General features: G+C 29.7%; 6 protein-coding genes and 1 long non-coding RNA gene across 9 annotated transcripts; 3 read left to right on the top strand and 4 right to left on the bottom strand.

Annotated features, from left to right (window-relative positions):
- Positions 1-4,942: 4,942 nt before the first annotated feature.
- Positions 4,943-7,609, top strand: LOC124918647 (serine carboxypeptidase-like 45). Its single transcript, XM_047458692.1, has 10 exons — positions 4,943-5,441; positions 5,517-5,618; positions 5,702-5,794; positions 5,891-5,983; positions 6,058-6,137; positions 6,214-6,495; positions 6,576-6,700; positions 6,775-6,867; positions 6,940-7,057; positions 7,137-7,609. Exons 1-10 carry the CDS (start codon positions 5,171-5,173, stop codon positions 7,284-7,286), a joined length of 1,407 nt encoding a protein of 468 aa, XP_047314648.1. The 5' UTR covers positions 4,943-5,170; the 3' UTR covers positions 7,287-7,609.
- Positions 7,610-8,582: 973 nt separating this feature from the next.
- On the bottom strand, positions 8,583-13,107 carry LOC124920449 (auxin response factor 2B-like). 2 transcript variants are annotated; one of them, XM_047460942.1, is made up of 14 exons: positions 12,658-13,107; positions 12,445-12,551; positions 12,211-12,306; positions 12,049-12,102; positions 11,796-11,951; positions 11,642-11,726; positions 11,265-11,355; positions 11,019-11,183; positions 10,740-10,859; positions 10,569-10,644; positions 10,310-10,481; positions 9,415-10,184; positions 9,137-9,330; positions 8,583-9,068 (listed from the first exon to the last, which is right to left on the bottom strand). In XM_047460942.1, the coding sequence occupies exons 1-14, from the start codon at positions 12,752-12,754 to the stop codon at positions 8,843-8,845; spliced, it is 2,409 nt and encodes an 802-aa protein (XP_047316898.1). In that variant the 5' UTR covers positions 12,755-13,107; the 3' UTR covers positions 8,583-8,842. The 2 variants fall into 2 exon arrangements, with proteins under 2 accessions (XP_047316898.1, XP_047316897.1); XM_047460941.1 differs by having other exon boundaries at positions 9,415-10,187; positions 12,658-13,106.
- A 12,572-nt stretch (positions 13,108-25,679) lies between these two features.
- Positions 25,680-31,056, bottom strand: LOC124913311 (probable alpha-mannosidase At5g13980). The gene is made up of 27 exons (XM_047453908.1): positions 30,853-31,056; positions 30,685-30,768; positions 30,528-30,616; positions 30,271-30,445; positions 30,067-30,186; positions 29,891-29,983; positions 29,747-29,818; positions 29,553-29,666; positions 29,384-29,484; positions 29,214-29,307; positions 28,979-29,143; positions 28,833-28,913; positions 28,688-28,757; positions 28,561-28,613; positions 28,249-28,481; positions 28,051-28,171; positions 27,884-27,964; positions 27,721-27,783; positions 27,507-27,626; positions 27,307-27,426; positions 26,903-26,968; positions 26,692-26,804; positions 26,525-26,609; positions 26,319-26,444; positions 26,168-26,251; positions 25,964-26,080; positions 25,680-25,898 (listed from the first exon to the last, which is right to left on the bottom strand). The coding sequence occupies exons 1-27, from the start codon at positions 31,054-31,056 to the stop codon at positions 25,680-25,682; spliced, it is 3,063 nt and encodes a 1,020-aa protein (XP_047309864.1).
- Positions 31,057-33,539: 2,483 nt separating this feature from the next.
- Positions 33,540-34,310, bottom strand: LOC124913320 (trihelix transcription factor ASR3-like). The gene is made up of 2 exons (XM_047453915.1): positions 33,806-34,310; positions 33,540-33,733 (listed from the first exon to the last, which is right to left on the bottom strand). The coding sequence occupies exons 1-2, from the start codon at positions 34,308-34,310 to the stop codon at positions 33,540-33,542; spliced, it is 699 nt and encodes a 232-aa protein (XP_047309871.1).
- An 18,063-nt stretch (positions 34,311-52,373) lies between these two features.
- LOC124918648 (APO protein 3, mitochondrial) lies at positions 52,374-54,019 on the top strand. Its single transcript, XM_047458693.1, has 2 exons — positions 52,374-52,827; positions 53,159-54,019. Exons 1-2 carry the CDS (start codon positions 52,451-52,453, stop codon positions 53,976-53,978), a joined length of 1,197 nt encoding a protein of 398 aa, XP_047314649.1. The 5' UTR covers positions 52,374-52,450; the 3' UTR covers positions 53,979-54,019.
- A 2,503-nt stretch (positions 54,020-56,522) lies between these two features.
- Positions 56,523-59,216, bottom strand: LOC124918650. Its single transcript, XR_007097497.1, has 2 exons — positions 59,079-59,216; positions 56,523-57,028 (listed from the first exon to the last, which is right to left on the bottom strand). It is a non-coding gene; the product is annotated as an uncharacterized LOC124918650 (long non-coding RNA).
- Positions 56,908-57,909, top strand: LOC124918649 (ethylene-responsive transcription factor ERF114-like). 2 transcript variants are annotated; one of them, XM_047458695.1, is made up of 3 exons: positions 56,908-57,061; positions 57,160-57,531; positions 57,608-57,747. In XM_047458695.1, the coding sequence occupies exons 1-3, from the start codon at positions 56,908-56,910 to the stop codon at positions 57,616-57,618; spliced, it is 537 nt and encodes a 178-aa protein (XP_047314651.1). In that variant the 3' UTR covers positions 57,619-57,747. The 2 variants fall into 2 exon arrangements, with proteins under 2 accessions (XP_047314651.1, XP_047314650.1); XM_047458694.1 differs by having other exon boundaries at positions 57,160-57,909.
- Positions 59,217-72,089: the final 12,873 nt, after the last annotated feature.

Below are 72,089 nucleotides of genomic sequence, written 5' to 3' on the forward strand. Positions count from 1 at the left end.
TAACATAAGTGTTGTATATTGAACCATTTAACCATTCCAAACACTTAAACAAATGACCTAATTGAAAATTTTAAGAGAAAACAAAACAAAGAGAACACTTAGACAAACAAAAAACAACATCCTTTTGAGTAAATTTGGCAGTTTGCAAATGAGAAAGAGAAGGAAATATTTTGCAGGTGCAGCACTCTTATAGTTGTGTGGTCTACACAACTTTTTCCTAAAAGATGCTTTCTGCATATTTTTTATTTTTATTTTTTTGTTAGGTCTTGTTTGATAACCATTAGTACATGTTTGCAATTATAACCCAGTTTTGCCAAAAAAAATATATTAACATCTGTAAATAAACATGGCCAGATCCTCAATGAAACAGTAAAAATTATTAAATCAAACAATATTTTATAACAAACATTTACCATTTCATGAAGTAAAATCAAAAACCAAACAAACCCTAATTTGTGTTTTGTGGTATTATGAGTTGTGACCACTGAAAAGTAACTTTTTTTCACGTTATTTTTTTGGGGTGGGTAAGGTAATGTAGTAGTAGCCATTAACTTAATTAACTTTTTGTCATAACCTTTCTACTTAAAAAAAGTTTATCTATATTTAATTTTAAACCCAAGACAAACTTAATTATCCCGACCAGCTATGTAAAAAAGTAAAAAGACAAAATGAAGTTCACTCATATGTTCATAATCATATAATTAAATCAGAAATAATCCTCTAATTAAACTATGAATGCTCAACTTTGATATAAGCTTAATTTATTATTTAATTGATTTTGGTGTATAAAATCAATATTAAAATATACAATTATAAAAATAGAGGAGTGGAGAGCTCATTATTATTTTTATTTTTTTTTATTTTTTTCACAAAGGTCAAAGGGAATAAGCCCCACTCTATTCCATATAGATATGTACATAAAAGAAAGTTCATGGACTATGCTTCCAAATTACTTAAAGGTGAAAATTAAAATATACAACTTGGGGAGATTTCATTTTTCTTTCCTTTTATTATATAATTGCAAAAAAAATGAAACACATGAAAGTCAATATTATTGACTCCCCCAACCATTTTTTTAAACTCTACTTGGGCTAATAATATTCATTTATATATGTTTAGTTTTTATTTTATTAATTTATTAAATTGTGAAGATTGTAACATAACCATCAAAACCCATTAATTTTTATCAATTCAAATTATGATATTAATTATTATAAATTATGATAAATTATGATAAATTTACTCTACTAACATAAGAGAACAAGTGAATAACTCAACCTCTTAGAGCTTGTTCGGTTTAGGATTGTGGGTGATAATTTTGAGAAGATAGTGATATTTTTTTGTTAAAAGACTTAAAGGGTATTTATATATATAAATAAAATAAATAATAATAATTTAAAATAGATATTATTTTAGTATTTCTATTAATAAATTGATTGATTTGATATATAAGAGGGAAAGTGACGTGATAATTAATTTTGTTAGGTTATTTAGAAAACTCAATTCCGAAGGCCTTAGATATTCTAAGGCCAACTAATATAAGTTTATTTTAATTTTAATGAATTGATAATTTAGTAAAAATAAAAAATAAGATGTTTGTGTTTGGAATTATTATTTTTTTTAAAAAAAAAATATTATTATTATTATTATTATTATTATTTGATGTACTCAATTGGTTTCTGCCCATTTTTTTGGATTGTTCGTTGAATCCCAAAGAATTTATGCAATCTTCTGAACAAATCATGTACTACTCTGCATTCAACTGTTATGAAACCCTACCAAAGAAAAAGACACATCAATGAATATTATTTAAACTATTCTTATAATTCATATAACAAATTACTTTTTATTTTTATTTTTCTCGTATCTCAATCTAAGAATGTAAAAATTCACATTATAAATGTTCATACCTGTCATTATAAATACTAATACTTGGTTGGGTATGCAAATTACAAATGATGATAATTAAAGCTAAAAAGAACCGAAAGAAAAGCATGCATGCTTCAAAAATAAATGTCAAAATTATGGGACATGTTGTTTAAGGTTATATTTAATGGTTTGTTACTTATGAATTTGATAACTTTATTTGAATACAATCTCAAATTCAATTCTCCTTATTTTTGTTTTATAAACGATTATTCTTTTATTAATTTAAAAAAATGTTATATATAAAAATTAATTTATAAATAATAAAAAACAACATTTATAAAAGGGCCCTTTATAAAATAAAACGACTAAATAAGAATTCAAATGTTAATTAATATAACATAAAATTAAATGTTCAATGGAGATCTTGTACGAATTTTAAATTAATTCTATTAATTGAATGGTAATGAGAATTTGGATTAATAAATTAATTGTAATTTAATCCAAATAAATATAAATTCATATCAAATTTAAATGTGAATTTTTGGTGAAATTTAATACCAGTGGATAAGATCGAATGTCAATTGGATAAGATCAAATTCCAAGAGTCTATGAATGTAGTTTGATGAATTATCAGTTTGTATTGATAAGTAAATTTATTGTGATATCCCTTCATTGGAACTCTGAAAAGATCTCATATCTCTTCTTCACTTATATCATTATCTTTCTAGAATTCGAAAGGATTTTTCTTTGTTTTCTTAAGTGTTATTCGAGTTCTTCACTCAGTCGAGTATTCTTCGAATTTTTTAATCAATCGAGTGTTCTTTGAGTTCTTGACTCGTCGTATTTTCGTTAAAATTCAGTGATTGATTCAGATACTTTGTAAAGTTCGCTGTGCAATGATTTCGGTGCCGAATCATTACTAGATTCGTTATACTTTGGAGACAGTCATTTGCGATAAGCTCCAGCACAAGGGGAGACGGTGAAACTGTTTTAAGGGAAATGTGTTAAACACATGTTTCGAATCAACATTTTATTAGGGTGATTTCATTCCTTATATATTCTAGTTTATTTAATTTATTTGTAACATCATCAATAATATATATTTTATGTTTATTTTAAGACAAGATTTCTAACTGATATAATAATTTTGCAATTTGTTAAGAGTGACTCCAAAAATAATTTTGATAGAGTTCCATAAAATAGTGTAAAAGTAAAATAAATCGAACAAACCAATCAAACGATGTTAGAAGAATCTCTATAAAATATTATGAGACATAGTGAGAACGGACATTACTCGTGTGTTTACTCGTGTGTTGATAAGTAATGCTGGAATTTTTTTTATCAAAGTAATAGCTTACCATACATATATTATCAAAATAATGAGATCCACACAAATCAAGTAGTAGTGTAAAATATCTCCAAATAAAAATGAGTTCGAATAACTCTTGTTGAACAAATGAGAAATAATTCGCATTTAACAATTTCATTTATTTTGCTGCTAAGAAAAGAATATATAAAGATTTGGAAAAGATCACTAAAATAGAAAATGTGAACTGTGAAAAGAGAAACAATATAACCCTAGAAAAGTCTTTATAGGCCATAAAAAAAATAACTTTTCAATTACTTTTACACTTTTGTTTTTAAAGAAAAAATAATAATGAATTGAATTAAATTAGGATAGGGTCTAAAAGTATGTATTAATATAGCAAATAAATAAGTTAATTTGAAATAGGTACACATATATAAAACAAGAAAGTGGGAGGAAAAGAAGGAGAAAAGGTGTGATTATGAAAACAATAAACTAATATATATATGGTTGCTGATTTCTCAAGGCAGTGATTATGAATGAATATATATTAATGTTTGGGGACACAATTATATGAGAAAATGTTGTACTTCTCCCACAATTAATTCAATATTTTTATTTTATATTTTCAATTAAAAATAATTAAGCTTTTTGTGAAGAACATGATGGTCTATAATAATTAAAAAAGAAGAAGAAGGCCTGGCCTGGCCTGACCTGACCTGCAAAATTTCATCTGTTTCATATTCATCATCATTTCTTCTTCTGCTATTTTCCATTGGGAAAACCCCATCCTGACAAAACCAACACAAACAAACAAATACCAACAACAGTACCATAATTTCATTTATATATATATTTATTATTTATCAAATAAAATAAATTTTGATTTTTTTTTATAAAGGTCATAGAACTATTTAATCCTCTTATTCAAGTTTGAGGGTCTCTTTCTAATATATATATTTTTTTTTACTTTTTAATTAAATAGTTAACATTGGACCAATCCTCCCACTCCAATCCATATCCAATTCCAAACATACAACTCACCCCATCACCCCACCACCACTACCTTGTGCTAATTTGAATATAATATATATTTTTTTGTTTGTTTGAATTCCAATCTAGATGAGAAATTATAGTTAAAGTTGTGATATTTGAATTTACATTCTCATCAAAAATAATAAACAGTTGAGTTTGGAGTTGAACTCATTGTTTTTTATTTTATTTTTGATTTTCAAAGTTATTAATTCTAGATTTTGTGTTATATTTGTTTTTTTTTTTTGTTTTTTCCGAATATATATTTTTTATATTTAATTGTTATTGTCCAAATAATTAGTCATGTTGTGTTTTGAATGTATTTTTTTATTACATTGTTGTTGTTATTTTTAAATAATTTTTATTTTTTTAATTAAAAAAGAACTAGCATGACATACCGATCCACACTTAAACTCAAAACGTTGTTTCTAGATGGAATTGAACCCCGTAACATTTTGGTCTCTTAAGTCAACTCTTACCACTAGGCTGCCTTAGTGAGGTGACTCTCGTTTATATTGGGTTAGAAATGTTTTTTTTTTATATTATTAAAAATAGAAAATAATTAAGACATTTTGATAAAATATTTAAAAACACTCTCATCTAAAATTGTTCCAAATTAAAAAAATATATATATTTTTTCAAATAAACCCTTGAGCTCTCCATCTTCCATAACCCATTTTCAGGCAGGCCTGCAAGAGAAAAAGCAGGAGGGAGGGGAGCTATAATGATAACAAAAAAACAAGACTTGATACAATATACATAATATATGAATATGATGTAGATCGAGCCCCACTCTCTTGACCTCCACCCAGAAACCCTTTTTTCTTTCTTTCTTTCTTTAGAAAACTCTTTTATATATAGACTGTAGATAGACAGTGAGTCAATCAGTCCCAAGCACAGTTTAAATTCCAACGATACTTTTTTTTTTTTTTTTAATTTTTCTTCACTAAACAGGAAAGACAAATGGGAATTTCTATAGCTATTGCTTCTTTGCTTCATCAAATGTGCTTTCTTTTGCTTGTATTGATTCAACCCTCTTCCACTTTTCCAATTTCTGACAAAATCACGCATTTACCTGGGCAACCTCTTGTGGGGTTTCAACATTTCTCTGGTTATGTCAATGTAAATGATGATGATCATCAAACCAACAAACAAGAAAGAGCTATTTTTTACTATTTTGTCGAGGCTGAGTTTGATCCATCTTCAAAGCCCTTGGTTATTTGGCTAAATGGAGGTACTAGACTCAACCCTTTTCCTCAAATCCCCAATTCCCCAAGTTAAGCCTCTCAAATCCCTTTGGCTTTTGCAGGTCCTGGGTGTTCTTCTCTGGGTGTTGGTGCATTTTCTGAAAATGGACCTTTTAGGCCAAATGGACAGGTTTTGGTTAGAAATGAGTATAGCTGGAATAGAGGTACTAACTCAAACTCATCATGCACTCAAGTTGTTTGCTAGAATGTCTAGTAAAAGTTCTTTGATTTCAAATTCTTTATGCAGAAGCAAATATGTTGTATTTAGAGACACCAGTTGGAGTGGGTTTCTCTTATTCAACTCTATCTCCTTACCCAACAATAGATGATGATATGACTGGTATTTTCTTTTTAACTTTTCTGCACAAATTCCTCAATAGTTGGAGGTTTCACTTTTTATAGAACTCCATTGAAAAATTTATGTTTTTGTTCAAAGCTAGGGATAATCTTGCATTCTTGAATGGCTGGTTTAAAAAGTTCCCTCAGTATCGTCAAAGAGATCTGTTTATTACTGGAGAAAGTTATGCAGGTATAACTTATTTGACTGGTTAAACTCAAATTTGATTTCTTTCTGAGAAATGTTGATTGATTATTTGAAATCAGGTCATTATATTCCTCAACTTGCTAAGCTCATGATTCAGTTCAATGAAAAGGAAAAAGTTTTCAACTTGAAAGGCATTGCTGTGAGTAGTACACTACTATATATTCATTCATTGTCTTCTTCATAAGAGATATCTGAAAATTTGTATAAATTTGCAGTTGGGTAATCCAGTTCTTGAATTTTCGACTGATTTCAATTCAAGAGCGGAGTACTTCTGGTCACATGGGTTAATATCTGACTCGACGTATAGATTATTCACTTCTGCTTGCAATTATTCGCGATATGTAAGTGAATACTATAGAGATTCTGTATCTCCAATTTGTTCGAAAGTCATGAGCCAAGTTGGTCGAGAAACAAGCAAATTCGTGGACAATTATGATGTCACACTCGATGTCTGCATTTCGTCTGTGCTCAAACAATCCAGAATCATTAGTCCTCAAGTAAAGAAGAAAAAATTGTTAATTATTAATTCATATTTTTAACTGTAATGTGATTTTATTTACTTTTTTGGTATGAACAGCAAGTTGATGAGAGGGTAGATGTTTGCATAGAAGACAAAACTGTAAATTATTTGAACAGAAAAGATGTGCAGAAGGCTCTCCATGCTCGGCTTGTTGGCGTACGCAGTTGGACTGTCTGCAGCGAGTAAGGAGGCTTGATCTCGATCGAGTTCTTAATTGACATTTCAAAAAAAAACTTATATTGACTATTTATTTCAGTGTTCTTGATTATCAACTGCTGGATGTGGAGATACCGACGATCTCAATAGTGGGATTGCTTGTTAAGGCAGGGATTCGCGTATTGGTTTACAGGTTTGTTCATCATTATTTTGGGTATTAACTCACTTTCATGATTTGCTGATACATTTGGTGAAAAATGATCAGTGGAGATCAAGATTCTGTGATTCCATTAACTGGGAGTCGAAGTTTGGTGCGTGGGCTAGCGAAGAAGATGGGACTGAACATGACTGTTCCATATCGAGTTTGGTTTGGAGGACAGCAGGTAGAATTTTAATAAAATGGTTTGTTTTATTCTGAAATTTGTTTTTATCATTGATTTTTGGAAATGGTTTTAATTGAAGGTGGGTGGATGGACTGAAGTTTATAATGATCTGCTTTCATTTGCGACGATTAGAGGCGCGTCGCATGAAGCTCCATTTTCGCAGCCTGAGAGATCGCTTGTGCTGTTTAAGTCATTTTTGGAAGGGAGGACTTTGCCTCAGATGTTCTAAAGGTGGTGGTGATGATATATATGTTATATAATTGAGGCCATAGAAGAAGAAAAAAAGGAAGAATCTGTAAATTCTGAAATCTTCTTTTTGGCTCTTTTTATTTATTTTTTTGGTTTCAATCTTCAATTTTTGTCAATGTGTGGTTGTTGAATGAAGTAATTAATCAATGTGCTTTTTGAGGAAAGTTTCATTTTATTTTTGTTTTGAGTTTGAGAAGGTTGCTAACCTTTGTATAATAAATAAATAACTATAGCATTTAAAGGTGTATTTAATTCTGTGGTTTATAAATTGTGGCTGCAGACATATCCTTTATGTATTTATCATTTTTTTATTGGGTTTGTGTTTTAATCACATTTTTGTTTTCAGGTGAGTGTAATTTGGTCACTAATCTATTGTAAGATGTTTATTAAGATTTCAACACATTAATATGTTGTGGAAATATTGTTTGTAGGGATAATAATATGTTCTCGAATCAGGGATAATCCACATTATTTTACTGCTCTTTTAAAAAATTATTTGTTGATAATATAAAAAATTATGGTTTGTAGGGTAAAAAATAAAAAAGAACTCAATATAACAAAATTCAAAATAAATCAAAAGTATTTTGTGTGATAATTAAGGATATCTTTTATCCAGGAAACAAGGTAATGAAACAAAAGATCCTGCTCTTCACCTTCCAACTGGTCCAGAGGGTTCAGAACTTCGTAGCTTGATCAATGGAATGACGGCATATTGACGGTGAAAGAGGCGAAAAAAGTAATCCATTGAAAGATTTCACGCCGCTTTGCAAGAAATTTTTTAAAAATGATGTGATGATAAATTGAAAATCTGAAAATTTCTCAAATATTAAATTTTTAATCCTTTCACACGTACCAATTTTCTTGTCATATTATTTTATTTCTCTATCATTTTTCTATTTATAAATAAACAAATATAGCTAAAATTAAAATTCAAATAAATAATGTTCTTGAGCCTCTCTTTTATTAAAGATTAAATGTTTGATAGGCATTCACCTAGAAATCTGAGTTTCAGAAGCCCATTTTATAATCACATGACCTTAAAAGTAAGGGTAATGATTTTCTTCTTATTTCACTAACATTTTAAGTTTTATTTTTATTATTAAAATTCATAATAAATTATGTAATAAAAGTTTGTTTTTAGTTAAATATTTAATGATAGTCTAGATTTAATATTATAAAAAATGTTAGGAGCTTGTTTAATCTAGAGAGCTGAAACAACAAAATTGACAATAATAATAATGTTAGCAGGTGATTTAGTTTAGCTTTTTTTCCAATCCAAACACACCAATTTCACTACATAATCATAGAAATAAACACTTACTAGTAAGTAATGTTTTCAAAAGCTAACAATTTTAGTTATTTACAAACAGAAAAAAGGGCTAGAATAATAATAACACCCAAATAACCTAATATTATGCTTTTCCCAACAACCCATTTGGTTTCCTTCCAAAATTGCAATTCAAAATAGCCAATACTACTACTACTACTACTACCATTTTACTAAACAGAGAAAACAGTCAGTCAATATCTATTTAACTAGTTAGTGCTGGTAATGGATGGGGAATGTTGTCTAATTACCTTCTTTTTCTTCATCACTTCAGTATTCTCTTCACCATCTTCTTCCTCCTCTTCCTCTTCCGCGCTCTTAGCTGTTGTTGTTGTCGTCGTCTTCGAAGAACTCAAACTCAATGCACCTGGATTCATTCGCTGCACCTCTTCCCTTTTGTATATGAAGATTTTCTTCACCATCCCACAGAATTCCCTGTTTATTCACCCATTATTAATAGCAAAACAACAACAAGATTGTTATTGATGAATGAAGCCACTTACTGCCACGGGTCATCACCAACAAGCATCATATCTCCTTCATCGTCAGTATACACCACTAACCAAATCTTCTCATTACCTTTCAATTCCCCACCATTGAATTCGAATATCTCTTCCAATTCCCCCAACAATTCTTCGTAATTCCTGAATTTTGTCAAGTCCACCGACCTACCAAGTGCTATCCCTTGCTTCTGAACCTGAAAAAACAAAACAAAACAATTCATTTAAATCATCACCCAAAACAGACTAAATTAAATCAAATCAGATCTCCCCTCCCTTACTTTTGTGCAACTCCTTGTTGAACTCCGTTTCTGCTCGCTGCTTGAAGTTTCATGATTAACCAATTTAGAAGACTTGTTCTTTTTTTGTACTGCCTCCAATGCGACAGGAGTAGGAGTAGTAGGAGGACTGTTAGTAAGGGATATACCAAAAAGTTTGAACTTTCCCTCCTTCGGTTTCAAGCTCTCATACTCTACACTCAATACAGGCCTTGGAATAATTACCTCCCTAGGAGGAGGTGGAGGGGGAAGAGTAAGACCAGATGGTTGATGATAATAATATGACGATGATGGAGGTGGGGGCATGAACCAACTTCCTTGCCCATCAATACTTCTTCTACTTCCTTGGTGGGGATAGTTCGTGTTCATGTTCGTGCTAGAATCCAACAGACTAAGCGAGAGAGTTGACTGTGGTAGTAGAGACCACAAACCAGAACTTTGATCAGTTTGTCGTGAATAGAAATCACCCCTAGTAGAACCAATTGATTGTTGGGTTCCCAATCCTGACAATAAATCTGTATAAACAGACTTCGATCTAGATGAAGAAGAATGCATCCCATGTCCCTGCATTAACGCAGAAACCAATTCAAGTTTCTCCCCCTCCACTGGAGATGCCCATATTACTGCTTTCTCTGAGGTATTTGCTAATAATTCATTACTCTCATTCAAACCGCCCCTCAAGGTCGATGATTCTTGACCTTGCAAGACCCTTGAAAATCCACTTCCTGGATAATTAGGAGGATCTACCGTCGTTGTCACCATCTTACACAAGCCTACTAAAGATAAGGATTGTAGTTAGTTTTAATGGTAGCCGAGAGAAACAGAGTTTTGGAACACATAATTAATCTTTCAACAAGTAAGGATATTGGAAACGGCTTCATTGGAGTAGAACTTATACCTTCTCGGGTGAGTACAGACGAATCAGGGGAAGAAGGTAACATGTTTGTACGAGGCCGTTTTTGTCTTGGAACTGGAAGGGGATTTGGTGCAGGTGGACTTAGAGCCGGTTCGATTTTCCATGGTGAAACTCTATCTGGACGAGGAATAGTTGAACTTTCATCCCATCGTACCTTTATTACAAAAATAATGTATACATATGCTTTAGATGTATATGGTATTTATTCATATGAACAATCAAAGATTAAATTAAATACTACCTTAAGATATCTCCATTTAGATTCTGGCCATCTTTTAGGATCAGAATCCTCAATCCCAACTATTGTTCCAGTAAATCTACAGCATAACAAAAAGCAATAATGAATCAAACATAGCCCATGAAGGTTATTATAGTGTTGATGTTTGCAATGCAAATAATGCACATCCTTTACCTCTGTTCTGGAGTTTCTTCGCCTTCGAACCTCATTTTGAACCTCATCCCTATTGAATAAGTACTATTCACCGACTCCATATATTGGTTGAAAGGTATGATGAACTCAGCTGGACTAGTTCTGTGGAGAAGGAAAATCACTTGACATTATAATCTCTTAGTTACAAATCCAAACTTTCAAAAACAAAAATCGAAACAGATCTTTTGGACTCAAGTATGTTGGCCGGTCCTACTCAAAATTAGCAAATGCAGATCTTGTAGAGCACAAAACATTACAAACCTGGGTTTGTAGTACACTGTGAAAATTGTTCCTGTTGTATAAGCATGCCATGCAGTTGCCAGTACACCAAGATGCATACTATGGCTGGAAATAACCGAAGATGGGACATTGCCCTGCCGTCTCATAGCACGCCTTACTCCCACGCGAAGTTCCCCATTCTCGCCTCTGCAAAGTCCCAAGTAAATAGAATCAATTGCGGTAAATAGTTGAAACATTGTACTTTGTGATAATAGGGAAACTACAAACCTTAGGAATATGAATGCATCCCCTGCAACAAGTTTCTTAGAGCTCACAAAGACACTCCACCCACTTTGAAGCAAATGTCTTCGTGGTTGACCTGCGATATGAAACATTAGAAACGATTTAATTGATATTTCAAATACCACCAAATTCTTATATTTTATATTCTTGAAACCTTACATAACCTCAACAGTTCAACAGGCATTTCCATTAATTTTCATTGTAGAATTCTTTAAACAAAATGAAGATAACACAAATCAACTAACTCTTGTCGAAATCATCCATGGTTAGTTCTTTCCCAACGGGCCAACACTAATGACAGTAGGCGACTAGTTTTTGTGTATGAACTATAAAATTCATTCAACAACACATATCGACCTTACCCCTAAAAATATGCCTGAAACGCCACTCGCTTCCATGCAAATCCTTTGCCACTAGCTCTTGTGTTGGAGGCTGCCTTGACATATCCTGTTTCCACAAACACGATCAGCTAGTTGAATTCTAATAAGAATCAAGGATAAGGACTAAAGCTCTCACCAATGGAGGCAGACACTCATCAGCATGCCGTCTTAGCACAGAAAATCCCCCATGAGTACTAGTATCTGAGGCAGTGAGTGTCTTACAAAAAGAATGTACACGAAAACTAGCAGGGGGTGAAAGTTGACTCTCCTTCTCCATTTGATTCTCATCTTCCTGCATGAACATGACACAACATACATTTCCTATCAGATTGCTCTACATTTTCAAATCACAATACCGCATCAACATGAAGATTGAAGAGAGAGCTTACTTTCAATGGAAGCAGAATCACTTGTGCATAAACCTCATCCGTGTCTGGTTCAGCCTACATAGTTCAATCAACATTTTTAAGTATCGATCTACAAGAAGCATATAACCGATTCTCTAATTTCTCAACGTATAATAAAGAACTAGCTAGGTTAACCAAAAGTACCTTTAACCGCACGTTCATCACACGACAAAGGATCTTCGACGGAAGACGATAAATCGGCATCTCTTGTTCAGCTACCTGATTAGTTGACGCCTCAACCTAATAATCAGTAAAAAGTATTCCTCGCGAAATCAATACGACAAGACGTAGCTCAGGTACAGAAAAAAAAGCTTTTCTAAAAAGGCAACATATCGATAAATGTGCCATGCGTTTGTGAAGAAATCGTAGAGATTATACCTGTTCAATGTGTCCTTGAGGAAAATAGAAGACGAGTTCGCCTTCTCTAGGAACAGTTACGAGAGGACCAGCACATGCGCGCCATAGCTCCGTGTATAACGCAGCTTCTGTAACCATTGCGTTGAAACAACAAAGATATTAGGAATAGAAAAGTAGAAAACTCAAAATTGGCAGGAATTCGCGGGAAAAAGAGTTGATATCCACCGGAAATACCTTTTCCGGCTGCATCAGTCGGTTTGTTGTAACTAGAAGAGAAGTTATCTTGTTCTCCTCTGACGTTTCCTCCGATAGACACATCTGTAGACGCCATTTCTAATATATATATCCTTTAACACAGATCTCTGATCATCTGAAAGACTCTTCGTCTTTGAAATCAAAATTCAGAACAAATCAGCACAAACCGAAGGTTAAACGAACGGAAGAAGAGCTCAACAAATCAGGCAAAGAACTCGATTTAGCCAACGCAACCTGCAATTACAAAGTAATACACACACACAGAGTATTGCACAGATTCTCTCTCTCTAGAGTAGCCGGAGCAAAGTCTTTCTCTCTCTCTCTTTCTCTTTTTCTCTCTTTCTATATATCTGTATATGGCTATTGGATTAGTCTGTGCAGGTGCCAGAAACGCAGTCCTTTCTTTGTCGACTCAATTGCTGATGAGGATGAGGAGAGAGAAGAAGAACGGAACCAGACTGTTTGTTTAACCGTAAGGGTAAAATTGTATTTTTCTAATAATTCAACCACATTGTATCCGTGTTTACACACCGGTAAACCGTTTGTACAATTTGTTTTTACCATTAGTCCTTATACATTCTTTTTAAATAGTTTTTATTATTTAATTCTCGATTATTTAATTTGTCGAAAATTATGAAATTGACTATTATTGGGTTAATTGAGAGGGAAATTTGACAAAATTACTCTAAAGATTCACTTATCTGACTTTTTTTCCGACGTTTAAAATAAAAGGCGTTGGTGACATATTTTTATTTTATTGGACGATTTTGTCCCTGTTGCGAGACGTCCTTAATTGCGAGACGCAACCGATATTCGCGAGACGCAATCGGCAATTGCGAGACGAATTTTTTTAATTTTTTTATTTTTTCAAAAAAAATAAAAAAATCACCCAATATCCAGTTGCGTCTCGCAAGAGGGCATTTTCGTCCAAAAAAAATGTCAACATCGCATTTATTTTATTCGCTGGCTAAAAAGTCAAATAAACTGATCTTTAGGGTTATTTCATCAAATTTCCCAATTGAGATTTCAGACATCTTATTTCAAATATCACAATTTAAAAAAAAATTGTTATTAACGTGTCATTTATAAATAAATAAAATGTTTATGTCACTAATTTAACTATCGAATTTTACCGAATTTAGTGTTTTGACTACTAATACTAATTCCGTAGTCAAAACTATTTGTTCGTTGATAATCGATAATTAAATTAGTGACATAAATCTTTTATTTGTTTATAAATGTTATAATTGAAACGTAGATAATAAGTTAATAACGTTTAAAATATTTAAAAATAAAACCTCGTTTTATATAATTTTAACGGTAAGGAATTTCAAAATACGAGGTTTGAAAAACAATATATATTCGAAATCAATGTAACTTAGTGGTAAGAGCAGACTTAAGAAAATAAAATACCACGGTTCGATTCTATCTAAAAATGTTTTGAGTTGAAACGGGGACATGAATATGGGTGTATCATTAATTAAAAAATATATATTTGAAATTCTAATACTTGTTTTCAATTTATTGATTTTAGTGGTTATGATCTTGATATATATTTTTTAATTTTAAATTAAAACATTTATTCACATATAAAAGAATTCAATCAAAAAAACCCACATTAATAAGCTTGTAATAATTTGCTTTTTAATTATAGTAGTAGTTATAACATTGAGTTTAGTTTGAAAAACATATTTAGGGACTATCATTTTAATGAAAACTGTTAATATAAAATTGCATTTATTATTATTATTTGTTAATGTAAGACGTTTTAAGTATAAACCTAACCCGTAAAATTACATATTCATCTGATCTTATAATTTAATATAAAACGTGACGAATAATGAAAAGTATAAGAATTTGAATTTTAAATTTGTGGGACAACAATAAGAATAATGTTGACGTCTCTCTAATTAATTAAGATTAAGGATTTTATGAAAATTGATTTGTCTTAGTCAAGTCTTCTTGTTAGGTTTTGTTAGGAATATAATACAGATTTAGAAACATTTTAAGAAAACAATAAGATAAAAAAAATTAATAATTTTTGTTTTATCACATGTTGTAAGATTGCAAGAAACTGTTATTGAGGCTAAAATATATTAAAAATAAATATGAATTTTGTGATATTATTAATATAAGATATTATAATTTTCTTTGTGTATGGAATAAAAAATTATATTTTTAATTATGAGAGAAAAATAAATTATGTGGAGGAAAACAAACAGTACCTTAAGAACTGAAAAGTCACGTGACAGTTTAAGTGTATGGCAGGGGTAACGGAGAACAGTTTCCCAAACTAATCTTGTTTGGCGTTCATTTTCCCAAACTAATCTAGTTTGTTCATTTATTCCCAAACTAACCTAGTTTACTATTCAAACTCATTTTATTTTTTATTTTTATTTTTTTAAATTTTTTTTTTACATTTCAAATTTATTATATATATATATACATATAATTATTATTTATATAAACTAAATTATTTTTGATATATATTTTAAATTATTAATTTTATAAATTTAATTATTTATATTTTGATATATAATTTAAATTATTTTTTTATAAATTTAATTATTTATATTTTAATATAAATATTTAATGGTTTATTAACTTAAGACATATTTTTAAGAATACAACACAATAAAAATTGATAAATTTTTTATTGTGAAATTATATTAAAATGAAAAGTTGTCAAAATTATTTTAATAAAAGACAACCCAATAAATATAAATAATAATTTGAATAAAAAGTTGTCAAAATTATTTTAATAAAAGACAACCCAATAAATATAAATAATAATTTGAATAGTAAAAAAAATAAATTTATGGGGATAAAAATCATACTGCCACATATATATGTAAATATATATATATATATATTAAAATATAAATAATTAAATTTATAAAAAAAAATAATTTAAATTATATATCAAAATATAAATAATCAAATTTATAAAAATAATAATTTAAAATATATATCAAAATATAAATAATTTAGTTTATATAAATAATAATTTAAATATATATATATAATAAATTTGAAATGTTAAAAAACATAAAAAATAAAAAAAACTGATGTTGAATAGTAAACTAGGTTAGTTTGGGAATAAATAAACAAACTAGGTTAGTTTGGGAGAGTGAACGTCAAACAAGGTTAGTTTGGGAAACTGTTCGGGTAACGGAGGTAAACAACGGTTTTTGCCTGAACCGAATAGAATTCCAAAAGTAAATTGTTGAAATAAATAATTTTTAATTATATTACATATTATTTTTGTTCAATAATAAATTATAATATATCAACTATTCAATAAAAAATTTATACTTGCATGATATAAATAAATTTTTTTTTTAAGTTGAGATTAAAAAAATGTGGTAACAAGGGTTAAACACATAGTCCGCAAAAACACTTAATCATTTAATTAGACGTATAATTTGTCGTCTAACGGGCTCGAACTCAGGACCTCTCAAGGAGACGGAAGAAAAAAGCAAACACACTTAACCAGACGCCTAACATGCTCGAACGTAGGACTTCCACCTCTAGGGAGACTGAGAATATCAATCTCTTGTTGTTTTTAGACTAGAAAAATGGATTAATGAGACAACAGAGTAAACACATAGTTTACTAACACACTTAACCATTTAACTAGATACAGAACTTACAGTTTGACGGGCTCAAACCCATTACTTCAGGGGCGCTAAGAATATTCATTTTTTTTTGTTACCACTAAACTAGAAGAAGTAATAAATTGAGACAAACAATGAAACAGTGAAGTTGGACATATTTGAAAAAAATCGGAACTGAAATAAACTTGAGTTTGAGCGGATAAATGTTATTAAATTTATTAATATATATACATAAATAAAATATATTTAAAAAAAATATTTAAATTAATATTAAATAATATTTTTTTTAAAATTTTCTCAAAACCCTCATTATCAATTAGTTCATGGTGTGGTGAATTATGATTAGTTGGCTATTAGTTTTTATTTTTTATAAAAAAAATGTTATGATCTTTTATATTGATTAAGTAATATTAGAATAATTTATAAAAAATATTTAATAACTTGAACTAAAAAAAATTAGGTTTACACTATTATATTCATTCGATTTCGCGATTGAGTAGATCAATTATTTGAGTTCTATTCTTTCAACATTTATTTATTATCAAATATAAAACATTTAAAATGACATAATGACTTTTTTATGAGGCTAATTTTTTCTACTAGTTATATCTACTAATAAATGATATGACACAAATATTAAAGGAAAGGCCTAAATTTTTATCTATGCTGACCTAAAATTTATTAAAAAGTGAGAAATATAATAGCAAAGTTATATGCTCACAATTATGAACTTATTAGCTTTTATGAAGAAAAACCAACTAAACTTGACATAATGATATCTTTATGAGCATTTTAGGTTAACGGTTATAAATACTAATAAATGATAAAACACAAATGTTATAAAATTATTGAGACTTCCCATAAAATTACAGTTGAAGTGTACCATCTATAAATTGTCTAAGTTAGAAATAGGGAGGTACAGGGGCGGAGCCAGGATTTGAAATCTACCCGGACTAATTTTTTATTAAAAAAATCTATCCGGGCTAGTTTTATAGTTTGCTGTCACCAATGCCTTTTAGCGACGGAAAATAACCAATAATGACGGTAATTTACCGTCGTTATTGATAAAATACATACGGGTTGTTTAAGGCTACCCGGGTTACAGCCCGGGCCAACTTGTACTTGGCTCCGCCCCTAGGGAGGTAAACGAGTCGAACCGAGTACCATGACTTGAATTCGAGCAATTCTATTGAAAATGCTCGAATTCGGTCGAATATTAAAATTTATACTCGAACTCGGCTTTATTACAACTCGAGCTACTCAGCTTGATCTCAAAAACTCGAAAATTAAATTTTATTAATTAAAATTATATTTTACCACTCAATAATATTTTAAACATAATATTATAATATATATTTCACAAACTACACATATATAATCACATCATTATTTAAGAATAAGAAATATAAATATATCACATAATTTAAAGATAATCATTCAATCACAAACATCTCATATCAAAATTTCAAACGAAATTTAATATTTAAAATATGTTAATCACAAATATTACAAATTTAACAATATAATGTAGTGGTCATATAGTGATCTTCAAATTTTACAAAATCAAAATATAAAATAGTGAAAATAATGAACAAGCTATTCCGTTAATAGTAGAATTAAAAAAATAGATGATTCAAAGTCTTTTGATGGAGAAAGAATTTAAAAGATGGACAAATGAGATAAAAAAAAAGAGGGTTTCACCGTTTGAAAATGAATGGAGAAGAGAGAGGTTTGGTCATTTAGAAATGGAAGGAGAAGATGAGATGATTTGTCTGTTCGGGAATGGGAATGGAAGGTGGAGAAAATAGGAACGGAAGGAGAATTAGATAGAGATGAGTTTGACTGTTTGAGAATGAAAGGAGTAGAGAAATAAATATATATAACGAGCTACTCGAACAACAAATATAAAGCTCGAGTCGAGCTCCTCAAACTCGACTCGAGCTACTCACGAGCAACTTGACTCGTTTACACCCCTAGTTAGAAATACCATAAAATAATAAAAATGATAGAATTGCCCTCTTTAAAAAAACTATGGATGTGGTTAATTTCGAAGGACTTTTCTATGGTGTTAGTTTGTTTTATTCTCTTTCTTTTTGTACGATGATTTTAGTGTAATTTTTTTCAATTTTTTTTTATCTTTGTACTTCAATTATTTGTTATTATTTCGAATATCTTTAGAAAAAAGTAAATTAATTAACAATTGTTAAAACAAACATGACTACTCCTAGGGTAGTTGTTAAGAGTTCACTTTCAACTTCAAACACAGTCCGGACGGTGCTCATCGTGTCCACAAACCATTGTGCCTAGACACTACAAAAGTCCATCAATCATATCATGCCTATTGCTCATCAAGACATCAAGAGAAGCCATTTTTAAGGTTGAAACTACGAATACAAATTAACTTTCGAACGACATTTATTGTGGAATAGTAGTTTTGAGGCTTTTTGTCCCCAACTTTTCAAAGCCCTAATTTGAAATGAATAGCTTTCAAGTTATTGTTAAATCCAAAGATGACTCCGATAGAAAAAGAAGCTTTTAAAGAGGAAATATCTTCCCAATTATAAACGCGAGATGTACATGTCCATAAGCATGAGGCGGTGAAGTGGAGCGAAATGAATAATGTTATTGTCGATGAACTTCCTTTTCCATGGGACGACACCTATATTTTAATTTCTCATCCATTTTGTTTTAGCTTTTTTGTGATTGTTTTAGCTTTTTTGTGATTTTATCATCCAATTTTGAGTTCTTTTGTGATTGTATAAATGACATGATGTATAATATTTTAAACAATAAATTCCCCTATCTTGCCATCATATTTTCCTTGTGCCACAAATCATAAAAAATCAGCTTCACACATTCTACTAAATTGTTCATAGTATCATACTTAGTCTTGAATGAGTTATTTCTTATACAATCAAGAAACCTTTGGGAAGAAACTAGGCACAATTGGGGTAAGAATAATTTATTAATTAACCTTAATTAAAAAATAATAATAATAAACAAATTTGTCAAATCTAAACATGTTTAAAATTGTAATCAATGATTTGACATTCGACAAAGTACACCAAGGTAGCTCAGTCGACAAAAATGATTTTTAAGAGATCAAAGGTCGTGAGTTCGATTATCATTTAAAACGTTTTAAGTTAAAGTAGATGTCATGACGGTGGATAACAAAGAAATATATCACTCACGTGCTCTTTACAAACAAATGCACAAAATTAAATTTATGTTAAAAGATACATAGAATATGCTATGATTTCAAAGTCAATAATACTAATTGAAGAATAATATGAGAACTAATGTCACAATCATGGGCATGCCAATGTGGGGGCAAAAGGGTTGTTTTAAGAAATTTCCACTCCATTGCGTGTATTGTGCATAATAAATTAAAGCAAAACACATAAACAAGATAGTAAATAAACTTTGGTCATATTTAGTATAGTTTTGAGTATGGGGCTCCCCAAAACTTTCATATGGGTCATCTTGTTACTCCTTTTTTTCCCTCATAAATATTGCTTCAAACCATAAATTATTTGAATTTGACTTTTCAATACAAGTGGCTATATGGATGGTGATATGACCCTAATCCAAATTGGCTTCATTAAAATTACATTTGTCCACAAATTGACTATTTTGTATTAATCCAAATTTCATTTTAGAAAGAAAGAAAATTGAAAAATGGGTATTAATAGAAAAGTTGAAAATTTCAATAATTGTTTAGGAGAATTATAGTAAGGTGGGATTGATTGATGGGAGATAATGCTTTAATAGATCACGCTAAATTTCCACAATATCAATTAAAAAGAAGAAATGAGCTATTATGGGACAAACATATCCTCAACCAATCTTCAAATTCTAGGATAAAGAACCATCCACCATCTTCAAGTGGAGCCCCCATACCATCAAAGATATTTAAATTCAATAAGGTCTAAATCGTCTTCGTCTTCGATGTTATTTTGTTACGTTCATTTCAACTTAAAACGTTTTAAGTGAAAATCGAGTATGTATTTTGTGTCTCTTAAGAATCATTTTCGTCACTTAATACATACATATTTTTACTTGTAATATTTCATTAATTAATTTATCAACTAAGCTTCATCGGTTTATGTTTATGAGAATAAATTCAATTTACTTAAAAATTGTTAAGCAGTGGTCGATTTTGAGAGACATGTATATTTTTTTTAGGAAGACTTAAAAACATATTAATATAATAATAAAAAAAAATTATTTTAATATAATGGTTAACTAATTGAATGATGTGATTAATTATAGAGGGAATGAAATGATACTTGATTATACATAGTATTTGATTATACATAGTTGAATTATAAAAAAAAAAACTTATGGAACAAGCTCTAAAATAATATTTATTTATAAATATTGTTATCTTTTGAGTTTTTTAACACAAAATTTATTTTTAATAATTTATACCAAAATTATTTAAATAATTCATTTTTAATTATTTAAATAACTAAGAAGAATTACACATGACCCTATTTGAAAACATAGCTACTTGTAAAAAAAAATTGTTCTTAATGATAAATTAAATAACATTTATTCATTCAATTTCGTCTCTATTTCAAATTTAAGTATTTCCAAACAGATTTAGTGTTATTTTTCTTAATCCACAAATAAAATAAAATAAACAGAAAAAAAGAAGGTTGGTTAAAAAAAATAATTCGTCGGGTTGTTGAAGATTTGTAATAGTATTTAATAATATAATATTTAATTTTGAGAGCAACTAAATAAATGTTTCATATTTGAAGTTGTAAAAAATAATTCGTCGGGTTGTTGAAGATTTGTAATAGTATTTAATAATATAATATTTAATTTTGAGAGCAACTAAATAAATGTTTCATATTTGAAGTGGGTCCCAAGAGATTGTCACCAAGCTAGTTAGCTGACACGTACGCACCTAAGTGGGGACCACTTTTCATTGAAATTTGTGCTAATCCATTCTTCAAACCAGTTTATTCGTTAATCTATCCGTTGATAATTTTATCAAAACTTTGACTTGTCTAAATTTAAAATTATTTGAATAATCAATACATTTATTTTCAACCATTCACACAATTTCAAAAATATTTTTAAAATTTTTCAATGTTTCATAATTATTTATTACATATTGTTCAAGAGTTTATTTCAAATGAAGTTATTTTAAAAAATGGTTAATAAATTACAATTTTATTTAATAAAAATAAGTTTTTTTTAAAAAATAGTTCAATGTCTTTCTTAAGTAAACTATTTAAGTAAAAAAAAATCTTAATATGTTTTTAAATAAATAATTTTATTTATTAATAATTTGAATAATATAATTAATGAGAGCAATTCAATATAAAATAAGTTCTTAGTAATGACATATATTTTTCATCTTAGTAAATAATTATAACTTTGTCTTTTTACTTGGGTAAAGATTTTATTATCCTAAGCTGATATTTTTTAATGGACCTAACAATCTAAAAAAAGTATAATTCATTTTAAAAGCTAAATTTAAATGTCCATTTGAAATCCGAACAACTAAGGCCGGTTTGGTTTGTTAGTTAAATATATATATATATTAATTAATTTATTGCAATAAAAGAAGTATATAGCTATTAGGGACTACTAATAAGTAATAATGAAGAAAAAGATTTAAATAATTTTTTTCTTTCTAATTAATTAAAATAATGGAGAAATAAATGATAATAATTGGAGTGCGTGCTCTCCCAAAATATGTTACGTCCCGTCAGGGTTGTTTTTATTGGATCCGCATATTAGGGAATTGAAGATGACAAAAATAATTTCAGCATTATTAATTTTTTTATAATTGATTAAATTTATGTTTATTGAATATTTCAACTTAAATAATAATAAATTAAATATTATTATTATTATTTTGTTTAGAATTTATATTATGTTTGTATTTGTAATGGTGAATATTTTTCACTTCTAAGTAGTGTGTTATTTTTTTTAATAGTTAATCTTATTATTTTTTTGAATGTGTTTGATGAGAAAGTAAATATTCTTTTATATATATATATATATATATATATATATATATTTTTAGTCTAACTAAGAATATTCTCTATATGAGCACAAAATAAAAAATAAAAAACATAATTAAAATTTAATTACGATTTAATGTTGTGTTTGGTAAAGGGTAGATATAAAACAGAAAGCGATTAGAATCTATCTTAAATAGAATCCATAAACAAACAAGAGATTAATAATAATATAATAATTATTATTATTTTGTAGTAATTAATTAATTAATTAATGTGATGATATTCCTGTCTGCTGTCATGTGACATAGGAACAAGATAAGATAATCAAACACTTAAACACAGTTGTTAATCACATAATTAGACGTGGTTAGTTTTAAATTATTCTTAATTAACATATATTATCTTCTCATAATGTAATAATTATCATGATAATATAGTTTTTTTTTGTTAAACCAAACAGAACCTTAAATGTTGCTTAGTCGTGTAGTGATGTACTTGTAATTATTAACTTAATGCTTGGATTAAGAATGTTGCAGAAAATTAAACCAATTGATGTCAATGTTCCAGCTAGCTTTTTTTGTTTTTATTAATTATATAACATATATTTAAATATGAAACCGACCTTATCTTATTAATTAATAATTATGAGATATTTTAATTTGTTACAACTGGCTCTTTATATGGTATGTGGCAAGAGCTGGTTGGTTTGAATTCATGGAAATTATAACATATATAAAAGATGATACAAAATTCAACTTATAATTTGTTGAAATTTACACTTCATTATTTTATTATTAAAAGAAAATAAAAAGTTAACACGATTTTTATTGTAATTATTCAATTTTAATGATCTAACTTGAAATCTTTATTCTTGTAGAATGAAATTAATATATGAAACAACTAACAATATTTTGATCTCTTGTGATAAAAGAACCAAAAAAAAAAAAACTCAGTCATTTTAAATAAACGTGGAATTCAAACAAAGACTTAAACTATAGTATTTTTATTTATTGAATTATAGAGGTTATTATTAGAGTTTCAATTTTTAATTAAAAAACCACCAAGGTAATTAACTTAATGATAAGAGTCGACTTAATAAATTAAAATATCACGGATTCGATTTAATCGAAAAATATATTAATTGAAGCGGAAAACATGTCGATAAGGGATCGTTACAGTTCTCATTAATTAAAAATAATAATAATTAAATAAATAAATGTTAAATTAAAAAAAGGTGGTGGTGTTGAATAATAATAACACATGTTTGAAATTCAAACCACATAAGAAAGTTCGGACTCAATGAAAATTAATTAGATGCATCCTAAAAGCGAGGCAGATAGCACGTGTCAAACAATATTAAAATAAACAAATAATTATACCAAACACAAATATTAATTAATATATTAACATCATTTGTTTGTTTTTATAACCTATTTGATAATTATGATTAATAAAAGAAATAAAGAATGTATTTGAAGAGTAATCTTTATTCTAAAAGTAGAATTAAGAGTATATAATAATTTTCTCAAGAAATAAAAGAAAAATATATGCCCAAAGTAATTATCCTAGTTTAATTTAATAATCGGTTATAATAATACTTATACTTATAAGTTATAAATGTTTAATTATAATATGGGTCATGGTAAAAAAAAATATAGACTAATTTAACTCAATTTATTAATTAAAAAATTAATATGTTATAATATTCCGTTTATTCAAATAACTAATACTTAGAGTATTTTTAGTACTAAAACAAACAAGTTAATGGATTCAACCCAAAAATAATTAATAAGCCCCCCTATCTATTCAAACTCAAACCAACCATTAGGTCAAAGACAATTTTTTCTATCATTTACAAATAAAAGAATAACTTGTCGTGTAGATATATAATATTTGTTAAATTAGATAGGAAGAAATTTAACATGTCCAGGGCAACTCAATAGTCAGGTCCGCTACTAATGTCATTAACGCTAGACTTTTAACTTATAATTTTTTTTAAAGAGTCGAACATATTACCTTGAGAACATGAATTATTGCGTTATACTATTATTAAGCTTTCATTTTCCCTGACTTATCATTCCCTTCCTTACTAAAATAGATTCATATCTAAAAGATGTTAATGATATGTTTATTTGTAAACCATTGAGTATGTTAATTTTATTGTAATTTTTTTTTTTAAATTTTACCTAATTTTTATAAATTTTCTCTTTATTACATCACTATTATTATAACCATCAAATAAGTTAATTTCAATCAACTTATTATAAAAAAATGTATTTATAATAAAAATATTTTAATATTTTATTTAGAAATTGAATAAATTTAAAATAATTTGAAATGAAATGGGAAAGAAATAATTGAATAGAGTAACAGAAACAAGGACAGAATGGGAAACAGTATGTCCTTCTCAGTGATCTCTCTGTGGCTATTGTCTGTCTGTCACCAATTTTTACTAGCCTATAATAATGGTACCACATTATAAGGACTTGTTTGATTCCAAATTATTAATTATTCTTACATTCATTTTAATAAATTAAACCAATTCTCTATCCTTATTTATTCTCTCTTAATAGCTTTATCAGAATAAATTCAATTAATAAAAAATAAAATAAATTGTAAATAATTCAAATCAAACTAAACTTAAATGTCTATAAATCCCTTTCCCATGTGATAGATGCATGGCCTGAGGGACATAGAGGACCTTTGCATATAATACCTTGTTTGTTTTCAGATTTTACTATTATTATTCATCAACAAAATTAAATAAATAATTTTATTACATTACAATATGAAAATATATATTGAGGTTTCAATGGATGGATTGGTGTGAAATATTTAAATTTAATTCAAAAACAAAACAAGAAGATCATATTTGTTAAAATAAAATATATCAAACAAGTTTTTATGTGTGTTAATGGCAAACCAAACAGGCTTTAGATGTGGAAAGAGAAAGGCTATTCCAGGACAACACTGCCCAAACACGACATTTCTAGAAATATCATTATTATTATTATTATTATTATTGTGGTGATGTAAAATAAATTAATATATTTAAAAAAATTAAATTAAATAAAAAAGGATAAATATAGTAATCAATGGGGACATGTTGGGTTTGAAGAATAATTTTAAGCACAATTAAATTGGGAGAATAGTTTTTGTCAAATCCCATAAGATATCTACACATTTAAAAGGCCTAATTTTCTTTGTACATTTTTTTTCTATATTCTTTTAAAAGAGTATAATCACGTTTTTTAATCCACTAAAATAAAAATAAATTATTATTTTCATGAAAAGACCTCTTAAGTATTATTTTGTAATGACAATTACATTACATTTACATCTTAATTTATAAAAGAGTTTCAATGTATTAAATTAAAAAAATAGAAAAAAACTTTTATCTTCAAAAATTATGGGTTGGCCCGTCACCAAAGTCGATAATAAAAGTCCTTATTTCCATCGGGAAAAGCTCAACAATGAGTTCCTCTAAATTGAGTGGACCTCCCTTCGACGGTGCTATGGACTTTTCATCTGAACCTTGTACTTTCCAAACCAATCTTTTCTTCAACATTTCATCTTTTTCTTGATTGCCCGATAAACTCATCTCCTTTATGACGCTTATCTATACCAACATAAACACAAGTAAGAAAATTAAACATATTGACCAAAAAAATAAGCAACATTCACCTTTTTGTTTGGAAACATTTTCTTAAGTTCAACTTCCGTCTTCACAGAAAGATCCTTATCCTCGTTGACCTCGTATAAGTGCGCCAATCGGAGGAGAACCTTTCCATCTTCGAGCTCCTATGTTATATTCATTTAAAATATTTCAATTTTATGAGAAAACTCTACATTTTATACAAATAATTATAATTTCAAAAGGAGAAGGACCTGGAGGGTAATGAGTGCAACATTTTGAGGCAAACTATAAGAACTCCCCATCCCTGTTAATGCACTTATTTGATTTTCTAAATCCTGCAAATTAATTTATTTAATATTTAGTCAGCCACATAAACAAATAAACTTGAACATTTAGTTTTACCTGTTCCTCAACAATGGCTAGAAGAAGTGGAGAATAAATCTCTTGACCGAATGACCTACGCCACTTAGCCGCTGCACTCCCACCAGCACCAACCGGGTCAATTCTCGCGTAATACTTTCCTTTAACCTATAAATAAAACATAACACATTCAATTATGTGCGAATCGAAAAGATTATGATTTTATTTTGAATGAATGGATTTCTTACAATTAAACCGCTGCATTCATTGCCAACACAGACTTGTTCATCAAGTGATTCTTGTACACCTTTAGAATCATCAGATGTCATTCTCCTGCCATAAATAAAGAACAAACAAACAAACATGAGTTCTATCGAAAAAACAATTTTCATAATCTAAGTTTACAAAATCATACCTATGAAGCATCAACTCCAATTGACCATCCACAATGCTTGATCCTCCCACAGCTCTGTCCACCAAGATTGACAATTCTTTGTTTTCATCTTTAGTGTAAATACCGAGGTTTATCTGAATTTTTAACATTGACCCATAATTCATAGTTATAAAAAGATCACATCTTTTAATAAAAAAACAAAAAAAACAGTTTTTTTAAGATTAATTCTTACAGGATAATAGTTTCCTGCAATTGGTTCATCGACTTTGAGGTTCCAATCAGCTCTGTAATCTCTAACCTGCAGATCAAAAAAAAAACATAATTCCCTAAATGGGTATTGTTGACAAATGATAAGGAATGAAATATAATTGTTTAGAATATTATGTTTATCTAATGGATATGGTCATTTTTATTTAAATATGTAATTGATGTCTATGTCTAATGCTGGCCTCTTAGTATGATTGTCCCTTTTATTTTCGCAAACTCGAAACTTTGTTGTATCGCATTAGAATATTAGGTTTATAGTTTTTGACATTATTTTTTCCGCCCATTACTTAACCGGTTTCTTTTGTTCTATATTGTCTATCGTTTTAGTTATTTTATATGTCTATATATATTTTTCTTCAATAATCATACCCGTTTAATGAAATCGCGTCCATTAGAGTCAGTATAGAATGTCTTGTTCGTTTTCATATTCGTCGTGATCTGAGTTTCAACATCTTTACCAATCGAATCATCAATAGGTATTGGGCCAACCTGAAATACAAAATTTAATTACTTTCAAACATACAAAATGAAATAAAAGTTATAGAAAATGTAACAAAATAAGTAAAGACCATAAATTCAAATTCGGCATGATCCTTATCCTTGTACACTCTTGTAATCTGATAAACCCATGAGTTTATCCATTGATGAACTTCGTCGTATAAGGGTCCTCGATAAACTGAGAGCGGGATCTGCAGTTCCATATGTATATATTTTTCGTTTATTATGTATGAACAATTTTCATTTTTTTATAGTAAACTAAACGCGTTTTAATTGTTAAAATACCTTTGGTGCTCCCAACAAATTATAGACAGTACTGCTTGGACGAAATACATATGCTCCAGGAGCCTTCAAATAAATCATAATAACATAAATTAATGCATAAATCAAGAACTATTTTTTATTATTATTAATATTTCAAAAGAAATGAATATGATTAAATAGTTACCTGATAGCTACCAGTAGATTGAGGGTCATTTCCACTACTTGCATTATAATATTTGAAAGATTGATTCATTGGTTCATTCACCTAATAATAGTAATAATTAAGAAGAATGATCAAATTTATAAGTGAAAAAAAATCAATTTAAATGATCAGAATTCAATAGAACATACAGATGTTTGTTTGTTTATATAGCGGGAAAGTCTTCCATCTGATGAATAAACAAGTTTGAGAGCTCCCGGACCAACTTCTATTGTTTCGTGGCTTCCATTCATCGGTAACTTGTGTGATCTTCTCTTAGTTAAACTAGCTGCATAAAAAAGAGTTATTTTGGTTTGTTGAGTGGGTAATTGAAGTTAATTTGTTTGAACTGACATGTGTTTTTAGAACTCGTTGAGATGATTTTGTATGTGTTGAAACCGAGAGGAAGAACAGAGGCTTTAAACGCGAGCCAGAATTTTGGCGTTATGGTTGGTGATTCTCCAACATAAGCTGCTGTATAATTATTTCTCAGCTGTAATAAAGCATTTACTATAGGTACAAACTGTAATTCAACTGGTTTTCCAGTAGATGAATCTTCAACTTTAACATTTGTATTGATAACCTGCATCAAGTTTGAACCATCTAACTTAAAAGAAAAGCTCTAAACGAGTCATTTTTATAAAAAAACGCAACTTGCTTACGGGGATTCTGATAATATCTTCTCTTTTCCAGCCAAGAGGATTATAAACCACAACTCTCTGCATTACAATTATTCAATCTGTTTCAGAAAAACAAATTAAATAGTCTTATAACATCATGATATTATACATACCAATGTTTTCCCATGTGACAGATCAACCTCGGTTGGAGGACAATAAGTTATATTCAGAAGTGGACACTGAAACACGAAAACATTAACATCATCATAACCAAAAAAAATAACTTGATTTCAATTATTCATTCTAGATTTTACCTGTTGAAATTTAGTTGGCTTAGAGGAATTTGATGTCAACTGCGTTAAATGATCTAATGAAGCTGCAACTACTTTCTCTGCCTATACGAAACAAAATCAGGAAGTGAAATGAATTGCGTGTAACAATAAAAAAACAAACTCGTCACCTCTTTGTAGCCAATAAATAGGCGCTTTTGGTAATCATTTGTGACATGCTGTTTAGAAGTCCCGGTTACAGCATCGTGATGTTGCGCAATCGCCAATGCATCTCCCAATCTGTCTGTTGTTGCTTGTTTATTTCTTCCTACAAAATACTCTAGTTGCCTTGCAGCCTGTTTTATGACACAAAAATCAGTTATAAACAAGGTTTTGTTTGAGTTCCTTAAGGTCTTTAAACTGTACCATGTAGTAACCACTCATCGCCCTGACATAGCCTTTTAAACTCGGCTTGCTTGTATAATAACCTGTCCAATAACCACCTGGCTGGTCTGCATAACTGTTGGTAACAACAATAACATGATCAAGCTCACTAACCAACTAAATGACAAACTATTGACTTGAACAGGGCTCACGGAAAGTAGTCATCTGTCTTTAATGGCCAATGCTCGTTAGCAGCGTGTTTTGCATCCGTGTAGATTGAAGGAGTCGAATACAAAGCATTGACACGTCCATCCTATAGAAATATTTCAAATTCAAATAATCATATGATCTTGTTAATTGTAATTAGAATAAATTGAATACCTTGTTAACATAGTGAATAAGCTTGTCCATATTTCGGAACCAAGAAGTAGCAAATTGGTACTTGAAATCGGTTCCCATGGTCCACATTATATGATTTGTGCGAGTTACATTCGCCTGTATTAATCGATATATAACTAATTAAACATGCATTCAAGAGTTGAAGAAACATTGACACCAAAAATATATACACTTACTTGTACAAATGAAGCATTGACAAAAGCATCAACATGTGTTTGGACATTGTAATCAAACAAATCCTCATCATCCTAGATTCAAAAAAACACATAATTTTAATCCATAATCAAGTCAATATGATTAAATGATTTAATATGTGAAACCTGGATAATAGGACTATCTCGAGAATCATCATTGACTTCAAAGTAGAAAGAACTCGGAGGTTCATAATTCTCAGGGAATGCACCAGCAAAGATCTACCAAAATTAATTTACATACACAAACATGAATAATCAAAACTTTTTTCATTAATCAAATCCATATATAATAAAAAACAAACCTGTGAAGATGAGCCAAAGCTCTTAGAACCTTGCCAAACCACTTCCAAAGTCTTGTCAGCTTTGCGTTTGGCTCGATCCTGATAGTCTATCCTCCAGAAGAAAAGCGAGTCGAAACCAACCTATAATTTATATCATCATCGTGATCATGGATTAACAGTTAACTTAACTAGCAATAATAACAAAGTTTAAAGAAGTTAAGTTACCTCAGCTCCCAAAAGGTAAGCTTGAACAGCAGAATGACCAAATGGATCAATTTGCCAACCAGTTCTTGGAGTAACATTAAACTCTTGTTTTATAAACCTATGACCAAGTGATGTTTGATCAATCATGTCAATATAACTCACAGCCGCCTCATCCTGCATACACATTCCTCCATTTCTGCGAAAACGAAAGCTTATAATTTTATATTCAAGAAGAAACAAAAACTCATTATAAATCCCACATCTGAATAGCTAATTACATAAATTCTAGCTGCCCCGAGCTGACTAATTTTTTCGTTATAGCTTTAGTTGCTGGACTCTGTTGATTCCACCACCTCTGGAAAAACGCCTGAAATCCATTTACACAAATTATCAACTCCATTTACAAATGTTTATTTGAAAAAAAATGTGTTTTGCCTGCTCTGCATATATGAATTTCCTGTTCTTGTCAGCCAACAATGCTGGAATTAACGAATCAAGAATATCTTGAACACAATCGGCCTGCACAAACAAACGGATAATTAATGTACATATTCTATGTTATAAGTGTAATTCTTATTAAAAAAGATAAAGAAATTAATGAACCGAAATGGTGCCGTTTGATCCAACATAATATTGATCAATTGTTTTCAACCATCCAACATCATCATGAGTATGAGCAACTAAATGAACATTAAGCTTTCCAGGCGCAACTCCAGCCGAGGTTTCATATGCAATGTACTTCGATTCCACGTCGAAACCGATTATCATCAAGAACAGCAACCAGCCGACGACATCAATAATCGCCATTGGAAAATCTTTTACTTGATGTAACTTATGTGTTTTGCGTGTAAAATATAAATATACAGTTACAAAGGCTGGAATTATGGACAACAAAATAAACATAATCTCTTGGTGGATTACTTTGTGGACTTGTTTGGTGTCATTTTTTTAATATTTATTAATTACCATTTATAATTCAGAATTTATTGAATATATAAGAAGATTAATTTGACCACATATAAATGGAATTATATTAAATTCATTCTGTTTAATTAGTTTTTATCTTCATTAATAATTTCCTAAGAAACCAAAAATTTCTTTAATGAATCAATTAAATTGATGTAGATAGTATATATTTAGAAACTGAATTAATTTATATCTTATTGAAAATATGGTCAACTTGTATTTTTTTTTAGAAAAAAAACATAATGATTTTATTATTTCATGTTTAAACAAATATTTTTAAACAAATATTAAATATTTGTGGTGAAAATAACTAATATCATATATTAGTGTTGTTTGAGTTTAGGACATTAATATCTATTTTGAAAATGCAAAGATTTGGAGTTTGGATTTGGGTTTTGAAAAAAAATATATATAAAAAATTATAATATCTTATTTAGATATTAATTTAGATAAAATAATGTTTTAAAATATATTTTAATTATATATATTAACAAATTTAATAATAATTGTCAATTAAAACCCAGTCTTACTTCAACTACAAATGTTTTCAATAAGTTCGGTTTGATTTATAGTACAATTTCAAAGAATTTCAATTGTTCATTGAAAAAATTATTATTTGTATCTTTCTAAAATATTTTTGTTAGTATTTATCAAATAATTTTATCTCTAATATTTTATTTAAGATGAATGTATCTTTTGTCGTCCGTATAGGAAAATATATTAAAGTAACATTAGAAATTGGATTTCACCAAAATCTATGACATGAATGAGAACAAATATTTTGATATATTATTTGTTAAAGGTAATTCCTTCAAGCTTTTTATTTATTTATTTATTATTGTTTTGTGTATTAAAGTAATAACTATTCATTAATTAATGAAATAATTTTATAATAAAAAAAGATGATTTAAAATAAAGATATTTTAAAGAAATTGTATTAATTATCTTAAAAATAGAAGAAATAATATATATATATATATATATTGATATTTTTATTCATGTTTGAGTTAGTTGATTACAGAGTATATATATGTAGATTAATGAGATGTTAAAATTATTTATATAAGAATTTAATTTAAAATAATTCACACCAAATATTTTACTTTGCTATAGATCTCTATTTATGTATATGGACAACATATATTTTTGGCAAGCTTTTAAAATATTAAATATAATGTAATCTGACATGATATTCATAATATATTGTAATCTAACTTTATAAAAAGTGAGTCTTCCTAAATATGAAGAATAAAATAATTATACTATTATTTTCACAAAGTAATCCAAATACAGCAAATTTAAATAAATAAAAATCTAACAAAAAAAACTAAGAGCATATTATATATCTAATTGTTCACACATCATAATTTAAACCATTATATGGGTATGTCTATCTCTTTCATATATTATTATTTTTTTTATTTATTTATTTATTTATTTATTTTTGTTAAAACTCCTAATTAGTTGTGTTATCAAAAATTTCTTCTTTAACAACCTACCACTTTATTAATAGATATTAGTAATTTATAGGTGTTATAATAATGAATCTATAGAATATACCGTAATAGTTCTAATTGATATTTTATCGTTATGCTCAATTGATGCAAACAAACGCACAAGAAAATTCCGCTATATTTATATAAAAAAAACATTTTTAAAGAAAAAACAAAGTATTAATGACATAATTAATGTACTACTTAAAGGGTAAATGATCAATATCAAAATTTGAAATTGATAAAAAAATGTCAAATATAAATTTTTTAAATTAGTTTATGATCTATAATTAACATATTAATTACTAAATATTTTATTATTATTAATTATGTATATATATATATTAAATTTTAAAACCATTACATCTTACATTGTAATCTTAATTTAAAAAGTTTAACAATGAAATATATATTTTTTTCAATAATCAATAATTAATAATTCAAATATAAAAATTAATTAATAACTTAGTCAATCCCCCAAAATAAAAAAAAATAAATTAAAATACATATCCTATTTAGTCTCAACCAATGGCTGATTAAAATGGTCATCAGTCATATACTTATACTATAAATTATTTATTTATAACATTAAATTTAAACCCTTTACTCTTAATCTATTGCATTTATTTTAATTTTAACAATAGTGAAGTATGTTTCTATTGCTAATTTGCTATGACAAACATATTTGTTTATGTGTTTTAACAAGTCACCCTTTAAATTTTTTTCAACAATAATACAACTCGAATAATGACCGATTACGAGAATCAAAATAAAGTTGTCACGCATATTATACGAAATTCATAATCTAGCTTAAAAACATCTCGAAATTAATCAAAGATAAGAACGCCCCTCCAATTTATCAACAATTCTTCCAAATGCATCACCCATCTTGTTTATTGCAGAAATCATATCATGTTTCATTTCTTCCATGGATTCTTTATTTCTCTTCCTTTGTTTACATGCCTCTTCATCTTCTTCTTCATCATCTTCCTTCTTCCTTTTTCCTTCATTCTTCTTCCCCATACCTTAAAAATATCAAAAACTTCATATCTTCAAACATAAGCAGAAAAACAAACATTGTTAATCACTATCATTACCTGCATCTTCACCCATCTGATGAACATGAACATGATCATGATCATGATCATGATCATGATCATTACTAGGCATCATCATAACCTGATTAATCGGTTTCACACACAAATTTCTTTCCAAAAGATCATAAATTTCTTTATCAAAATGAGATGGAAGTAACTTATCCTTTCTTTCACTATTCGTCAACGTCCAAAACGATTCATTAGCATCATTATTGCACTCTGTTACGAACAATTCCCATTTCTTAATCTTCTTAAAATCAACAAGCAAACTTCCCCATCTTTTTCTACAATGATCTGGTCCTCTATTCACGCCCTGTTCATTGCAGAAAGAAGAAACAGATTCCCATTTTGATTTAAACGTTGACATGTTCGTCAATATCAAGCTTTCCGCCATGTATGTACCTTCAATTACAATCAAGCTTTCTCTTATGCTCCATCTGGGTTTTCTGGTTTTAGAAATTTCTTCAGCCAAATCGCCATGATCATCTTTCTTTGGTGAGGGCATTGTTCAAGATTGGATCTTGATAAATTGACAATGAAAACGCCTAATTAGGTTAAACCCATGATTAAATAGGCGGTTTAATTAGAATATCATACGTTTTTTTGGAAATTTTAAGGATTTATTTATTTATTTATATAATATAATATAATCTGATATTTGATATTATTAATATTAATAGAGATTTATTATTTATGGTATTTCAGTCAAACCAAATCTTTAAGATTTTATTTTGTGTAATCTTGGCCACTTAAAAGATCATTAAATTTGCCCGTTTATTTAATTACTTGGTAATTCCATAAATCGGAAAATATAAGTATTCTATATATAAAATATTCAATTTGGGTCATTTTTATTAAATATTTTCGAATTTGAATTTTAAGATTTATATTAATGAGATACTTTTCCTTAAACAGACACATTAATCGATTTTTAAGGAAGAATATCATATTTATCTTAAATGTAAATCAAACGAATTACTTGGGGGTCCAATTTAGTATTTGTGTAATATTATTACTTTATGTAATATAATTAATATTTTGACATAATGGTTTAAAATATTAAATATTTTAAAATTATAATTTATTTAAATTATTATAATAAGATTAATAATTTTAATTTATTTATATAATCTATTTGTAAATTTTAAACTCAATGGTAAATTTAATAAAATATTTTTAAACAATAATTTTATTTTAAATTTGTAATAAGATTAAAAAGTTTCATTCATATATAATTTTATTTATAATATGTTTAATTTAGAATAACTATTTATATATAATCTTATTATTATAAAAAATATTTTATTATAAGATTTTAAAATAAAATTATTATATCAAAATATTTATTCTATATCATTGATTTAAAAAATTATAAATAGAATATATATATAAAAGAATTATTAATATAATTAAAATCGAATTATATTTTAAAATTATTTTAGTGTTTAATATTTTAAAATAAAATCATAAGTATTACTGGTTTAGTGGTTTGTCTTCTCACTTACCTCTTAGGTGATGTTTGATATTCTTCAGTTAATTGATAAATATGATATTCTTCTCTTTCATGTTTTTATAAATAGAACATATGTAATTGATGTGAAAAGAGAGTTAATAATAAATAATAAATGTGCCAGAATTCTCATGTATTAAAAATGATTCAAGTTCTTAATAAAAAAAAAAAAAAAATCAAGTTAACTCCTAATCAAATGTTATTCTATCTATTTGATTTTATTACATATTAAGGTAAGTATCATTATTAAGATTTGATATTTGAATAATTTTATGATACTTATTTATTTTACAAATAGTTATAATTTTATTTTAGAATCAGTTATTTCATTTTAATAAATTGGATAATAATTTTAAATAATATAAAATAATTTAAGGACTAAAAGTGATATTTGTATATGAAACTTTATCTATTAGGTATAACCTATTTTAACCTTTTTGTTTTGCTTAGAGCATTAATAATATAAAGTTTAATTTTCTTCTTGTTTATAGAGTTTTTGACAATTTTATTCACATTATTAAAGATCTTATATAAGAGTATTAGATCTCAATATAATATTATAACACTTCAACTTTAAATGAGATGATTTACTTGATGACATAGAAGAGGAGGACAAATGCACATATAAAGGTAATCTTAAAAAATATAGAGAAACCGTTATGATCTAGAGATATTAAGACACTTAATATTATTTTCAGTATTTTCATTTACGTAGACTCATCCTTGATTTTATGTTTTATGTTTAAACCATCTTTATTTTCTATTTTTAACAAAGTGAACACCTATTAGGCCAACTCATCATTCTGTAATCATTTATCGGAGAATATTCAGAATCAGACTATATGTGATTCTAAATATTCTCTTTGGAAGATTATGAATGATATTGAACCTCATGACTCTATGATCTTTCTTCTCCTCATTTATTCTTTTGTCCCAAACCCTAACTTCTTTTCTCAGGTTACTTCTTAGGGTGTAACAAATTGGTATTAGAGCCGACGATCTGACGAGACTCCCTACGAGCAGAATTGACGTCAATTACAATTACACAATCATTGGAAGAACAAAGGAAGTGGATGGAAAACAAGGTGAACTCACTTGAATAGAAGCTCAAAAACATTTATGTGAAAGAGAGCCCAAAACGACCAGTAGATTCGGCGGAATCCTCCCGCACTACACCACTTAAAGAAAGGTTGTATGTACCTCCAATCCGCTTGACTAAGGTTGATTTCTCAAAGTTTGATGGTGTGGATGTGGAAAGATGGCTCAATTCAGCTGGGCAATTTATTGAGTCGATCATACAGACGATGCTACTAAAGTTGAAATCGCCCCGATTCATTTTCAAGGGGACGCATGATTATGGTATAGATCCTTTATTCATACTTGTATTTCTATAGTAGCCCTCACGTGACATTTATTTAAAATTTCTCTACTACAACAATTTGGACTTTCTATTTGTGATACTCCCATTAGCCACCTCATGAATTTGAAATAGACGGGATATATGGCTATATCTCAAAAACTACTCAATATGTCTGATGAGTATGTGATTGATTGTTATCTTGGTGGAATACATGAAGAGATAGCTAAACCTAATGTCCCTAAACGAGGCTATGGCAGTAGCCAAAGTACATGAATCCACTTTCAAATCCCTATTTACTCGAGGTAGTCTATACTCAAGTAACCCTCTCATCCTTTCTATGATAACCCACACCCAATCTAATTCTACTTGGCCACCCTATTCTAAATCAACTTATCTCTCATTTAAGCCAACCCCAAAATCAAAGAAGAGAAGAGAAGAGAAGAGAAGAGAAGAGAAGAGAAGAGAAGAGAAGAGAAGAGAAGAGACCATGTTATACTTGTGATGCTAAGTTCGATTCTACCCACCAATGCAAGACTAAATTATTCATGATTAATTTAGATGAAACAAGAGATAAGGAGTTCCTTATAACCGAATCTAGAGAGACCAGTGAGGTTATTCCTCAAGTGGATGAAGCAACTATATCTATACATTCTCTTGATGGATCAAAGAATTATCAAACCCTGAGGATATCAGGAAAATAGGTCAGCTATCGGTCATTATTATCATTGACACATGGATCACATAATTTCATTAACATTCGAGTAATGAAAAACATCAGTCATCAAGTGCAACAAACAATTGCTTTACTTGTTAAAGTAGCTGATGGTTCGAACATATTAAGCATATTGAGCTGTGAAAATCTCAAATGAACAATGGATGACATCAAATTTATGGCTAACCTAAAAGTTTTAGACATGGCTTCCTATGACATGGTTCTAGGGATAGAATGGATCATCACTCTCGGTCCATCTATTTAGGACTTCGAGAGACTAACACTATCATTCTACAAGAATGAAATCTCATTGTTCTTGTAAGGAGTAAACCAAATGGATATTTGTATCTTGTAAGACAATAAATTTAAAAGAATGTTAAAGAAAGGTGCACAAGCAGTGCTAGTGCAGATGATCAAACCTGAAATGAATCGATGTCAATTGTTTCCACTTACTAGTCAAGGAAAATTTGCAGAGGAGGAATTAAGCCATATGTTACTCTAGTTTGAAGACATCTTCTGACATCCCAACCACCTATCTCCAATCCGAAATCAAGCTGATACGCCTAAGATCACCGATATCCCTCCCTCTAGAAGACATAAATTGAAAAATGGTAGATGAAATACTTGAGCAAGGCGTTATTCAACCTAGTCACAGTGCATTTACAGCACTAGTGGTCTTAATTAGGAAAAAAGATCTGACATGGAGATTATGTATTAATTATAAGAAATTAATTGTTAACACCATAAAAGACAAATTTCTCATATCTGTGATTATTGAAGAAATGTTAGAGGAATTGCACGGTTCAAGATTTTTTCTAAATTAGACTTTCGTGCAGTTATCATGAAATTTGAATGAAACATACAGACCGCCACAAAACAACATTTAGAACACATGAAGGTTTATATGATTTTTTGGTAATTCCATTTGGATTAACTAATGCACCTTCTACCTTTCAAAGTCTAATGAATGAGATATTTAAATCGTAACTTCAGAAGTTTGTTCTTGTCTTCTTTGATGGCATCATAATCTATAGCAACTCGAGACAGGAGCACTTACATCATCTAAGGTTAGTTATGGAATTGTTGAGAACTAATGATTCTTTTTTGAGAACGCTGGGTTCCGCTGCTCCTATGGAGTGCAACTAATCCCCGCGGGTTAAGTACATAGCCCGCAAACATACTTAACCAATTAACCAGGCGCAGAACTTGCCGCCTGACGGGCTCGAACCCAGGACCTCATGGAGAACTAATGATTTACTTCTTAATAGGAAAAAATGTAAATTTGGGTGCATTCAAATGTCATACATAGGCCACATCATTGACAAATAAGGAGTTGCGTCTGACCCTAAGAAGTTTCAAACAATGGAAACATGACCAATCCCCCAATCAATCAAGCAACTGCGAGGATTCCTGGGAATAATGGGGTACTATAGAAAGTTCATAAAGGTATGAATTAATTATTAAGGCTTTAACTAACCTATTACAAAATAGAAAATTCGACGGGAAGCAAGAAGCACATATTGCATTCATGGAATTGAAGAAAGCCATGATGACACCTCCTTTTTTAGTTTTGGCAGACTTTGCACAACCATTTGTAGTGGAAACTGACATGAGCGACATTGGAATTGGGGCATTACTGATATAGGAGAACAATGACTCTGATGTTCTCGAGTGTAGATGAACAAGCGGTGTGATCTTTTTTAATTCATACTAGACGAGGGGTAATTTATTTTTGAGTGAAATTACATGGCACTCCGCTCTTCCAAGATTTAAAAGAATCAGCTTTTGACCTTCTTCCATATGCTAGGGTTTCCCCCTCTCTCAGATAGGGGCGGTGGTTTACTAAGTCTTGGCGCTTGAGTAAGGCATTCTCTTGAAGAAAGAACAAAGAGTGAAGGTGGTTGCTTTGCTTCTCGATAGCCCGTCCAGATTCTCTCTTTCCGGGATGGAGCCAGTAGGTCTTGTGAAGCTGTAAGGTAAAAGGAAGTTTCATTTGGTACTTTCTTCCCGGCAAAAAGAATAGGAGTTTTCCCCGCCCCCGACCGAAAGAATAAGGACCAGACCCAAAGGTTCATTTTGTAGCCCAAGGTGAAGAATAGTAGAGAAAGGAGCGTCTTTTCAATCCTTGACTGCACCCTCTATTTTTATTTTCAAAGCAAACCTTCCCGGTTCTATCTAAGCAGTCACTTCATACATGGGCTGAAGAAAGAAAAATTAAAATATAAAATATCGAGCGAATGACGTTGCGACTGAACTCATTAGGTACTCAAGTGACGATGAAGTTCTCGTTCCAGTTCTAGTTCCGGTTATGTGCAAGTGCAGATGGTGGATCATGTCTTTTCTTTCTAAAAGAGATTTTAGCCATTCTGGTTTTATTGTTCTTGTCTATGGGCTGCATCCTATTTTTACTGATTTAGTATCAGCAAGAACCTTTACTTGGCTTGTGAGTCAACTTGCTCGATGTAGGCTTGCCTGTTCTAGCATTCGAAATTCTCGATCCGACCGCTTTCATCAGCCGAGCCATACCAACAACTAAGAACTCATCATCCACCTATGAATGCGAACTAATAGCTCTTACATTTGCCGTAGAAAAATGACGATCATACCTTCACTACAAGTCATTTATTCTCAAGCGTTGAATCACTTTCTGGAACAAAGAGTCCAGACTCCTGCACAAGAGAAATGACTGTATAAACTTATCGAGTATAATTTCACAGTACAATACAAGAGAGGAAAATAAAACATAGTGGATGATGCCCTATCTTGTCATAAGAATACGATACAAGGTGATGATTTATTGTTCTACCATTCTCCAATCATTAAACGTATAAATGACGCTTGACAATATGATCCCAATATGATTAAACTCATTCAAGAGTTAACTGAAAATGAAAAATCTCACGTAGTTACACTTTCATCGATGGGAGTTTGAGGGAAAATGGCAAATTGGTGGTGAGCTTCGTTATATCTTGATCGTAACCACACATTTAGCTCCAATGGGTGGTCCATCAGGAGTATTAGTGTTAGGATTTGTATCTCCCAAATCCGACCTACTTGAAAACAATCTGTAAAAACACAAGAAAGAAGAACACAAGAACACACAAATTTATAGTGGTTCAATCAAATTGAGCTACATCCACTTCAGCCACCACCAGATTTACTATGAAGAAGAAGAAGGAATACAGAGTTTTTGTTTCACACTTTATCTCTCTAGAATTCTGTCTTTTTAAATGTAAACTCTTAATAATTACATATTTATAGGGTAAACATTCAGGTAATAAACCTAAATAACTTTGGTTAGGCCCAAGCCCAAAACTAAAAAAGATAAACCCAATAAACTCTAATTAACAATGTAGAATTTATTATAAGTGTAGGCTCTATAACTCAACAATCTCCCACTTGGAGACTAACTTCATCATCTCTCGATCGGTAGTGGCTTTCCATTCGGTTTCTTAACGAAGAAGACCAACTGAAGTTGCACACAATTTCAGTTTCTCATTTGTCACAGTTTTCGTCAACATATTAGCTAGATTTTCACTCTCGGGAATCTTCTCAAGAGCTAATACTCCATCTTCTAAAGCTGACCGGATGAAATGATAACGAACCTGTATATGCTTTGTCCTGCCATGATAAACAGGATTCTTTGCCAAATGAATGGCACTTTGACTGTCGCATCACAACACACTTCCCTCGTAGTCTTGACCCAATTCTCGCAAAAAAGGTTGTAACCACATCATCTCCTTAGCAGCTTCTGTCACAGCAACATACTCTGCCTCACAACTAGAAAGAGCAATAATCTTCTACAATTTTGAAACCCAACTGATTGCAGTACCTCCCAGAGTATAAATGTACCCTGTTGTGCTCTTCCTACTATCAACATCACCACCATTGTCAGCATCAACATATCCTTCCAAATCCATATTAGACTTTCGAAAACACAAAGCAAGACCCGTAATTCCTCTTAAGTATCGTAGTATCCACTTTACTACTTCCCAATGTTGTCTACCCATATTGCTCATGAATCTGCTAACAACTCCCACTGCATGTGCTATGTATGGTCTTGTGCAAACCATCGTATACATAATACAACCAATGGCAGAGGCATACAGAACAGTTGCCATGTAATTTTTCTCCTCCTCTGTTGAAGGCGACTGATATTTAGATAGTCTGAAGTGACTAGCTAAGGGGATAGTAACTGTTTTGCATCATACAAGTTAAACCTGCTAAGAACTTTCTTCACATATTCTTCTTGTGAAAGCTTGAGAACTTCTTCATCCCTGAAAATTCTCATCCCAAGGATTTATTTTGCAGCACCCAAATCCTTCATTGCAAACTTTTCAGACAACTCTTTTCTTAAGCTTGTTAATCTCATACAAGCTTGCTCCAGCAATCAACATGTCATTAACGTAGAGAAGAAGAATAATGTACGATTTATCAAACCTCTTGATATAGCAGCAATGATCAGCTTCACACCTCAAAAATTTGTTACTTTTCATGAAGCTATCAAACTTCTTGTACCATTGCCTTGGAGCCTGTTTCAAACCATACAGACTCTTCTGAAGCTTACCCACAAGCTCATCTTTTCCTTTGATTTCAAATCCTTCTGGTTGTCGCATATAAATTTCTTCATCTAGATCACCATGAAGAAAAGCAGTTTTGACATCCATTTGTTGAAGATGAAGGTCTTCTTTCACAACCAAACTCAAAATAGTTCTAATTGTCATCAATTTAACTACTGGAGAGAAGATTTTATTGTAGTCAATACTTTTTTTCTGTTGAAATCCTTTCACAACCAACCTTGCCTTGTACCTCATGGTTTTATCATGTTCTTCTTTAATCCTGAAGATCCATTTGTTGTGAAGTGCTTTCTTTCCCTTTGGTAGCTTAGTGATCTCCCAAGTCTGATTCAACATCAAAGAGTCCATCTCATCTTTCATCGTAGACTCCCACTTAACCGATTCATCAGATTGTATTGATTCCTCATAGCATTCAGGTTCAGCTCTATCTGCCAACAAGATATAGTTCAGAGATGGAGACCACCTCTCAACTGATTTTCGATTTATTGACGATCTTCTCAATTGTATAACCGGTGTTTGCTGATTTACCTCTGGAGCCACGTTCTCAACGATTTCATCTTCAACAGCACATTGTTCTTCTTCGACAGTCGGTATATATTCAGCTGGAAAATCTCTTAAATCGACTATACTAGTCTCTTTCAACTTGGAATCACCATCTGATGTCCTCGCAACACAATTTTTGTAGAGAAACTGTTCATTGAAGATAACATTTCTGCTACGAATGATCTTCCGATTTTGATTATCCCAGAAACGATAACCAAACTCGATATCACCATAACCAATGAAAAAACATTTATTAGACTTTGGATCAAGCTTGCTCCTATCACATTCATTAATATAAACATATGATAAATAACCAAACACTTTCAAATAAGAAAGGTTTACCTTTTTATTGCTCCAGGCTTCTTCAGGAATTCTGAATTCAAGAGGAATAGAGGGTCCCCTGTTTATCAAATAGGCAACAGTATTTATAGCTTCTGCCCAGAAGGTTTTAGGCAGCCCTGCATGCAATCTCATGCTTCTAGCATGCTCGTTCAGTGTTCGATTCATTCGTTCAGCTACTCCATTCTCTTGAGGCGTTCGGGGAACAGTCTTCACCATACTGATCTCATTCTCAGCACAATACTCTTTGAAATCTGAATTGATATATTCACCTCCGTTGTCGGATCTCAAGCACTTAACTTTCTGATTTGTTTCATTTTCAACCAAAGCCTTCCACTTCTTGAAAATAATAAATACTTCAGACTTGTGCTTCATAAAGTAAACCCATACTTTTCTTGTTGAATCATCTATAAAAGTCACATAGTAGTATGATCCGCCAATAGAAGAAACAGGTGCAGGTCCCCACACATCAGTGTGTACCAACTCTAGTCTTTCTTTTTTGAGCTCCTTCCCAGTTTTTAAGAAACTCACTCGTTTCTATTTTCCAAGAATGCAGGTTTCACATAACTGATGTTTAACAGACTTCAGTTCTGGAATCTGCCCATTCTTCAAAAGAATTTTCATCCCTTTTTCGCTTATATGGCCCAACCTGCAATGCCACAGCTTACTGTTCTTCGACTCATCAACTACATCAGCAACTGATTCTCTGCAAGTTGAAGTCGTGTATAACGTTCCAGTTTTGTGACCTCGAGCAACAACTATTGATCCTTTAGTCACCTTCCACGCACCATTTCCACAACTGAAATTGTGACCTTCTTCATCAAGTTGTGTAACAGAGATCAAATTGTGCATTAAACCTGGAATGTGTCTCACCTTATTAATCTTCCAAACAGAACCATTTGCCATCTTCAATTTGACGTCCCCCATGCCAACAATATCTAGTGGCTCACCATCTGCGAGATAAACTTTCCCACAGTTTCCAGCCACATAATTCTCCATTAATTCTTTGTGGGCAGTGGTGTGGAAAGACGCTCCTGAGTCCAAAACCCATGAATCTATCGGGCTATCAACAGACAGAAGTAACGCATCAGTGACAGATTCTGTAACAACGTTGGCTGCATCATTTTTATCATCACCATTTTTCTTCGGTGCTTTGCAGTTCCTCTTTAAATGACTCTGTTTACCACAATTCCAGCACTCAAATGTCCGCCCAGACTTGGACTGACTCCTCCTTCTCTTTGACATAGATCTGCTCTTACCTCGGTTAAAAGTTCTATCATTACCTCTTCCCCTGTTTTCCACATTCAGAGCAGAACCTTTGAATGTTTCACCAGAATCAATTTTACGAACCTCTTCAGCAAAAATATGATCTCTAACTTCAACAAATTTCAGTTTAGCATTTCCAACTGAATTACTAATTGTTTCCCTCATTGATTCCCAACTATTTGGTAGAGATGCTAACAAAATCAGGGCACTAACTTCATCCCCAAAATCAATCTCAACAGATATCAATTGATTCACAATTGTATTGAATTCATTCAAATGAGTAGTGACAGAAGTACCATCAACCATTCTTAAGTAAAAGAGTCTTTTCATTAAGTGTACCTTATTGTTATCAGATGGTTTCTCATACATATCATAAAGAGCTTTCATCAGACCCATGGTGGTCTTCTCCTTTGCTACATTGTGAGCAACTGTCTTGGCTAGCGTCAATCGGATAACTCCCAAAACTTGTCTATCACGGAGTTTTCATTCAGCTTCATCCATCTTCTCTAGTTTCTCACTCAAAGGAACATGAAGCTTCTTTCCATAGAGATAATCTTCAATCTGCATTCTCTAGAAGGCATAATCTGTCCCATCAAATCTTCCAATCCCATGTCCTATACTGTTCTCACTTGCCATCATTTCCAATGCTCAGATCTAGCCTAGCTGCTCTGATACCAGTTGTTAGGATTTTTATCTCCCAAATCCGACCTGCTTGAAAACAAACTGTAAAAACACAAGAAAGAAGAACACAAGAACACACAGATTTATAGTGGTTCACTCAAATTGAGCTACATCCACTTCAGCCACCACCAGATTTACTATGAAGAAGAAGAAGGAATACAGAGTTTTTGCCTCACACTTTATCTCTCTAGAATTCTGTCTTTTTAAATGTAAACCCTTAATAATTACATATTTATAGGGTAAACATTCAAGTAATAAACCTAAATAACTTTGGTCAGGCCCAAGCCCAAAACCAAAAAAGATAAACCCAATAAACTCTAATTAACAATGTAGAGTTTATTATAAGTGTAGGCTCCATAACTCAACAATTAGTAACAACCAAAAAGCTACAGTTGGGGTACTTTTAGGTAGGAAATTAAAAGATGTATGGGAGTTTATTCGTAAGTGTGATGTTTGTCAACGGAACAAGATCGAAGTAGGGGCCCCTAAAAGGTCTCCTTCAACCTTTACCCATACCTAAACAGGTATGGCAATACATTTCAATGGACTTCATCGAAAATATTCACCCAATTGGAGGAAAAAACGTCATCTTTGTAGTAGTGGATAGACTCTCCATAATGGGACATTTTATTGGGTTAAAACATCCATTTACTACTAAAAGTATTGCAAAAGTGTTTATCGACAACGTCTACAAACTGCATAGAATGCCCTCATCTATTGTAAGTGATAGAGATAAAATATTTCTTAGCTCGTTTTGGAGAAAATTTATTAAACTATAGGGAGTTCATCAAGCATTGTCCAATGCCTATCATTCCCAAACAGACGAGCAAACAGAACGAGTCAATCGTTGTATTGGTACTTACCTACGTTGTATGGCAGGTTAACAACCTAGACAATGGATTAAATGATTACCACTTGCAAAATGGTGGTATAACATGAATTTTCAATCTATTGGATGATTACCACTCACCGACGAAATCCACTCCTTTTGAAACAATCTATTGGATATGCACCTCCTATCCACAGTCCTCAATTAGGTAGAGATTCAAAGGTTTACGAAGTTGATCGTTCACTGCTGGATCGAGAAGAAACCTTAAAACTACTGAAATTTCATCTAAGTCGAGTCTAGAATCGCATTAAACAGCAGACAAACAAATATCGTGCTGAAACAAAATTGAAATTAGAGATTGAGCTTTGGTCAAGCTCCAACCTTATCGACAATTATCGGTCCGAAGAATCCATAAAGTGTTCCATATTTCATAGCTGAAAAGCTATCAAGGAAATCCAAGAAAAATTATTGCACTCTCTGGGATAAAATCACAAGCCTTAACTCCGGAAGACATTGTACGAGAAAGACAGATAGGAGGTAAAAAGTATTAGACAAGACAAACATGTGCTAGTGAAATGGAAAGGACATACTGATGAAGATAATATGTGGGAAGATGAGGAAGTGGTTGAAATTGCACATCCAAAATTGGCCGTGAATTGGAGAAGAATAAGACCGTGTTCGTTTCGCCGAGGTCGTCAAAACACTGAAGATGAGGATATTGTTACGATCTAAGGGATATAAGGACCCTTACTATTATTTTTAGTATTTTCATTTATGCAGACTCACCCCAGATTTTATGTTTATGTTCAAACTATCTTTTTTTTTTGTTTTTAACAAAATGACCACCTATTAGGACAACTCATCATCCTTTAACCATTTATTAGAGAATATTCAAAATCAGACTATATGTGATTCTGAATATTCTATTTGGAAGATTATGAACGATATTGAATGTTTTCCTTCTCTCACCTCATGACTCTATGATCTTTCTTCTCCTCATTTATGTCTCTTGTCCCGAACCCTAATTTCACTTCTTAGGTTACATCTTAGGGCGTGACAGAAACTTCTTCTTCGAACCATTCTTCTTTGAATTCATCAAGAATGACAGCCAATAAGAGACATTATAAAGATCCACTATGCATATATAGTGGAGAGATTCTAGTACAACCATATCTTTTATAATACTAACTAGGGCGAACTATTTTGAATGGAGCACGTGTTGAACTATCCTTAGCAACAAAAATGAAGACGGACTTCATTGATGAGTCTTGTACTAAACCTAAAGATCCACAAGATGTGATACTTTGGAAGATGATTGATGTCATAATGAGATCTTAGATCATTCATACAATTGAAAAGAAAGCAAAAATTAATTTTCAGAGTGCAACAACATCAAAGGATTTATGGCATGAAATTAAGTCTAGATATGAGATAGATAACTAGCCAACTCAATACAATCTAAAGAAGGACATATGTACAGCTAAAAAAGGTAATCTTTATTTTGAAGATTATTATTCTGAAATTAGATTGTTATGTGATAAGTAGTTACATTTACAGTCACACCGAAGATGTACATGTGATATGAGTCAACAAGATTGTGTAAGTTGTAAACTAGAAAAAAGTTATAATGGATTATGAGAAAAGAAATATGCTCATTTTTCTTATTGGTTTAAATGATTTTTTATGAGAATTTGATAGATTCAATACTGGACATAGAATCAACCCATCTTTATACAAGACATTTACAATGTTTCTTAATGTTAAGAAGAAGAAAAAAATATCAATATGGAACATGACACATATACTTCATCCATGCTTCTGAAAGAAAATTCCTACAACAATCCTAGAAAAATAGAACTGAAAATGTGAGACAAAGAAATAAAACATAGATGTGTACACATTGTAACATTAATGGTCATCTTAAGGAAGGATGCTACAAAATCGTGGGTCACCATAAATGGTGGACAAACAAGAGAAGGAAGAAGACATGTTCATGTAAAGCTAATGCAACACATTTTGATGAAAAAATTAAATCAGTACACATTTCAAAATCTCAATACAAAATATTTAGAAATTTATGAAGACTGTCAATGAGAAAAATGATTAAAGAAAAATGATTAAAGGGCAAGCACATCTAAAGGAAAAAGAAGTTGCATTGATCTTGATTTCGCTTTAGGTAAGTCTTCGAACTAAAAAAAATTCATATAAACTATTATTGAATTGAGCATGAGTTTAAATGATCTGATGAAAAAAATGTTTGACTACTTGATTCAGGGGCAAATAATCATATATGTAACAATAAGAACCTTCTAACTGAAATTAGACAAACTGAAAAAAAAATAAGGTATCTAACAGATTGTTCAAAAAAAATTATAAATGAAACTGGTAATTTGGTGTTAAATGATAAAATTATTTTAAAAAATATACTATATTCACCTGAATTTAAATACAATTTATTATCTCTTGCTAAATATTCGTTTGAACTTGGAAAAATGATTGAGAATCTGTTTTTTTGTTATTCTACAAACTAATTTAATGTAAAAGAAATAGTTTCAAAAATTCGTAAAAAAAATTCTGTTAACGGTTGTTACAAGTGCACCTCAAGATGTGAGAATTCTTCAAATAAAATATTTAATTTCATTTGTTCAACTTGTGAAACATGTTTACTTTCAAAATCACATCATTTACCTTTCCCTACAAGCACAAGAACAAGCACAACTATGACAAAAGATGTTAATTCATATAGATATGTGGGATCCTCACAAAGAGGAATCTTTCACAAAAACACTTTATATGTTAACAATTGTTGCTGATTATTTAAGATTCACTTGGATTTTTCTTCTAACTTATAAAATTCTTGTGTTCAACAAAATTTAAATTTTATTTTTTCTAGTAAAACCTCATTACAACAAAACCATTAAAAAAAGTTAGAAGGGATAATTGAACTGAGTTTGTAAATTTGAAATGTACAATTTTTTTGAGCAAATGAGAATAATTTATTAAACATGTGTTTATACATCACAACAAAACAGTGTTGTAGAGCGACGACATAAACACCTTATTGAAGTAGCTAAATCATTAATGAGTTATTCATGTTTTCTTATAAAGTTTTGACAATTTTCGCTATTAAATTACCTATTTGATAAATAAAATGCCCACATCAATATTGAATTGGACAACACATTTTTATGTGTTAATGAAACTAATTACACTATGCTGATTTTTTTTTTGAATATCTATACTATATGATTAATACACGTCCACAAAAATCAAAGCTTGAAAATAGGGTGATTAAATGTGTATTTATCGGATATCCTTCAAACAAAAAGGGTTATTTTTTATACAACTTTGATTTGGATTAAATAATTACATCTAGAGATGTTATTTTTTTATGAAGATATTTTCTTTTTAAAAAGTCGTAACCATCACAAATCAATACACAAATTATGATCACATTATTTTGTCTTCTGATCACAATAATATTTCTAATGAAGAAACATCACAAACAATTGATAAATTTACTTGTAATGTGTTCATTTTAGAAAACTCTAAATTAATAGACATTGATAATAACAAAGTCAAATCTAACTGTATTGAAAAAAAAAATTAAATGAGAATAGTACATATTATATTTACTTAGAAAATATTTGTAGAAGAAGTTCTATGATCGGATCTGCTCCAATTTGAATGCAAAATTATATTGAAAACCAAGTTGAAACAAAAAATAAACCAAAAAGAAAATATACTCCTAAATTTTTTCATTTTCACATCTCTAACACAGATTAAGAATACATATATGTTTTTCTTATTAAATATTTATCTTCACAAAACTCCTTAAACTACAATCATGCATCTAAAGATCTAAAGTGGATCAAAACAATGAATGATGATTTAGATGTTTTGAATTTAAATCAAACTTGAGAAATAATTGATTTACCAAAGGATAAAAAAGACAATTAGTTGTAAATGGGTATGCAAAACAAAATTAAATGATGATGGTATTTTACACCAATACAAATCGTGACTAGTTGCAAAAGGATATAATAAGAAAGATAGAATAAATTTTCATAATTGTTTTGCACTTGCAGCCAAAAGTGTTACTGTCAAATTATTTATTATTTTAACAACAAAAATGACATTTACACTATATATATAAAAATAATGCGTTATTTCATGAAATCTTGAGGAAATATGAAACTACCATTGGGTTTATACAAAACCCAAAACATGAAAAAAAAAATAAAGCTTGCAAATTTAAACATTTATGGTTTAAAACAAGTTTCTCTCGTGACACTGGTATATAGAATTATTTGTATTTTTTATAGATATGGTTTTAATAAATCTGAACACGATCATTGTTTGTATTTCAAATAAAATGATTATAGTGTAACAAATTTATTAATATATGCTGATAATATATTGATTATATGAGATAATCTTATCGATCTCATCAATTTTTAATCGAGGATTTAGAAAATACAAAAAAAAAAATTAAATTGAAAATCAGCTAAGAAGAAAATGTATATATATAAATCAAAGAAAATATATTATTGATTTAATATATGATACTTGAATGATGGGAGGTAAACCACTAAAACGTCAATGATAAATTATACAAAATTAAAGAATGAATTTCAAAACTTCTTCAGAGAATCATCTAAATATCGAAGACTAATTGATAAGATTTTATATTTAAACTAAACACTCCCAAATATTTCATATGTAGTACACAATTTTATTAATTTATGCATAAATCACTTATATGTCATTGAAATGATGCTATTTACTTTCTAAGAAATCTAAAAGAAACTGTTTTATTAGAATTTTTTATTCTTTTCAAAACAAAATATATTTTGAAACATATTCAAATTCAGGTTGAGATTCTTGTATTGAAACTAGAAGATCTATTCCATGTTTTTTTTATTTATCTTGGTAATTCCATCTTACCTATAACATATTTCAGAAAATCATATTTTTTATAAAAGAACAAAACATTTAAATATTAATTATTTGTTATTTTGAAATCAATATATATTTAGTTTTATAAATCCACAACATGCAAATACGAAAAAGCAGGTGATTAATATTAAAAAAAAAAAGCACTTGATTTCCCACAATTCAAGATTTTGAGGACTCCTTAGTAAGAGGTTCATCTTGAGGGATATTGAGATAAGTATTATTATAAAATTTTATATTTTAATAATACTAATGAAATTTATCTATTTTATAAATAGTTATAATTTTATTTTAAATTCAATTATTTCATTTTAATAAGTTAAACGATATTTTTAAATAATATAAGATAGTTTAAGGGTTAAAGTGATATTTGTATATGAAACTTTGCCCCATTTATCGGCCCTATCACTTATTGTAACTTTTTTATTTTTCTTAAATCATTTATATTAGTTCAGTTCTTTTTCTTGTTATTGGAGTTTTTGACGATTCTATTCATATTTTTAAGAGATCTTACATGAGTGTATCCTATCTCCATTTTACGAGTAATCAATAATAATAATAATTTTGTTTATTTAAACGCTTTAAATTGAAGTATATGCATGAATATGAGGTAATACATGTTTTCTATATTAAAAGAATAAATAAAAATAAATAAAAATAATAAATGATAAATTTGTGAGATTAATATTTTATTTTTTAGATAAAGACATTTGAGTATCTTGTGCTTTATGAAATAATAGACATTTTATTTCGTGTTTAAAAAACACCTAATTAATATATGTGCCTACCTCCGGGGTCTCAGTGACAAACATTAACGTGGTAGTATAACAGGGTATCTTTCTCCGTTTCAAAATGCTAAAAATAAGAATAAAATGGCGGTCTTAAAGACCCAAAATTCTCTCTCTGTCTCAACTCTATGAATCTTCTTCCTCCCAGCCAACATTTCTTTGTTCATCACTTTCCTATCAAAAACCAACTTCTCATCATCATACCCTTCAACTCAGCCAAATAAACTTGATAAATATCACCAAATCCAAGTTTCTTTAGAACCCTAAAATGTTTCAAACCCAATTCACCATCTTTATCTTTCACTAATTGAATTGCATCCCATCGAAAGTCATTTCCTTTATGAGGTTTCCATATGTATGATAAATTTCAGAAAATACCATCTTTTAAATGCTAGTGTGGTTAGAATAACTGATTGAACTCAAAATGTTATTTTCATTTCCTTCTTCTCCCTGATCTCCTGCATCAACTTTGGACACTGAATTTTTCTTTGGATTCATTTCATTTGGGATGGAATCTGATCTAGTGACAAGTGCTTTGATCACTGAAACTAAGATTAAGAGATTCAAAATTGCATTTGGAGAGTGTTCATTATTCAATTAAAATTAATTCTTGATTTCAAAATAGAGTAAAGAAGGAGAATGAAACCGTTAATTGAATAGATCGCCAACGCGAAATAGTAAAAATTTAAGACGAAATGTAGTCACCTCAGCGCTAATCATAAAAAAAAATTGACCAAAATTAAACAATGTACAATTTTTTTTAACAAGAAGAATTTAGTTTAAAAAAAATGAAATGTTAGGATAAATTTAAATTTAAAAAAAAAACATATTTCTTATATTTCAATTAAAAAAAATGAGAAATAAATAGAGGAAATATATATATAAAAGTAATAAAAATCAGTTTTTTTATTTATTATTTTCTTATATATAGTTTTAAATAAATTAATTTAAAAATAAATAATAATCACAATAAACACAACAAACATAAAACAAAAGAATAATGAAGAACAAAAGGGAGGTTCCAGGTACAGCCGCCTCATCAAATTCACGGCAAACGAATCGCCCCATTTGAGACAAAGAGGCAATGCATCGAAGGATCCTATCGGAAATCTATTCAGTGAAGAAATCAATTTCAGATAGAATCTCGATAAGAACCCTAATTTCAGGCGGCGGAGTTGAAGTTGATGATGGAGATCCTCTGTATACAGATGTTCCAAGGCCTCTTAGAAAGAAATCCCAGAGAAAACCGTATCAAACCCCCATGAAAGTTCTTGTTCAAAGAGCGAAACAAGAAAGAGAAGCTCGAAAGGCGAATCCATGTCGAAGGCTTGAGGAATCTCCCGATAACGGGTTACTCGTTCCTGAACTCATTGAAGTAGCTCATCGAGTTTTCCGAGCCAAAGAATCGCTTTTGTTGGGGATTTCTAAGCTCCTCCATTTCGTTCCCGTCTTACGTTGCAGGTATTCAAGCCCTTTTCATTGATTGATCTGTTTTTGTTTGAATTTAGCAATGAATGTCGTTTCTTTTGATTCTGCTCTTGGTCAAGACCAGTTCTTGGTTACAGGGTCAAGAACTCATAATTTGGCATTGATAGATAACCTATTTATGATTAATTTATGTGATGAGACTCTAGAATTACTGTTTTTGCATCTGGGTATTGATCAAGATGAGATATTTGACTGAAAAAATGTGTTTCCATAGAAATTTGTTGCCTGTTTCTCGTCTTGATTTGGATTCAAACCTAGATACAGGGCACCCTGTATTCTAATCTCAATTTGCATATCTTTATAGGCACTGTTTTGAAGTTCATATTGGCAAAACTGGGCATGAGATCCGAACCTGCACAGGGCCAAACAGCGGTTTTCGAAGCTCTAAACACGAATGGAGAAAAGGGAGAGCTAGTGATGTAATTTACTTCCCCAAATGCTTCCATCTCCACGACCGTGTACTAAAACCTCGAGTCATCCACGATGAAAGGCGCGCGACAAAAAGAATACCAGCCATCTTAGAGCTCTGCATACAGGCCGGACTAAACATTGAAAAATACCCAACAAAGAGGAGAACAAAACCTGTCTACAATATTGAAGGAAGGATAGTAGATTTCGAACCTGAGACGAACAACGAGGAGGATAACAGTTTTGAAAAGGTCGAATCTTTAATTGGTACAATAGATTCGAATGAAGAAGAAGACGATCAAGAGGTTATAAGTGTTTCAACATTGGCGTCGTGGAACGAGATGTTATTAGGTACGAAAAAGTTGATGGAAAAGTACAAAGTTCATACTTGTGGTTACTGTCCAGAAGTTCAGGTTGGGCCAAAAGGACATAAGGTGAGGATGTGCAAATCGTCTAAGCATCAATCACGCGATGGATTGCACGCGTGGCAAGAGGCGACTATGGACGATTTGGTGGTTCCCAACTACGTGTGGCACGTGGTTAATCATCGTGATGTTCGTCCTTTGGATAACAACCTAAAGAGGTTCTATGGAAAGGCCCCGGCTGCGGTTGAGCTTTGCGTTCAAAATGGTGCTCCTATTCCTGAGGAATACCGAAGCATGATGAGGGTTGATGTTGTTCGCCCTGGCCGTGATGAAGTTGATCTAGTCGCATGATGTTGATGAATAAGGGTCCCATAAATCTGATTTTTTGAAAATGGTCCATTTGGATTAAACATAAAAGATACATTATGAGATAATGTTCCATTAAATATGATAAACATATATATTTGATTTATTAAAGCTAACACACTTACACATTTATCTTTTTATGAAAAAAAATTGTAAATTAAAACATTTTTTAAAATAAAATAAAATAATTATATATAGTCTCATTGAATTTGAAATAGTGTAGGTGAAAAAGAAACAGTGATGATAGAATAGTGGGATAAGTCAACATTTGAGTAAGAAAATATTGTCAAAGTTCTGAATTGAACATGCCTAATGTGGGACAGTGTGACACACATATATAATGGTTTTCCAAGTTTGAAAAATAAAGATTCAATTTTGCTTCTTTTAAATAATTCTATAAATCATAGTTTTTATTATATGATTAACACATTTGTATATATATATATATATATATATATATATATATATATATATATATATATATATATATATATATATATATATATATATATATATATATATATATATATATATGATGAAGACCCTTTTAGAATAGAGCAAAGGATCATAAATCATTAACATTCATTTTCAAGAAAAAAAATGTATATATTTTAACAAATATAATGAGCATATTTTGAAAATTTTAATTTGTGTTTGCATTTTATACTTAATTGAGTTTTTAGTCAAATAAATTATTTTAAGATTTTTTTATCACTTTATTTACTTTTTATATGAAAAAGGCCCAATGTGATCTGTCATATTTCTTCTTTCTGCCAAACTGTCTGTTATCACTAAAATACTCATTTTCTTTATTTTAAGTACATTTATAATTATTTTTCAAATAATCCGAAACTATAGAATGGGCTAATTGGGCCTGAACAAGTAAACCCTTAAAAAAATACATAACAAATTAGAAATGTTAATTAAACTGTATAAAATGTTAGATATTTTTAATTTTTATTGTAATTATTAAAATATAAATAAATTATAAGTTAAAAATAAATATTATTATATGATATAAAAGGAAAAATTCGCGCATGGCATGCTTTTCTTTTTTTTTCTACATTGGCTTCTGTAAAATATGATAATAATAATAATAATGTCCTTCCATTTTTTTCAACAGTTTACTTTTGACTTTGTAAATAAAATTGAATTATCTAATCTGACAACTAAATTGTTTACATATTATATACTTATAAATCATAACATTAATTAAAAATACAAACAAAATTAAACATTAAAATGTATATGACATTTTCCTAGATAAGGTAGGTTCAATATTCATCTCCTTATATAGTTGATATTTCGATATATGGATTTTTTTCTGGATGTGCTTGCTCGCGTTCTTTCAAACTTTTTTATTGTCGATAATTTGTTCATCTTGTTATCATTTCCGATAAATGGTGCCTTTAATAAAATTAACTTTTATTTAAAAAAAAAAGGAGAAGAAAAGGTGAAGTGAATGGAATATTTCTTTGGTGCATTTGCACAATAAGCATCAATGACCTAGGAGAGAAAAACATTTTTAAATGAACAATTGTCATTATTTGAAGCATCCAACACATTGAATTATCTAGTCCTCAAAAGAAACATTCTAGAAACACATCCCTTGCACAAATAAAAAATAAAAATTGACCACATTTTCTTAATAAAACATTGGAATAAATTTATTGATGAAAAAAATAAACAGTAGTCGAAACCCTTAAAAGTTCTGACTATATCCATTATTGCAATATTTATTTTTGTCCAAATAATTGGAGAGTTCGTAGTACATATTAAGTTTATATGTAATATAAATTGAATAACTTAAATGCCATTTTATTATAGAACAATTTAGAACATGCATTAATTAACTATAGATCTTTAATGTGAAATATTCATATTGTTTTTTCATTTTTCTTTAATTTAATATTTGTAGTAAAGGGATATTTCAAATATATTCTTTTCACACCAATTGTCTCACACTTAAAGAAAGGAATAGATGCACTCACTTAGTTAGTGTTCATATACTCTTTCAACGATCCAATTTTAGTTTCATATCATTTATATTTTACATTTCATATGTAATAATATTAATTCTAACTATATTGAGATTTGAGATTTTGTATAAACCTAACAAATGACTATTTGGCTTGAAAGGAACGGTAAAACATTTAGTAATCGTTATCGACCGATCGATGCGTTTAATTTATAATTCTACTATTATAACAATAAAAAGTGTTTCATTAAGTAAACCAGTTGAGAGTTGAAGAACTCATTGATCTTAATCTTTTAATGACCTTTTGAAGATCTTCGTTAAAATTTGTTCTTTTTTTTATTATTGGTGAATTATTGCGTTGTACTTTTTTTTAATGTTTTTTCTTTTCATTTTTGTAATGTTTTTTTTCGTTAAAATTAAACGACTCTCATTTATATCATTTTGCATGTACCATTTAATTTTTTTTTTTATGCGAAATACAACTCAAAGAAAACTCATAATAATAAATATAAATTTAAAAAAATTATTTAAAGAGTTTCACTTTTTGAAAAGAAAAAGAAACTTTAATTTAAAGTGAAGTATTTCTAAATAAATAAACCCACAAAACATAATATAGGTTGCCTATTTAATCTCCATCCGAAGTCACTATCCCATCCATTGTCATAATTCCCTCTCTTCCTCTACTTCTTCTTCTAGTTACAGTCCAACTTCCTCCTGGTCTTAATTCATGAGTCTTGACCGTCAAAGCCAATCAAGATCATCAGTCTTGTGATCAATCTGATCAAATATTTCTTCATTATATACATCAATTTGTTTTCAAGCAGTTCATCAAAAGTGGATCCGAGGTATCCCTTCTCATCCGATCATGAATCATCGGAGAAGAGGGAAGCAGAAGATCAAGATCAAGATGAAGAAGATGATCAAACCATCTTCCCTATGTATTCAGCTAGATCCCAGCAAGACATGACAGCCATGGTATCAGCTCTTTCTCAAGTTATAGGCACTAGTCATCCCATTTATGGAAACCCTAATCTTGCTTTCTCTCAATCCATCACACCTGATCACCAAAATCAATCTCAACATCATCAAGGTATATACATATAGCTAGCTAGGGTTGTTAATTTACTTTATTTCTAAATTTAGCAATATCTTGATTATGTCAATATATGTATATGAATGTGAAAAAAGAGAGCCAGCCAAAGAAAAGACACTATAGAGGAGTGAGGCAAAGACCATGGGGGAAATGGGCAGCTGAAATTCGTGACCCGAAGAAAGCTGCTAGGGTTTGGCTCGGTACATTCGAGACAGCCGAAGATGCTGCACTTGCATATGATGAAGCTGCGCTTCGGTTCAAAGGAAACAAGGCCAAACTCAACTTCCCTGAAAGAGTTCAGGGAAGGACTGAGTTTGGTAATTACATCACTACGCGTCAAGATTTGCGCGTTAACATGCCTCGTAGTACTCAACATCCACCGGCACCTTCTCCTCGTCCTCCTCCACCTAGGGTTATTCATCAAGAACCGAGTTATCCAAATCTTCTTCATTATGCACAACTTCTTGGTAATAACCCTTATGATGCTCTTAACTATAATGGGAATTCTTTTACTAACAATTCAAGCTTTTATCATGGGGGAAGCATGCCACTAGCTACCCAACCCTTATCTACTTCTTCATCTTCAGCTTCATCCTCAACATCTCGACAGCAACAAGAAGAAGTGCGAGATGAAGAGACTATGAGATATTTGTCGCGATTTGGAAACTCTTCTTCTAGTTATAACCCTTCTCACCAATGGGGTGATGGTACTTTTGATGGGAACCCGTGAAAACGAGTTCAATGGAAGAAGAGAGTTTTGAAAGTACTCCTAAATTGTGTTGCTCACGAATTCTTCAAACAAGTTTGATTTTTCTTTTAAGACAAAGTATGATATAATGTTCAAGTTACATTTCAATCCTTTTTTTTTTGTAATCACCCGCGTTAACTTTTTGTTTGTTTTCTCAATCATCCTAAATTTTATGAAGTATTGTAATTTTTGCAAGAAAAATCTTGTGTTTGTTGTGTGTTAGATTGATTGACTAAGAATTAAAAGAATTTTCTATCTAATTATATAATTGAATCTTTTGAAGTGAGGTAAATTAACATGACGAGAAGAAATTATTTTGAAGGGAGAACTTATATGTATGTACGTAGTTGTTTATGTACAAAGAACCGGCAAGCCTTTCCGGGTTGTATCCGAAAACATAGAAAGAGATGTTTTTATGTCAGCAACACAAGCCCAAACTTATGTTGTTATCAATATATTATCTTGTTTACTAATTGGAGTTTCGATTTCATTTAAAATCACTTTGGATAGAAATGGGATTCATGACGGTAGAGTATTAGAAAAAAGAAATAATATATGAAATTGAATTAGCGATTCTGCATTAATTTTATTATATATAAATTTTTATTTTAAAATGATTCATGAACAATAGAGTGTTTTAGTAGTGATCTTGCATGGATTTTATAATATTTACAATTTCTCACTCTAGATTCCAACCAAGGATAGTTGAAGTCTTGTTCTTTCAAACAATTACCCAATTAGTTAGATTGGTTGTAGGTTGCCTAATCTATCAATTAGTACTAATTAACTCCTAATTATTAATTAACATATAGAAAGTAAATGTTGTTCATTTATCACTATAACATCTAAAAATGTTGAATATAAAACAGCTAGCTAGTTATATTATATATAGAGAGGTGCCTTAGGTTCGGTGAAAACATAAATTATTGGATTATAGGGAAAACGAGTTTCCATTAATTATTTCACATATAGTTAGCATAACTAAACTAGCTAGGGCGATCAATATATACACAAATACAAAAAATAATCATGAATTGATTGTTAATTTGCGGGTTTTTACTAATTAGACAAAATGTTCTTTTTCTTCTTGGTGGGACAATTTAGTTGGAAAAAAAACGGTCATTGATTTAGAAATCTAGATGGAAAAGATTGTTTTTTTTTTGGACATTATAAGAAAGCAAAAAATTCAGGTAATGATGCATTTAAAATAAAAGGCTCATGAATTAATAATATATATGTATATGCATGTGAATGTGATGTGTGTACCTTTATAAGAGAAGAAAACTCCCATTAATGGATCTAGAATAATTAATATTCCCAGCTTGAATGACACTTTCTATGTATATAGAATTAGGTCAAATATATATCCCACGTAAGCTTGTTTTAGAACAAGTTAATTCCTAAAGAAATGACTCAAATGAGTTGCTCACAAAGATCATGATGAGTATGTATATATATATATATAAATAAATAAAGTAATATTTAATCAAGTATGAAAATGGAGAAAGATTGTGGGTCATGGATTTCGGCTACCTCTCTTACCGTTGACGGGAACGGGACAAATTAAACCTTCGATGTATATATGTATCTAAAACAACAACAATTTTGTTCTTTAAGATAACCGTTGACTTGTACTTGTTAGAGATATGTATTCTCTTTATTGTCTTTATAATTAATAAATATGAATGAAATCGATTAAGATTAAATTTGATTGGTATTAATTTTATTTTAATTCATCTAATTAGGATCATCCGTTTTGAGTAAGAATCAAATATATGACATATTATGGGATTATTTTTAATATAGAATTAAATCTTATTGATATTATTATTTATTTTTTATTTTTTATTTTGAATTCCTGTGTGAGGGTGTCCAAAAGCGGCCACGTCTTACCGAGTCAGCCTGCATGCATCATATCAAATCTCATAGAAACACTGAACTTAGAACTTTTCATGATTATCTTATTAGTATAATTGTTTTGTTTTTTTATTTTATAAAATTAATTCATATATTGTGTTAATAGCTAGGCTAAATATATAAATAAGTTTTGAGTGATATAGTTATTATTTATATTCTATATAACTAAGTTTTTTTTTTTTTTTTTTATAATCAGGGTGAACCCGGTAAGCTTTCGGGTTAGTGCCAGTTTCTAAAATAACAAATTTATTTTAAATATTAAGATGTTTAGTCAAATTTATTGTATTTTTAAAAATTAAAAATTATAGTTTAATAGTTGAAGATAAAATTAAAAAAAAAATATTTAGTTATGAATTCAAATCTATTTAAAAAATCATTTTTTTAGTAACATTTTAAACTAGATGTAAGACAATAAAAAATATCTTGACATTTTTTTCTATCGGATTGAGTAGTCCAAAACTTGGACCGGCCATGCCTATTATTCACCCATTAATTTCTGTAATATAATAATAATAATAATAATAATAAAAAAGGGTCATGTGTCTATATTTCTAAGTATAAAATACTAATTATAATTAATAAATATAAGTTTTGGTAGAAAAAAATAGAAATAAAGACACGGCGTAATTAACTAATATTTATAAGCTTCTCTTTATAGTATTGTCCACACACGTGCACAAATTATAGATTTGTTTGCATCATCATTATATGAGAGAAAGAATAAAGTTAAATATAATAAAGTGAAAAAAATGCAAAAGAAAGATGCGGGCGCCTCTTTTTATTTATATTAATATGCTAGCATAATTTTATTTCCACGTACTTTAGTTAGGAAGAAATAAAATCAACAATTCATTTATTTTTGCATTATCAAAAATGACGTAGAATTCTTGTAACAATATAAAAAAACATTGCATTAGTTGTTGTCGTATTCAAAAAAATGTTGAACTAATAATTCACTTACTTTTGCAATTTTAAGGGTGACTAGTATACAGAGCCGGCCCCGAGGTTTGGACTGCCCTAGCCTCGGTAGAAAAAGTTCGATATACATTTTGTTGTTCTAAGTCTAGTTTTAAAAATTGATAAAAAAATCATTTTTAGTGAGATTTGAACCCATAACCTCGTTAAAACTTTAAAGGTATATCTTGAACTATCAAGCTATAACCATTTATGTTTATAATTATAATAAATATAACTAAATATTTTAATATTTTTAACAAATGGGCTGCCCTAGCCCGAGGGCTTGCCGGGCTTACCCTAAAGCCGGCCCTGCTAGTATATTAAGTTTTTGTTTTAAGTGTGAATGATATTCACTGGATGATGTCCGGGTTTTTAGGTAATAACTATGAAGTTTAGATTAATGAAACGACTGAGATGACAAAAAAATACATATTTGAATATCATCTGATTATCTATCTAGTTGGAGAGAAATTACTAAACTTAAATGATCGTAATAATCCGTTGTGTATCATTCATAATAATAATAATAATATATATATATATATATATATTATTATATTTTCTGATATTTGTTTTGAAAAGGCGGTGAGGTAAGTTAGTTAGTTTTTCTTTCTTCTTAAGAATCTATGAACTCGATAATATGCTGGGTAACTTTTTGTATTATTTTTTTTTTATTTTATAATTTTTTTTTGTGTGTCTCAATTATTTTTATCATTTTTTATATACTCTATCTTTTTTTAAAATGAATAATAAAAAAAATGAGACACCATCATAATCATGTTTAAATTTAAGATTTTTTTAATGAAAATTTAAGTTTTTAGGCCTTGTTCGGATTGAGGTTTTTGAAAAAACCTAGAAAGGGAAAAAAATAATGATTGGTGATGATTTTGAAGAGGTGATGATTATTTTTTATAAAAAGATTTAAAAGATATTGATATATATGAATAAAATAAAAAATAATAATTTAAAATAGAAGGTATTTTAGTTAATAAAATGAGTGATGTGATTTTTGAGAATTGATTGATTGAAAAATTAATTTTGAATAATTTTTTTTAAAACTCAAAAGAAAAGTATACCTTAGAGTGAACGAATATAAAATAAATAAGTCTAGAACAAATTCAAATATATTAAATATAATATTAATATTTTGTAATGAGTCCCAATGAATCTGTCAGCCTATGAGTGGCTTAACGTGTCATTATTCATTCATATATTCAACACGCAGAGATAATGACATAAGTCGGCTCGTTATTATGTTAGTTGGCCAGCCCTAGTTTCTTACTTAAATTTCCTATTTATTGAAAAATAATTTCTTTTTTTTACCTATTAAAATATTTACAATACTTATTATTAATCAATCACAATGTCTTACATTGGAATTTAATTATGTTCTGGTTCTGGGTTTGATTGAAATTAAAAAAAATAGATTAATAATATTTGATATATTTGTCTCTAATTTGAAAAATAAATAATATATATATATTGTTTTTATTAATCAAACAAGGCCCAAGTTCCAAGCATATATATATACAAACCCAAATTTCAATTATTGCGGCTAAAAGCCGCGTCGGCTTAGGCACGCCGGTTCATTGAATTTGAATTCAATCCAACCACCAATTGACTCTCTGGCTCCCACAGGTTTACTTTATTTAATTAATATTTTATCATTATAAATTTTAATTCATTATCATTTGCCTCTAGATTTAATTTCTTTTAGGCTGAATCCTCAAATTCAGTCTAGTTATTAGAGTCAATTGAAATTTTGAAGTTCCAAAGAAAAAGAAGCATGTTTTTAATCAACCAAAGTTATTCCAGAAAACAAAATAAAAAAATTCATTATGCTTAATATCTTTAGTTTGAATAATTTTTTCTTCGCAAGCAATATTTATAAATAAAGAAAGTTTTTATTTTGCCTACCTCTATCCCAATAAGTTTCAATCTGCATAAATATGCTAGAACAATAGATTTTTTTATGTCTTCAATGTGAAAATACTCAGTTTTCATAAGATTTTCTTGAAAATGTTGGTATCTTTCTTTCAAGACTATTCCAGATCAAGGAATAGTGTGAGGGATCCGATCCTTATGGACTAGCGAAAAAGTTTGAACATACGACCAATCGATTGGTTAACAGCCAACCGCTCCACCACTTAACAACGGGATAATTGATCTCATATAGTTTAATTCTCGTTCTCAACACATGATCAATATGACTCGAAGCTTCCTACGTAACTCCCAAAACTTTCTCGTAGTGTCTCCCTTTCATGCCTAGAAAAAATCGTTGCATCTACCTCCGATTTCTTATAAAATATCAGCTGTAGCCGCTAACCGAAGCTGAATATGCAACATCCATCAAAGGTTAATTCATGGAAAAATAAAAAAATAAATCCCCATACACAAAAACAAATTTTTAATAAAAAAATGATTTGATTAACCCCAAACTTATTTAAATGTAAAAGTGGGTTCGAGAATTGATGTGTATTCGAATTATATGAGCTAATCTAGTTAACATTGAACATTGAACTTGGTAAAATGAAATAGACGAATAATTAAAAAAATTCTTTTAAATCTTACAATTTGGGACTCATTATTATTAATGTTATACAAAATGAAAACGACTTCAAACACCAATAACATATTATCTATGTGTCATTTATAAATGTTGTAATCCCAAGAAAAACCCTTTTGCGTTGATTTTACAGAAAAGTTCGATGTTTGAGAATTTTAACATCAGTTTGCGTTAGGGGTGGCCAAACCTACGGATCGGATACGATCCGGTATTTCGGATCGGATATCCGCTTTTATTTTTTTCAAAAATTGCGATCCGTATCCGATCCGATATCCGACCACTATCCGATCCGAAAATCCCGGATCGGATCGGATCAGCCAGCCGGATACCCGCTGATCCGATTTTTTTTCATATGCTAGAAAATTGAAATTGTTCATTAAAAATCTTAAAATTCAACTCATAAGTACAATACATATCAAAAACATAATTCAAATACCAAGATGAAATCAATATTTTTTTAAACAAAAAGACATTAGTCCACCCAAGTGACTCAACATTTTATAATACTTGTAGGCTGCAACCTTGTAGGAAGTTCCATCAACTTTAGTGGCTTCTTCTTCAATGAGTCCCAAAATTTATGAGCTTATTCTATAAAAAAAACAGCACAATAGCTTCACATATTTTACCACAATGATTTATTCAATCAAACATTACAAGATGATGTACCTTGACATTTTTCTAGTTCTGGTATGATAGACTTAAGTCATAACTCTCATCATCAATTATAAAGCTTGGTTGCTCTGTAGTTAAATCTTTCATTCCTACGAAAATCAACAATGAACAATTTATAAATATCATTATTAGTAAATTTAAAAACATATTAATCAATTAAAATTAAATAAAACAATTAAAAGATTAAACCTTCTTCAAGTTGCTCCAATGATGCTAAACTTTCTTCAATTATCACAGCCTTAGTTGTTCGTTCCCAATCTTGGGTACAAATAAGAGCCTCAACTATTCTCGGGGTTAAAGAAGTACGAAATGAGTCAAGGACGCACCCTCGGTACTGAAAGCCGACTCAGAAGCAACAGTTGTCACAGGTATAGCAAGTACATCACGGGCCATCTTTGCAAGAATAGGAAATCTCCTTTGATTATCCTTCCACCAAGACAAAATATTAAAATTCTCATAATCATTCTCAAGTGGCTCTTCTAGATACTTATCCAACTCATATTTGTTCCTTTGAGCATGATCAAAACCAACATCCATTTGAAACCTTGAAGTCAACAACTTTGCAAAATCCATAACTTCCCCTTGACGATTCTCATTCCTATTTTTCAATGGACTATTTGAAGAGGAACCTGTTTGCTTATCTTCTTGAGGCATTGAAGAAGTGTAGAGCTTGAACATTTCATCAATAAGAAGCTTCACATTCAAATTCAAGATTGTGCTTTTGGTATCATCAAAGCAATTACGCACAACCCAATCAACTAGATGCATCTTATGCCTTGGATCAAGTAACATAGAGATAAATATCAAATAATTGATGTTAAGAATGTCGCCCCAATACTTATCATACTTCACTTTCATTTGTTGTGCCATTTTTCTACATCCTTCATCATCATTTTTGCACAAATTAGAGATCTCTAAACCAATGGCAAACACACTTTGTGCACAACTATTACAAGTGACATAACGAGAACCGAATAACATCAAAGTAGCATCATAAAAAACCTTCAAAATTGGTAAGACCACCAAATAGAACTTTTTCTCTTATTATCACAGATAGAACTAGAAGAAGAAATATCACTAGACGTAGGATGCTTTAGTGATTTTTGACTTGTAGAAATAGGTATTTCATTTCTCTCAGACATAGATTTTTCACTCATGTTTGTAGATTTGAATATTAGTAAGATCTGCAAATTACAGCAACAGAAATAGAAAACATATACTTAAACACTAAGAATTGGAAAACATATACTTAAATAGATACTGGAAAACAAATACTTAAACACTATGAAGTAGGAACTGAAAAACAGATCTGGAAATGGAAGAAGCAGAAATGGAAAATAAATTTGCAAGTTACAGCAGAAATGGAAAACATTACTTACAAGTTACCGCAGCAGCTCCAGCTCCAGCAATTTGTAATGAGGATTTGAGAAACAGACAGATAACTCCAGCAGCTTCTAATGACTGGAAAATGTGAAGAAGAATAACACCGGCAGCTTCTAATGACTGGAGAAAGAAAAATGTGAAGAAGAAGAAAAGAAGATGTGAAGAAGATGAAAGAAGAAGAAAGGAGAATGTGAAGAAGAAGAAACAGATCTGAATCAGAAAGGTAAGAATTAAGAAACCCGTTTGAAAGGGTTTGTAATTTGTGAACAGACAGAGGAAAAAGAAAAAAGAAAAAAAAAGAAAGGTAGAGAGAGAGATTTAATTATTTTATAATATTTTGTTTTTAAATTTATTTATTTAATAAATTTTAAATATCATCGGATCGGTTTCGGGTATCCGATTTTTTTTTGCCCGATCCGTATCTGATCCGGAAATCCGGTAAAAATATCGGATCGGATCGATATCCGAATTCGATCCATCGGATACGGATTTTTTCGGATCGGATTGGCCGAATCAACGGATCGGATCTTTCGGATCAGATTTTTTGGCCACCCCTAGTTTGCGTGTCAGGAATTTTTTATAAATAAAATATTATTTTTAAAATATTTCATTGATTCTTTACAACTTTTGAATTGATTTTTTAAAATCCTATAGTTTAAATTAGTAAACATAATTAATTTAAAAGATTATTTATTTGAAAACAAAGTTGTCAATTGATTTTTAAAAATCAATAAAAGTTGGCATACGTATACAAACGTATTGACTATAGTTTTATTTTAGTTCGTAGTTTAGTGATACTCGGGAAAGGTTTTGCGCTTCATCTTCCATACCCGTTTAAAAAACCGTCTCTATTTATAAAATTGTCTTTTGAAAATGGTTTTATAACATTTGAGTTTTAACCAATTATTCTTCCGATCCTAGTCATGTTTCAAGGTTTTAGTGTTATTTAAAATATTGAAACAATAATATTTAAAATGCTAGTACCTATTGCTGATGACAACTATGGAGGATTATACCTGAAGAATAATAGTCATTTTAAGGGTGTTAAGGTTTAAAAATAAACACCAAACATGCCGTAGTCAAAATATTTTTGGGGAAATATCTCAAAAATATTTTGAAATCATTTTCTATTTTTTCGGAATTTTTAGAAAATGGTTTGGGGTTCCAAAATTACAAAAATAATTTTGGGTTTTGAAAAGTAGAACAAACAGGTCTTAGGACCAGAGTCCTAAGTCTCGGGTTCGTTTTTATCGATCGGGGTTCAGAGACCCTTGGTCTGGTTGTTGAGGACTCTCGGTCCTTGGCTAAGATTACTTGTCTTGGTGTATAAACACATCGGTCCAGGGCTAGCTCTGGGCTAAGTCTTGGGTTAACTTTGGGCTAAGTCCATTGGTCCTAGGTTTGGTAGCTCTCAGTCCCAAGTTTGGGATTCTCATTCCTAAAGTTAGACCTCTCAGTCCTAAGGTTAGGGAGTCTCGGTCCCAGGTTTGAGATTCTCGGTCCTAAAGTCAGATCTCTCGGTCCTGAAATTCAGGAGTCTCGATCCCAAACTCAAACATCTCGGTCTTATGTCGAACCTCTCGGTCCTAAATGAGAATTCTTAGTTGAATCTCTCGGTCCTAGCTCAAGAACATCGGTCAAACCTCTCGGTCCTATTGAAATTCTCAATTCTAGGTCTCAATCCTTGGCTCACAAGCCTCGGTCCTTAAGAATATCAAGGTGCAAGTTTTTAAATTTTTATTTTTTTGCTTGGATTCTTTTATGCAAGGGTTTGGGTAGTTTCACAAAGTTTCTATGAACATGTTGATCATCATCTCAATGTATTAATCGACCTAAATAATGATCAATTTGTTCAAACTAATTTATGATCAAAAATCGAGTTTTTGATTTTAAAGTTATTTTGAAGTGTAAGGAGATATCCAATAGCTTCCTTATACTACATATACTTGATTGATCCCTAAACAAGAACACTACCTGCTTGTTTGAACCAATTCAAAAACACAAAATTTTCAATTATTTTGAAAATTTTGATTTTAATCAAACATGACTAGGATTGATCAAACATGATTCAAATAGTTGCTCAACATCATTACAATCATGTTGGAAAGCTTTCTGGGCCGTGATTCAACAAAATTAATCTAATAACAACAAACCCAATTTTTGGATTTTTAAATTCAAATTTGGGCTTTTGTTATTAAGATCGATTTATCGGTTCTATTCTATCCAGATAGTATTTAAATGATCCTAGGATCAAGATTCAACCATAAAAAAACATAAACAACAATCATACAAGTTTATGCAATTTGAAATGTAAAAAATTCAAATTATAAATATGAATTAGAGGGTGATTAGATCTTTACCAAAGATTGGAGAACACTCCTTAGACCTTAGGGAAGCTATTGGGATGCTCAGATCCAAGCTTTTAGGCCTTATCCAAAGTTTTTAAAAATTTAAAAACTTAAAACTTTAATGGCAGATTTCTGAAAATCGACGATTGAAAGGTGAAGAGTCGATCTCTTGCCTTCGGATCAACTCAAGGGAGCTATTTATAGCTGCCTAAGGTCGTTTGAGACTCCAAGTGGACTGAATTAGCCAAAAGTCATTAATGGTGTTTTGGTTGTTTTTTCAAGTTAGTTGGAATAGGGATAAATCATTCATATTCTTGTAGGAGAAATGATCAGGCTTTAAATCAGCCTATCGAAATGTTTGACTAAGGAGGGAGTTCCAAAAAGAGAAGATCAAAGATGGACCTTTAATCTTTATCTTTCCGTCGCCGTGGTCTGGCTAACGGACGTTAGTCCATCCGGTGCGATGCACGCGCGCTTCTCCTCGGCTACGACGGGCTACACGTCTGCTTCCTGGGCGCTAGATGAAAATCGAGCGCTCATCTGATAGCTATAATTCATATTGTTGCGGATCATTCGGGTTTCGGCTGTACTAGATTACTTATATATATTTTTATTAATCCTTAAGTGTTTATTTGAAATTGATTATTATTTCACCCTTTTGGTTTTAATTTTGATCTTTTTTAAATACATAAAATATTAAAATAAATATGGTAAATGTTTTACCAAACTTTTTTTAGGATTAAATAAATAATTATTTTAGATGAAATGAATGGAACAATTCATCCAAAATAATTTATTTTTTTTCCTTAATTTTTTCTAAAATTATTTTGAGATAATATAAGTAAAACATGTATCCCTAATAATTTTGTTTTTTATTTTGGCTTTAACCCTTTATTAATTTGATTAGTTATCACAATAATTAATTTTAATTAATTATTTTAATTTTATTTATTAAAAATAAATAAAAAAATAATTTTTTTAATATCATAAATTGGAGTGTAAATTTTTAGTACTTACAAATATTATTAATTTAATTACTGAATTTCAGGGAATTAAGAATTAATTATTGAATTTTAGACAATTTGTCAATTAAATTTTTTTCGACATAAATTTCAACCACATTTTTACAACAATCATTTTATAATTTTAAATCAATATATACCTATTCAATTGCACATCATCCTATTATTAATCATATCCAAGATAACTTATTTCAAAGAAGAAGAAAAAAATGCAATATAAAATAATAACGGTCAAATTGTCCATTTGAGGCTTCTTAAAATTTTATACCTATCTTTTAAACCTCACAATGTGAGGTTTCTCATTATTATAATTATACGAGGTTTTGTTTTAATGGTTTCAAATGTTATTAATTTATAATTTATATGACATTTATAATAAATAAAAGGTCGATATCACTAATTTAACGACTGATTTGAAGTTTCTCATTATTAAAATTATACAAAATGTCGATTTTATTTTGTTGCAACAAAAGCTAAATATGCAACATTCCAATCCAATGTTAATTCATGGAAAAAAACAAAAAAAAAAAATCACTGTCTACACAAGCAAATTTTTGATAAAAAAATGATAAGATTAAACCCCAAACCTATTTGAATTTAATAGTGGGCTCGAGATTTGATGTGTATTCAAATCATAGAAGTAAATCTAGTTACCATTGAACTTTGTAAAATAAAATGGATCAATAATTGAAAAATATTCTTCTAAATCTTAAAATTTGAGACTCATTATTATTAATGTTATACAAAATGATAATGATTTCCAACGCCGTTAACATACGATCAATATCATTAATTTAACTACCAAATTTCAGCGAATTGAGAGTTTTAATTATCGAATTTCAGACAATTCGACAATTAAATTTTTATCGACATAAATTTTAACCTCATTTTTACTACAATAATTTTATAATTTTAAATAAGTATATACATATTCGCACACCATCCTATTATTAATTATATCCAATATAACTTATTTCAAAGAAGAAGAAAAGCTATATAAAATAATAATGGTCAAATCGTTAATTTGAGACTTTTTAAGATTACATACCTATCTTTAAACTTGCAGGAGGTTTTGTTTTAATTGTTTCAAATGTTATTAATTTATTTTTTATGTGGCATTTATAAATAAATAAAAGGTATATATCACTAATTTAACGAATGATTTAATATTTCTCATTATTAAAATTATATAAAATGAGATTTTGTTTTAGAAATTTAAAACGATATTAATTTATATTTATGTGACATTTATAACTAAATAAATTAAAGCTCACTAATTTAACTATTAATCACATTTTTTTTCTAATTAGTTATTAGAAAGAAAAATGTTGATACGAATCAATTTGGTGCATTTTCCTTCACCCGAGTCCTCTGTCTCCACCAACAGAAATAGAAGAAAAAAAACTTGTAATTTTAGTATTAATAACACTATTAATGAAATTTATCCCTTTGAATTTAGAGTTAGTTTATTTTGAATATCCACTTGTGAGTAATAATGCATTTACTTCCCAACACAAATTGTCTAAAATGTGAATTTTTTATAAGTCATATGGACAAAGTTTTTATTAAATCAAACATGAGAGCTTTTCATCCATCCTCCACCTGCCAAACCACATAATCTCCATTCCAATGATTTCAGTTTGGAGTTATAATCCTTATTCTTGCAGCCATTTTCTTCCTCTCGATTACTTCACATCCTTGTTAGATTTTTCTAAAACCTAGAGACAACTCAAATGATTTCGACAATTTATCTACTTTTGAAAGTCAGTTACAACAACTATTTTTTCCCATAATATTGTGGAAAACTGACAAATAAAAGAAGAAATAAAAAGAAATAACACACTATTAAGGAATTTGATAATGTAGTTCGATCGAATATTACATCTGAACACTAAGACTATCAATTAATAAGAAAAAAAATACAAATATTGAGTGTATCAAATCAATGTGAGGAGAGTTTCTTTTATAGACTAAGAAACTTTATCACTCTTATCATCTTTTAATATGAAATTCTAATTGTGGATAGAGTTTTTATAATATATATTAAAAAAAAATTCTCACTCTCATCATCATCCGATATGAGATTCTAATTGTAAAAAAACAATGCATGATGCTGGAATTCATCATTCATAGACAATCTCTCTATTTTCAACTACAAACAATCTCTCTATTTTCAACTACAAATTATGTTAATGGAGACAGGGAAAAGCTTAATTTTTTCTGAAAAAACGACAATGTTTGGGAGATTTTGTGGACATGTTCAAGAGATTTTTGTGCCCATTTTGGAAAATGGACGGGAGATTTTTAACACGAACATCACCATGTTCAGGAGATTTTTGTGGCCATATGCAGGAGAGAGAAAAATATCGAGAAAATGGCCATGTTCGGGAGATTTTTATTTCCGAACATTACCTTGTTCTAGAGATTTTGTCCTAAACATGACAATGTTCATGAGATTTTTTATCCCGAACATAGACATGTGTTCGGGAGATTTCTGTGGCCACATGTAGAAAAGATAATTTTTTTTATTTTTTTGGATAAATTGGTCATATTCTTGAGATTTTTTTTCTCTTTTCTGTACAAGTGACAGACTACGTCAGATTCATGACCTTGTTTTCGTTCTCAAATTCGTTGACCCTATCACGGCTCAAAAATATATTAATTAGTTAAAAAAAGAGCGAGATTCAAACTTAAATCAGGGTTGTGCCGCTGTATAACGAAGTTACATTCATTATATTATGGACATTAGGAACAATGATCTTTTTTATTTATTTATAAATGTCATCATAAGAATTAAACTCTTTTGGTATAACTTTAACTATAAGAATCTCAAATTGTGAAGTTTGAAAAAAAATCTGAAACTCAATTGATTCCCAATAAAAAGTCACAATTTGACATTTCCGACGAAAATAATTGTTTGACGATTTTGTTTGCATTTGAAAAATGCTCCTAACCTTTTCGGGGAGAATCGCCGCTAAATTCCCCACCCCAACATTAGTATGCGACATTTTGGAAACTTTCAGTTTGCTTAAAAGACCGTCGATAATTTTAGATCACGAATCTTTCATTTTTACAGTTATGCGATATCATCTCAATTTAACATACTTTAGTTTCCTTTTCCAGAATGTTTACTATAACTATTTGCATAGAAGATTTAGGCGATAAAACATTCTCGACATTAAAATCGAACTTTATAAAAATAATATACGAAGCTCTTATTGATTATCTTAAAGACTAATTGTTTTAGAATATTTTTCAATAGCTTTTATTGAAGGTTCAATGAACATTTTTCCATTTTATGTTGATTTAAATTTCTTGATGAATTTTTTTATGGGAAATTGTTTCTTTCATGATCATCAACTCTTCAAGAGGATTATTATGTTTTTCGACTGACTCTTTCACAATCTGTTTA

This window comes from Impatiens glandulifera, chromosome 1 (genome assembly GCF_907164915.1).
Source record: "Impatiens glandulifera chromosome 1, dImpGla2.1, whole genome shotgun sequence".
Taxonomy (NCBI): domain Eukaryota; kingdom Viridiplantae; phylum Streptophyta; class Magnoliopsida; order Ericales; family Balsaminaceae; genus Impatiens; species Impatiens glandulifera.

Bases quoted from the DNA above. Each gene is read 5' to 3' on its own strand.
- LOC124918647 (XM_047458692.1), top strand. From the start codon at position 5,171: ATGGGAATTTCTATAGCTATTGCTTCTTTGCTTCATCAAATGTGCTTT. The intron at 5,795-5,890 runs GTATTTTCTTTT...TTTTGTTCAAAG, and splicing joins AATAGATGATGATATGACTG to CTAGGGATAATCTTGCATTC. The intron at 6,701-6,774 runs GTAAGGAGGCTT...TATTTATTTCAG, and splicing joins AGTTGGACTGTCTGCAGCGA to TGTTCTTGATTATCAACTGC.
- LOC124920449 (XM_047460941.1), bottom strand. From the start codon at position 12,754: ATGGCGTCTACAGATGTGTCTATCGGAGGAAACGTCAGAGGAGAACAA. The intron at 12,552-12,657 runs GTATTTCCGGTG...CAATGGTTACAG, and splicing joins GACTGATGCAGCCGGAAAAG to AAGCTGCGTTATACACGGAG. The intron at 11,356-11,641 runs GTAAGGTCGATA...TTCATATCGCAG, and splicing joins TTTCAGGCATATTTTTAGGG to GTCAACCACGAAGACATTTG.
- LOC124913311 (XM_047453908.1), bottom strand. From the start codon at position 31,056: ATGGCGATTATTGATGTCGTCGGCTGGTTGCTGTTCTTGATGATAATC. The intron at 30,446-30,527 runs GTAATTAGCTAT...TCGTTTTCGCAG, and splicing joins TCGGGGCAGCTAGAATTTAT to AAATGGAGGAATGTGTATGC. The intron at 25,899-25,963 runs GTGAATGTTGCT...ATGTTGGTATAG, and splicing joins AAATGTTTCCAAACAAAAAG to ATAAGCGTCATAAAGGAGAT.
- LOC124913320 (XM_047453915.1), bottom strand. From the start codon at position 34,310: ATGCCCTCACCAAAGAAAGATGATCATGGCGATTTGGCTGAAGAAATT. The intron at 33,734-33,805 runs GTAATGATAGTG...GATATTTTTAAG, and splicing joins TCAGATGGGTGAAGATGCAG to GTATGGGGAAGAAGAATGAA.
- LOC124918648 (XM_047458693.1), top strand. From the start codon at position 52,451: ATGCATCGAAGGATCCTATCGGAAATCTATTCAGTGAAGAAATCAATT. The intron at 52,828-53,158 runs GTATTCAAGCCC...ATATCTTTATAG, and splicing joins GTTCCCGTCTTACGTTGCAG to GCACTGTTTTGAAGTTCATA.
- LOC124918649 (XM_047458694.1), top strand. From the start codon at position 56,908: ATGTATTCAGCTAGATCCCAGCAAGACATGACAGCCATGGTATCAGCT. The intron at 57,062-57,159 runs GTATATACATAT...ATGTGAAAAAAG, and splicing joins TCAATCTCAACATCATCAAG to AGAGCCAGCCAAAGAAAAGA.